The sequence below is a fragment of the Oryctolagus cuniculus genome, chromosome 1, assembly GCF_964237555.1.
Source record: "Oryctolagus cuniculus chromosome 1, mOryCun1.1, whole genome shotgun sequence".
NCBI lineage: Eukaryota > Metazoa > Chordata > Mammalia > Lagomorpha > Leporidae > Oryctolagus > Oryctolagus cuniculus.
In genome coordinates, this window is record NC_091432.1 from 204,706,196 (window position 1) to 204,778,284 (window position 72,089).

General features: G+C 39.1%; 2 protein-coding genes and 1 pseudogene across 2 annotated transcripts in view; 2 read left to right on the top strand and 1 right to left on the bottom strand.

Annotated features, from left to right (window-relative positions):
- Nucleotides 1-36,472: 36,472 nt before the first annotated feature.
- LOC100342760 (E3 ubiquitin-protein ligase RNF14 pseudogene) lies at nt 36,473-37,887 on the top strand (annotated as a pseudogene).
- Nucleotides 37,888-44,080: 6,193 nt separating this feature from the next.
- LOC100340199 (small ribosomal subunit protein uS2-like) lies at nt 44,081-45,123 on the bottom strand. Its single transcript, XM_002707914.5, has one exon. It carries the CDS (start codon nt 45,045-45,047, stop codon nt 44,160-44,162), a length of 888 nt encoding a protein of 295 aa, XP_002707960.3. The 5' UTR covers nt 45,048-45,123; the 3' UTR covers nt 44,081-44,159.
- Nucleotides 45,124-67,308: 22,185 nt separating this feature from the next.
- PLPPR1 (phospholipid phosphatase related 1) overlaps nt 67,309-72,089 on the top strand; it is a 347,574-nt gene continuing 342,793 nt past the window's right edge. The window contains exon 1 of the mRNA XM_070054945.1: nt 67,309-67,367. The gene's annotated coding sequence lies outside the window, so the exon portion shown is untranslated. The remainder of the gene's footprint in view (nt 67,368-72,089) is intronic.

Consider the following 72,089-nt stretch of genomic DNA (forward strand, 5'->3'; position numbering starts at 1 on the left):
CTGTCACCATGTTTCCCCTAACAAATATGAGTACACTGATGAACAGCAAGAGGAAGTGATTTTCAGCAAACAGCTGAGAGAGAACACGGGACATGAAGTTTAGCTTTTCATCTGAACCCAATATTTCATAGGTAAGGGGGCAAGATAAACGGAGAATGAGCGAGAAAAGCCAGGCTTGAGATATGATGGGGAAACTAAGGCAGGAGAAAGGGTCAGACAGAAGGGAATGGCCTGTAGTCCAGTGCTGTGAGAGGGAAAGCAGGCCGCAGGCAGGATCTTGGGGCACTGATGTCCTGTAGTGGTGGAGGGGAGGCAGCCTGCAGGGATTACAGAGGGGTCAGAAGGAAGTGTGGGATTTTGGTGATGAAAATACTGTTTCTTGGGAAGCAGGCAGGATTTCATTCTCTTCTGTCCCATCAGAATGTTCCCAAACACCTGAAGCACCCTGTGGGATTCCTGGTAGTATTATCTTATTATTATTTTTTTTACTATTTTCTTTTTCTACTGAATACCATTGGTTGAAACCTTTACTTAACACAGAATTATTCATAGGTGTTTAAATCCAGCAGAAAATTGATCCCTGTAAAAAATAAGTGAGAATAAGAGAGGGAGGAGATGTTCAGTTTGGCACACGTTCCCATGGACTTACCCTTAAGGGTAAAGCTAAAAACTTGCCATGGGAATCTAAATCCCATTAAACTGGGTGATACTAATGCCATCTAAGTGATCATTTTAAGTGTGTAACTGATCATATAGATAGGAATAAGTGTCAAATGGATTACATAAATAAGACCAAGTGTCTGCTAATAACAATAGATATAACTAAAAAGGAGAGAATGATCAAACATGGGAAGCAGGCCACACAGCAGACTCATCGAATGACAAATGCCCTACACAGCACTCTGGCCTCAGAATCAGCCCTTAAGGCATTCAGATCTGGCTAAAAAACCCATGAAAGCATTTTAGGCATGGAAAGCCAAGACACTGTGGCAAAAAAATGACCTACATGAAGGATCTCTGTGAGAGAAATCCCAGTGGAAAGAAGGGGCCATCAAAGAAGGAGGTACCTTTCTCTGAAGGAATAAGAGCACTTCCACTTTGATTATGGCCCTGTCTAAATACTGTCAGAGTCTGTGGACGCAAAAGTCTTCCAAAGCCTTGGCAGCTCATGACAAAGGCCTCAAATGGTAACTGATGTCATAAAAGTGTCAATTGTTAATAACAGAAGTCACTGTGCACTTGCTCCCCATGTAGGACCTCTGTCCTTAATGAATTGTACTATGAGAATTAACAGCAAAACATGTCTTCAAATAGTACTTTATAATTTGTGTTTCTGGGTGCAAACTGTTGAAATTTTTACTTAGTATACAGTTGGTCTTCTGTATAAAGATAATTAAAAATGAATCTTCAGAAATCTACCAACAATAGATACTGGAGAGGATGTGGGGAAAAAGGGACACTAACCCACTGTTGGTGGGAATGCAAACTGGTTAAGCCACCATGGAAGTCAGTCTGGAGATTCCTCAGAAACCTGAATATAACCCTACCATTCAACCCAGCCATCCCATTCCTTGGAATTTACCCAAAGGGAATTCAATTGGCAAACAAAAAAGCTGTCTGCACCTTAATGTTTATTGCAGCTCAATTCTCAATAGCTAAGACCTGGAACCAACCCAAATGCCCATCAACAGTAGACTGGATAAAGAAATTATGGGACATGTATTCTATAGAATACTATACAGCAGTCAAAAACAATGAAATCTGGTCATTTGCAACAAGATGGAGGAATCTGGAAAACATCATGCTGAGTGAATTAAGCCAGTCCCAAAGGGACAAATATCATATGTTCTCCCTGATCGGCGACAACTAACTGAGCACCAAGGGGGAAACTTGTTGAAGTGAAATTGACACTATGAGAAACAGTGACTTAATCAGCTCTTGTCCTGACTGTTGATGTACAATGTAATACTTTATCCATTTTAGTATTTTTTTTGTTCTAGTACTATTGGTTGAACTCTGTAAGTAACACACAATTATTCTTAGGTGTTTAAATTTTAACTGAAAAGTGATCCCTGTTAGGAATCTGAAAAGCATTATGCTGAGTGCAATAAGGTCCCCCAAAAGGACAAATACCACTTGTTCTCCCTGATTGGTGACAACTAACTGAGCACCAAAAAGGAAACCTCTTAAAGTGAAATAAACACTATGAATAATGGTGACTTGATCAGCCCTTGCCCTGACTGTTGATGAACAACTTAATACATTATCCCTCTTAGTATTTTTTTGTTTATTTGTTCTACTTAATACTTTTGGTTGAATACTGTAATCAATACACAGTTATTCTCAAGTGTTGAAACTTAACTGAAAAGTGATCACTGTTAAATATAAGAGTGGGAGTAAGAGAGGGAAGAGATGTGAAATTCAGGACATGCTCAAGCTGACTTACCTCAAACGGTAGAGTTATAAACATACCAGGGAATTCCAATTCAATCCCATCAAGGTGGCATGTACCAATGCCATCTCACTAGTCCCAGTGATCAATTTCTGTTCACAATTGAGCATAATGATAGGACTAAGAGCCAAAGGGAGCACATAAACAAGACTAGTGTCTGCAAATACTAACTGATAGAATAAAAAAGGGAGAGAACGATCCAACATGGGAAGTGAGATACACAGCAGACCCATAGAATGGCAGATGTCCTAAACAGCACTCTGGCCTCAGAATCAGCCCTTAAGGCATGTGGATCCGGCTGAAAAGCCCATGAGAGTATTACAGGCATGGAAAACCAAAACACTCTGGCAAAAAACAAACAAACAAACAAACAAACAAAATCCTACATGAAAGATCTCTGCGAGATCCCAGTGAAAAGAACAGGTCATCAAAGAAGGAGGTATCTTTCTCTGAAGGGAGGAGAGAACTTCCACTTTGACTATGACCTTGTCTAAATATGATCAGAGTTGGTGAACTCAAAAGGCTTCCATAGCTTTGACATCTCATGATAAGAGCCTAGGGTTATTACTGATGCCATAAACAAGAGTGTCAATTCTTTAAGTCAACAACAGGAGTCACTGTGCACTTACTCCTCATGTAGGATCTCTGTCCTTAATGTGCTGTACATTGTGATTTAATGCTATAACGAGTACTCAAACAGTATTTTTCACTTTGTGTTTCTATGGGGGTGCAAACTGTTGAAATCTTTACTTAATATATGCTAAACTGATCTTCTATATATAAAGAGAATTGAAAATGAATCTTGATGTGAATGGAAGGGGGGAGGGAGAGGGAAAGGGGAGGGTTGCAGGTGGGAGGGAAGTTATGGGGGGGGAAGCCATTGTAATCCATAAGCTGTACTTTGGAAATTTATATTCATTAAATAAAAGTTTAAAAAAATGAATCTTAATGAAGAATGGGGTGGGAGAGGGAGTAGGAGGTGGGAGGGAGTAGGGGTAGGAGGGCAGGTATGGGGGGAAGAACCACTATATTCCTAAAGCTGTATCTATACAATTTATATTTATTAAGTAAAAGCTTTCTGGAAAAAAAAAAAAAACAATGGGACAGGCTTCCTACTGAGATTGTGGACTACAATGCCTCCTCTAGAACTGTAGGGTTTCTGTAGAATAGAAGTGTAGACTCAGGTCTGAGGGCTAAAGCAGAGAGAGGCAATTTCAATAATTCTTGGTCATTTATTTTGGGAGAGTGGAATGAACTCTCAGGTCCACTATACAAATAATGTGCTTTTGCTATGGAGCTTAAGTTTGCTTTCCTCAAATTTCTGCACCTTTTTTGAGTGGCTGTTGAACCAGACTACCTGATGGTTACATGTCACAGGATTATTTTCTGCTGGGGCCCGGGTAGGGTGGGGTGGATTTTTTTCCTCAGGGAGAAAGGATGCTATTTCTGTAAATCTCAAACATTATGTACATGGGAGAATTCAGGAAAAAAGCTTTCAGTCTCTTGAGACAAACACAAATAGCTTCAGTTACTTCTATCTCTTATTTCAAGTCACCTCATAAAGTGCTGTAACAAATAAACTCCTAGAATAAATTGCTTAGTGCTATAAAGTTTATTTGTGTGCAAATAAGTGTGCATTTGATGCACTGATACTCTACATGTAGTTACATTATACTTCCTAGCAACATATTTGAAGGCTCAATATAGCTTTTATTTAATGGAAAATAAATACAAATAAGAATCCCATATATTGAAAGAAATAAGTAGTGGATATAAAAATTTCAGAATTTTCTAAAAGATTAAAATCTTGCCTTTAGGTAACAGAATGCCGACCTGCTATTCAATTGTTGTGGTGTTTTTCTCTCTAAATCAGATGGTATTTCCTCAAATTCAAGTTACAATGGCAGAATGCAAACTGCATGTTTTTCTTTTTTGTGTGTAATGGTAAACTTTACATTGTCAGGGTGCTGCCTCTGATGGCCTTCCTTGGGGAGATAATTCTCAGCCATTCCATGTCACCGGTGCACTCTTGGGTCACCCAGTTCCTTTTTCACTTCAATGCCTTTTCTGGATTCTACTTTCCAAATGAGCCTTATTTTCCCCCTTCATATTTTCTATATAATATTTCTTTTGAAAGTCCTTCAGCTGAGAGTTAGGTTTTCACAAATGTCTCCAAAGTGGGTGGAAGTGGGAATAAGTCTGGGAGAGCTTTATGGGCTTACGTGATCTAAACTGGTTGATAACACAGCCTCCAGGATGAGACACTCTCTTAGCCCTGCACATTTAGAATTGAGCCTCATTCTCCAGGAAATGTTCTTCTAATTCCAGACACTGTCTTATTTTTCTCTTCTCTACCTCTAGTCCCTAGCAGAATATCTGGCATAAGAAGGCATTCATTAAATATTTCTTGAATCAATAGTTGGCAGATAATCCGCTCGTCTCAAACAATTTCAAAGAAATACACAGATTCGGTTTAGTCTGGGTAACTGATTTTGTCAGTTTTGTTCACATTCCAAAACAAAGTATTTCATTATTTGGCCAGACAAAAATGAGAGTGGCACACGGACATTCAAAGCTAACATATAATGTGGATGTGTGGAAATGTAAGATCTGTCTCTATGTTGATAAGCTGGGTGGATCCAGCTGATGTCTAGAAAACAAGGGGCCAAAGGAGTCAATTTGTTCTGCCTGAGCTTACTAGGATCTTACGCTGACACAAGTTTGGGTATGTACAGTTGAGTTATAGCTAAGTAAAGCAGCTATAGGCAAGAAATAGGAAGAATCTCATGTTTTACAATCCTAAAGTCTTTCATAGTTTACAGATTCTCCATGTTAGAAGTCGTCTTTTGCTTTTTTAAGGTTTATTTATTTATTTGAAAGTTAGAGTTTCAGAGAAACAGGGAGAGACCAAGAGTGATCTTCCATCTGCTGGTTCACTCCCTAAGTGTCCACAATGGCCTGGGCCTGAGCCAGGCTGAAGCCAGGAGCCAGGAGCTTCGCCTGGTGTCTCCCACGTGGTTGGCAGGAGCCCAAGCACCTGGGCCATCTTCCACTGCTTTTCCCAGGCCATTAGCAAGGAGCTGGAAAGGAAGTGGAGCAGCTGGTACATAAAGCTGCATCCACATGGGATTCTAGCATCACAGGCAGAGGCTTTACCCACTATGCCAGAACACTGGCCCTGGAAGGTGTCTATTGGAAAGACAAATTATAATTACCCAAGTTTTAACAGATGTGAGTATATAGTCAGTATAGAATTGAGCCAGGCATAACTATCATGGACATGAGCATTAAATACCCCCCCATCAATTCCTATGTAAGTCCATAATGTAACATTCTTTAGGTCGTTCTCAAAATCATGAGATGGACAGCTGCAAGACTGACATTTAATGTTCCTTATTTCAAGAGAAAAATAGTAACCCAGAAACAGTCAAAATATAAAGCACTGACTGCCTGGATTATTAAATGAATACCCCAGTTACCCACCTTTGCCAGTGGGCATTCTACATAGCCTAACAAATGACTGGTAGCATTCCATGATACAAAGATACAAATGCCCAATATAAAATAAAATTTTCTCTGTAAGTTTTGGTTCCACAAATAGTTCAAATGCCTGTTTTGGTGCAGCCATTGAGCTTGACATGCCAGGATAGACTCTGTAATGCTACTTTTCCTAGAGCTGATATGGTTGTGCAGCTTCCTGAAGAGACAGGCCTGCTGCCTGGCCAGTGGGGCTCAGCAGCAGCTCTGAGATGGTTTGGAGTTTCTTGAAGCCTTTCATCGACTGTAACTAAAGTGAGGTTAATGGTGGAACTGAGGCAATATAGTCTACCGCATTGCATCAGGGCCCCTTGGGCTATTAGGAACCTTTGTGCCTTGACAAGTTTCAAATGATAATGAATGTGCCTATTGAACAGGGTGTCTGGTTTGTTCCTCACTTTATCCTCACATCTAACAAACTGCCTAGCTTATGGTCATTGCATCTGTTTGCAACAAGTATTTGTTGAATAAATGAATTCAGTCCTAAGCAAATTGGTGGTAAGGGATGTACATAAAAGAAAAAGAAAAAGAAATCATCCTCAGCCCAGACGTGTTTAAAGTTACCAAATTTCTTTCTTACTCTGGAGCATCTCACATCTTTAGTATGTATTGTGAGTCCTCAGGAGAAAGATATAGTAAAGAAGCTTCCTAAGCTTTTTTTTTTTCTTTTGGGGAATGTAAAACCCTTTGTTCTCAAAGTGCTGATTAGCATCTTTCTGTCTGCGGTACTGAGACTAATGCACTTAAAAATCAGTGTGACAATTTGCAAAAATTTAAAATGTGCTCAATTAAATTTTGTATGCTACCTTTAGCAATACACTGGGCCTCCATGATAATATAGTGCCTAAAATTCCCTAAATATGTGACCATGTATATAGCATTTATAATCTGTTCTGATAATGACTGGAGTAACAAATGATTCTGTCAATTTAAATCCTTATCCTTACTCTCTCAAACAGTTTCAAAAAACAATTTATGTGATGATAAAAACTATTTGTAAGTACAGATCTCTGGTGTGCACCATATCCAAAATACTAGGGTATTTGTTAAACGATTGCCGATATACTGTGATATTGTTTATATGAGTACTTCTTAGATTGTAGTCTGTGAGCTGTCTTGCCTTAGAACAATTTGGAATGGTTTTTAATGCAGAGTCCTAGGCCTCTTGTAGCCTGTCTTCTTAAATTCTGGACAACAATTGTACTTGACTTTCCTAATCCAGGGTTTTTCTCTTTTGCCAATTCATACCTTAGCAGCGCTTAGGGGTTTGGAACTAGATTACGTAGAAATTTTTATCCTTATGGTCACTGGCAGCACCTGCATGTGAGGAGGTAAGGAAGGTCTGATTCAGATTTTTCTCCGAGCATATTTTTACTAATTAAACCTAATGGCAAGATCGTCCTGAGTCAGCAACCTTTGTTCCTGTGGATTGAGTTGGAAGCTCCAAGAAATGGTAAGGAGGGGTGGGATGTCACTGAAGCAAGGGGAATGGGACACATTCCTTTTAGATGGGGCTTTCTTACATCTGATAAATGGGCAGAGTGTTTGGTAGGATGGAGAGGCTTAACTGGTGACATGGACTCCTGATTCAGGGTGTTTCAGTTCTACTTGTTAATAGAAACGGGACCTTCGGTAAGTTACGTAAGTTTTTTGAGCCAGTTTTTTCTTTTCTTTTTAAAATGGAAATAACAGTGTCATGGATGGGGTTATTTTTGAGGCTCCAATGAGATGGTTTCTGTAAAGCACATGGTCCAGTACCAGGAATTTATTAAGCATTTAATGTTAGCAATTATTGAGTGATTACCATAGTTCTTTTAACAATGCCCCCATTATAGTATGTGCTGTTTTGATTCAACCCAATGAATATTGGAGGTATTTTCATTGAAAACAAAACACAGCAGACTCTAAATTCTCTTACATGGGGTACAGTTTTGGACCTGAAGAAACTTGGGACTGAATGTGAGTTCTGACCTTACACTTAATTTGCAAGCTATATGAACTTGGGCAAGTTAATTAACCCAAGTTTCCTCATCTGTAAATAGGGATAGAGTACCTAAGGATCAATGATGGATATCAGTTCCTATCATTAATTTTGAGTTGCTCAAGCACTGAGCAACTCAATGTGCTTATGGGATTGATTTAAGTGTTCCTGCATCTTTCTAAATCTCATTTTATTGAGTTCATTGATAAAATTCACTAGCTTACCAACAGGAATGAGAGAAACCCTAGGCACAGAGCCAGCTACAGTTCCAGGATCCACCACCAGTCAGGATATGGGTGAGTGAGAAGAGCAGGCACCTAGGAGATATGGTCTGGGGATTCTAAATGCTAAACAAAGATGAGCTCAGGTAGCCAGAGAAGCTCTAAAACGTCAGGACCCAGGGGAGAGTAAAGAGAGAAAGAAATGCATTCAAGAGAAGGGTTGAAAAAGAATAGGTGAGGTAGACAGAGTGCGTCCCAGGGGCAATGCTGGAAATACTCTCCCAGGAGACTCTCCAGAATGGGCGGAGTGTTTCAGCAAACTTAGAGGCAGCCCTGGGCTAGTAAAGAAGCTGTTAAGACAACTATTGCAATTTGGACAATGCCTTGTGATATATAGATTGTAATTATTCTTCTTACATTTTGTAGTATATGTGATCTCATTGAGACCAGGTCCTGTGTTGAATGCACTTTTTAATCCTTGTATCTCTGAAAGTTAGAAAGCAAACACGTGATGTGATTTGGTTCCAAGAGATGAACTTTCATCAGTCTTGTGTACCATTACCTTTGATTTCTAGGTGAGTTTTCAAATACCTAGGGCTCTTAAAACCCAATTGTAGGTTTCACTGAAAAGATTTTTCATATATTGACCAGTAATATTCTGTAGAATAAGAACTCATTTTATGTTATGAATCTAGAATAGCTGCTGGATCAAATGTATTTCTTATTTAGTAGTAGAGTACATAGAGTCAGCTTTGCACATTCTTAAGCACTAGTCACGGATTCAACCAACCATAGGTCAAAAATGTTTGAAACAAATTGTGTCTGTACTAAACATGGACAGACTTTTTTCTTGTCTTTATTCCCTAAATAATATAGTAGAAAATCTATGTAATATTTATGTGCATTAGATGTTATAAGTAATGTAGAGATAATTTAAGGTATATTGGAGCATGTACATGGTTTAATGCAAATACTATACCATTTTATATAAGAGCCTTCAGCATTCTCAGATTTTGGTATCTTTGGGGTCCTGGAACCAATGTCCTATGGATACCGAGAGATGATATATTGTAAAGCAAGGGGAAATCTAGGGGGGTTTGAAAGCTTTAGTGTTTTCTGCACTTAATTTTTTTAGAAGATCTGTGAAAATAAAATATTTTTTCAGATAAATTCTTAAAATGTTAAAATTTATTTATTTTGGATATTAAAAAGACAGAGAGAGAGGGAGAAAGAGAGAGAGAGAGAGAAGCTCTTCCTTCTGCTGGTTCATTTCCAAATGCTGCAACAACTGGAGTTAGGCTAGGATGAAGCCAGGAGCCAAGAACTCAATCCAAGCTCCCTAGATAGGTATCAGGGACCTAAGTTTTTGAACTCTCACCTGTGGAAACAGAAGCAAAGCCATGACTCAAACCTTGGTACTCTCATGTGGAATGTTTGCATCCCAACTGACATCCTAACTGCTAGGCCAAATGCCACATCAGATAGATTGTTCACCATTCATTTGATATGAATTTGACAAAGTCAATGTTTAGTTCAAATAAGGAGGTGCAGTTTTGGATTACAGTGACCTTTTGTGAGGCTTTCTTGTAGGTTAAACTGTTGTGCCATTTAGATATATGTATTTGGGATATCATTAACAGAAAATGAGAAAATCTATGTTACCTCAAAGGAAAGGAAATTAGGATACATTTCTAAGATCTTATCATTGTCTCTCAATTTTCAAAGAAAGAAATCACAGAGTCATTTAGGAATATTTACATAAAATTTCAAAGAATAGTATTATATTACAATATCATTTTGAAATATCAACATACTTCAAAACCTACAATTTCCTTAATCAGTGAAGATTTCTTTTTCATTCTCTTATTGGAGAGGAAGAGCTGCTTGCAGAAGTTTAACTCTTGGTAAACTGGATGTCCGAACACAGAGTGTATGCTTGGGAGACTAAGCTGTCTACTTCTTCTGTTTTGTTTAGATTTATTTATTGGGAAATCAGAGTTAAAGAGAGATCTTCCATTTGCTTGTTCACTCCCCAGATAGCCCCAACAGCCAAGGCTGGGCTAGGCCAAAGCTAGGAGCCAGGAGCCTTATCTGGGTCTCCCACATGGATGGCAGGGGCCCAAACACTTGGGCCATCTTCTGTCATTTTTCCCAGGCCATTAGTAAGGAGCTGGATTGGAAGTGCAGCAGCCAGGACTCCAATTTTGCCAGTGTTGCAGGCAGTGGCTTTACCTGCTATGCCACAGCAGTAGACCTAGCTGTCTGCTTCTTGATACTGCTTGTTGAAGGTCAGGTGTGATGGGGCCTACAGATTGTAGCTGAAGACTGTGTATGTGGTTTTATGGGGTACCTTTAGAATGACAGAGTCTCATCTGATAGACGCCAGAGTAGGGTGAAGAGATTGGTTAAAGTCACAAGATTAAGTTCCCATGAAGTAAGGAGTCCCTGTTTTACTTGTCTTATATTTTTTCCAGTTCTTTATCTTAGAGTGACATCATCACTATTATTCTTCCATTCACCAAAAGCAAAGGATCTGCTTTAGAATCTTGACTTGTTGTGCAGTCTGTTTCATAGGCATTAATGCTGTCATTTGCTGAATTTTTACAGTCACTGTCCCTGTGCTATCTTGATTTTAGTTCTGCATTTCTTTTCTGTTGACTATGGTAATGGGTTTTAAAAATAATGACAATGCTCATGTATTGCATATCAACTCTGTTCCAAGCATGGTAGAACAAGAGTTTCACAGCAGTCTTGTTGTTATTGCTACTGAATTTTTGAGGCAAACCCTATACAAATTGGATTTGGAAAACAGAAAAAATTAAATGACTTGATAAAAAGAAGGCAAGTTGGGAAGGATTATCCCAAAGTTCTCTCCTTAAAAAGCACTGAGTATGGGTGCCTTTACAGTTGAGGTTTAGTCAACCCTTCATTATATGCTTTAAAATTGTGTATTTATTTATATTGAGAAGGAGAGAGAGAGAGAGAGAGAGAGATAGAGAGAGAGAACATGAATGAGCACACAGCTATCTGTTGCTTTACTCCTCAAATGCCTGCAGCAGGTTGGGCTGGGCCAGGCTGAAACTGGGAGCTGGGTACTCAATCCAGGTCTTCCATGTGGGCGGCAGGAACTCACTGCTGCTTCTCTGAGTCTGCATTGGCAGGAAGCCAGAGTCAGAGGCTGGAGTTGGGTATTAAATCAAGATACTCTGATATAGGACATGGACCTTCTAACTATTACACTAAATTTCCACTCTGAGCTAATCTTTTAAATGGGTAATTCTTATAATAGTTTAACTCAGTTCATGGAAAAATGGACATTCTCCAATCCATTTTAGATAACTCTGACACCAAAATCTGATGAAGCCAAAATAAGACAAGTGATTAGCAATCCCCCCCTTTTTTGAACAGCAGAATATTTAATAGATCAATTATTCTTTTTAAACATATTTCATTATATTATTTACTTGAGAAGAAGAGAAAGAGAGAGAGAGAGAACATGAGAGTTGAGAGTGAGCAATAGTGCTCCCATCTGCTGGTTCACTCCCCAAATGCCTGCAATAGCTGGGGATGAGCCAGGTCAAAACTCATTTAGATCTCAACTCAGGTCTCCATGTGGACACACCATGCACACACAATTCACTTCTTTGTTTGTTTTATACTTTTCTCCCTGGTACAAGTGTATTTAGGGATGTTCAGTGTTGGATCCATTGTTTTTAGTCTACCAAATGTTGAGAGGTGCACTTTCCCACCTTGTATTGGAGATCTGACCTACACTAGGAGCTTCCTCTCATTTGCTTTCCAGGTGTGCTATTTATCAATAACTCACCTCGTGTCAATGTTTAATCAGTTCTATTAATTGGGTCCATTTAGCACTATTTTCTCAGGAATCATTCTTGATTTCTTATGTGTAGGTCTTATTTACACATTTTGTTGATCATTTTATTGGAAATTTGGGGGAAGAACAGCTCTAACCACCAGCTCATCTGGAAATAACTTTACAGCACTAAATTAAACAATGTACCTGTAATTTTTACTGAAACTAACTATTAAATTATCTGTCGGAGGAGTCCCTCTTATGAGTTGAGAAAATAAGGGTATGTTTTTTAATGCTTTTTAAATATTTTTATTGAGAAAAAATGTTAATTTTATTTAGAATTTCCTTCCTAATAGAAATAAAGGGAAACGTACACTTGGCTTTATTTCCCCCTAACATACATTACGTTATGCTGTTATTGCTCATTTTTGTCTTACTACTATGTTCCCTGCAGAACAATTAACTGTCTCTGTACAATTATTCTTGCTCCTGTGTAAAGAATTAGCAATGGTTCCCATGCATTTCTGAAATTCTATTTCTTATCTTTTATACCACATTACTCTCTCATAACCAATTCTAGCTGCAAGTCTATTATGAATTATTTTATGGGCAATTTATTCTTTTCTTTCCAAAGTCTAAGTATGATTTTTTCTGTTACCGCTATGTGACAAGTGTTTCAATTTATAATTTTCCCAGGAATTCTTTTTATGTCCAAAGCATCTGATAAAATACACATGGGATCATAAGCTTCCATTTGCTCCAGTACATTTTCAATTATAGATAGTGTAGTGCTTAGACCTCCTGAGCTCCCAGAACATACATAATCTCCCCTAACTACTGCAAATCTCTAGTGGCTTCTCTCATCACTCAGACCTGGGGTTGCAGGTGAATCAGTGTGTGAGATAGTTCATGTGGGACTTTAAATTGTGTTTGTTTAGAATTACAGATTGATGCTGGCTATGACTGTCTTGAACACATGCAAAAAGAATAACGAAAGCTCCAGCAGCCTGGCTTATTTCCCCTTGCAACCCAACAAAGCAGTTGGAGAGGAAACTTCATGGTGCAGTGGCAGTATTACAAACTCAGAATGAACACATCTGGATGTGGATACAGCTTTACCACTTACTCCATGCCTGGCTTTGAACAAAGTCCTTAATATTTCTGACTCTCAGTAAAATGGGACTAGAAACTACCTTAGAGCCAGGACTATTTCAAGGATGGATAAAAATAATGAACCAGCTACCAAATAGGAGTTTATGAAATGGAGTGGGCTAACTCAGTACTCTGTTTGATGCTGGGTGGGGGTGTCCATACTCTGCCTCCCTCGACAACTTCTTGTTTCCATCATTCACTCTCATTCCCTCTGCAGGACTACCCTGCCTCATCTTTTTTATTTATCTATTTATTTATTTATTTTGACAGGCAGAGCGGACAGAGAGAGAGAGAGACAAAGGTCTTCCTTTTCTGTTGGTTCACCCCCAATGGCCATTGCAGCCAACATGCTGCGGCCGGTGCACTGTGCTGATCCGAAGCCAGGAACCAGGTGCTTCTCCTGGTCTCCCATGCGGGTGCAGGGCCCAAGCACTTGGGCCATCTTCCACTGCCTTCCCGGGCCACAGCAGAGAGCTGGGCTGGAAGAGGAGCAACCGGGACAGAATCCAGAACCCTAACCGGGACTAGAACCCGGTGTGCTGGCGCCACAGGCAGAGGATTAGCCTATTGAGCCACAGCACCGGCCCCCTGCCTCATCTTGAGGGCAGGTCGCTCCTGAAAGAGCAAACACATTAATGTGCCAAGGCCACGGTGCACCTCCCAGTAGGGCTCTGCTTGGGGCATAATTTTTGAGAAAAGTCATCTAGTAGGCAATTAAATATAGAAACAGGGATCTGAGCAAACTTAAAAAACAACTGTAGAACTAGAAATGTGCCAGGGGATTCCAATTCAATCCCATCAAGGTAGCACGTACCAATGCCATCTTACTTGTTAAAGTGATCAATTTAAGTTCACAATTGATCAAAAAGATAGGATTAAGTGTCAAAGGGATTACATAAATAAGACCAGTGTCTGCAGTTAATAATTGATAGAATTAAAAAGGAGAGAACAATCCAATATGGGGAGCAGGGTACACAGCAGACTCATAGAATGGCAAATGCCCTAAATAGCACTCTGGCCTCAGAATCAGCCCTTAAGGCATTTGGATCTGGCTAAAAAGCCCATGAGAGTTTCACAGGCATGGAAAGTCAAGATACTGTGGCAAAAAAAAAAAAAAAAAATTACCTAAATGAAAGATCTCTGTGAGTGAGATCCTAGAGGAAAGAGCAGGCCATCAAAGAAGGCAGTACCTTTCTCTGAAGGGAGGAGAGAACTTCCACTTTGACTATGGCATTGTCTAAACAAGATCAGAGTTGGTGAACTCAAGAGGCTTCCATAGCCTTGGCAGCTTATGACAAGAGCCTTGGGTGGTCACTGACGTCATAAATAAGAGTGTCAATTGTTAAATCAACAACGGGAGTCACTGTGCACCTGCTTCTCATATAGGACCTCTGTCCTTAATGTGTTGTACTATGTGAATTTACAGTAAAACTACTACCCAAACAATACTCTATACTTTGTGTGTCTTTGTGGGTGCAGTCTGTTGAAATCTTTATTTAGTATAGAGTTGATCTTCTGTATATAAAGATAATTGAAAATGAATCGTGATGAAGAATGGGATGGGAGAGGGAGTGGGAGATGGGATGGTTACAGATGTGAGGGAGGTTATGGGGGCGAAGCCACTATGATTCAAAGGTTGTACTTTGGAAATTTATATTTATTAAATAAAAGTTAAAAAACACTGTAAGAACTCAAAACAAACCAAAGAAATACACTCAAAGAGTAAGCCTATAAGATGCCTAGTATAGTGTTCTTTACAAAAAGCAAAATAAAACAGAAAACCCAAAAATTAAAAGTCATCCAAATACCCAGCCATAGAGAATTGGTTAAGTACATTGAAAAATGCACTTGACAGAATATTATACTATATTCATTGCTATCTTTATGGCTACTTTATGGGAATTCAGAAAATATCCAGGTTTTGGTGTTTAATTAAAAAAAAAATAGAAAAAAACAATTTGATCTCAGTTAATGTAAAGAAAAACTAGTTCAGGGGCCAGTTCCATGGCTCACTTGGTTAATCATCTGCCTGCTGTGCCGTCATCCCATATGGGTGCTGGTTCTAGTCCCGGTTGCTCCTCTTCCAGTCCAGCTCTCTGCTGTAGCCCTGGAGGGCAATGGAGGATGGCCCAAGTGCTTGGGCCCTGCACCCGCATGGGAAACCAGGAGAAGCACCTGGTTCCTGGGTTTGGATTGGCATAGCGCCAGCTGCGGTGACCATTTGGGGAGTGAACCAATGGAAGGAAGACCTTTCTCTCTGTCTCTCTGTCTCACTGTCTATAACTCTACCTGTCACATAAAAAAAATGAAAAACTAGTTCAGATGAAATAATGAAATATATCAATATGTTACAACAGTGATTAGTTTGGGAATTTGAGGTGATTTTGATTTTTTTAACTTTTATTTAATGAATATAAATTTCCAAAGTACAGCTTATGGATTACAATGGCTCCCCCCCATAACTTCCCTCCCACCTGCAACCCTCCCCTTTCCCACTCCCTCTTCCCTTCCATTCACATCAAGATTCATTTTCAATTCTCTTTATATACAGAAGATCAGTTTAGCATATATTAAGTAAAGATTTCAACAGTTTGCACCCACATAGAAACACAAAGTGAAAAATACTGTTTGAGTACTCGTTATAGCATTAAATCACAATGTACAGCACATTAAGGACAGAGATCCTACATGAGGAGTAAGTGCACAGTGACTCCTGTTGTTGACTTAACAAATTGACATTCTTGTTTATGACAAGAGATGATTTTGATTTTATAACTTTTTACAATTTTAGTCCAGTCATGGACAATTTTGTAGGCAAAAAAGATAGTTTTTGCCAGAAGGCCAACTGGTTGATAATGTGACGGTATCTTGAAAAATTTGCCATGGCCTAGGGTCAGCCCTTGATCTGTTACCTTCTGGTGTTATTAGAAGGTCCCTGGCTTAGCCTATAATCAGAGCTATGAAGATGGCTTAGGAGAAATCTGAAAAAATGACCCTGCTCCACTTCAGAAGTCACCACCCTGTTGATAGGAAAGCTTGTGTGCTTTGGCCTTGGCAGTACTGGACACAGCACTGCCAGCTTCTGGTTCTTTACTTTCCCTTCCTCCTCACATGTGGTTACTCAGTTGTCTGCCTTCCTAAGGGCAACCCATTCCCGCTGTATTTCCCAGAGTGCACTCCAGGTAGCTGTATCTCTCACAGGTGTTCCTCTGGTTCACTTCTGTTGTTGGCCAGCCATGGCCACTAGGTGTGAACTTCAATTCTAAGTTCCTGGAAAACCCTCCCATAGCCTCCTAATATATTGGCAGTGGCATGCATTTTTTTTGTCAAAATGGCAAAATAGTTTTGGAAAAGGCACAGAGGCTGTTTTGTTTTGTGAACACAGTTACAGATACATCTAGCTGTGTGTTTTTAAGTCACCACCCTGGGAGGCAATCCTATTGTCTTTGCCAAAAACATTTTGGGATTTGCTATTCCAGCTTGATCACCTGTTTTATTGTCTGGCTTTAGAATGATTTTGGGCTGTTTCAAAAATATGAGCAGAGGGGCCAGCGCTGTGTGCAGCAGGTTAGGGCCCTGGCCTGAAGCACTGGCATCCTATATGGATGCCGGTTCTAGTCCTGGCTGCTCCTTTTCCAATCTGGCTCTCTGCTGTGGCCTGGGAAAGCAGTGGAGGATGGTTCAAGTCCTTGGGCCCCTGCACCCACGTGGGAGAGCCAGAAGAAGCTCCTGGCTTCAAGTTGGTACAGCTCTGGCCGTTGCAACCAGTTGGGGAGTGAACCAGTGGATGGAAGACCTCTCTCTATGTCTTTACCTCTCTGTAACTCTGTCTTACAAATAAATAAAAGAAATCTTTAAAAAAATATATGAGCAGAGCCTCAGAGAGCACAAAACCATCCTGAAAAGTGTGCAACAGATTCATAGAGTGTGTCAGAGATTCGTATGCTGGGTTGTGGTGGTTTGCTTGAAACAGGCATCCTCTGGGAAGAACAAAACAATCAGAGTTGTACACATGACATAACCGCAGATTTATTGGAAAGTAAGTCACTGAATCCTGTGTTGACTTTTAGTACCTAGCAATTAAAACATTTTTATGACCTGCAAGAAGATCTTTATAACCTGCAACCCTATCATTTCAAGAAACCTAAAAGTAAGAAGACTAAGATTTGGTGGGACTTACCATATTCCAGATAAGATATAAGAAAACAGATACTTGTATTTATCAAAGGCATCATATTTCACTTAATTTTTGCCTCAACTCTCAGAAATCTTAAGATTCTCATTTTATAGAAGATGAGCTCCAGGTTCAGAGACATAGACAGCTTACTCAAACTTATTTTTAATATATGGTTTCATTAGAATTAGAATCTGATTTTCTAATGCCATGCTTGCTCTATAATAAAGCAAAATACCCGTAAGATTCATGCTTGCTTTAGGGAGAGGATTTTATATTTTCCATTTGGGGAGTCGGGGATATAGTGCATCACACAAAGGAAATTTTGTCAGAATGAAATTGGTCCCCTGATCCTCTGGGGAGTTGTAGGGCAGCAGCATCAGTGTTAATAAGGTTACCTTCTCGACAAGCTTTGAAAAGCAAGGAAAAACTCTTCCCAAGTGCCAATTGGAGAATCCAACAATGCACTCTTATGCTTATTGAGGGTTTTGTCTTCAGCAAGCCCTATTCTCAGAACTTACCATATGGTGGTGGTTAAGCAGAGACTTTCCACACCAGAAATATGCATATGAATTCCTCAAGGGATGAATTCGTAAATGTTTCTCTTGTGGGGCGGACTAAGAGATAGTTAATTACATTGTATATTGTACATAAATATGATTGTACTTCAAAATGTTAGTGAAAAATGGAACTTGGAAATTCATGCATAGTTTTTTCAAAATAAACATTTTCCATGAACATTTTGAAAATCCCTCGTATGCATGAATATCTAAATATTTGCACCAAAACAACTTATCTGTTGATTCTATTTTCCACAAGTTTTTAAAAATACCCCAAATATTTGTATATAATTCTGTACTTGGGCATGTGCATCTATTAAGACAGTGTTAAGGAATTACTGACAGCTTCTCCAGAAATATTTGACTATTCTTCTTAGAGAGTTAAGCTCTGAGAAGTGAATAAGAGATGTTGAAAAAAGAGAGCGAATTACACAGATTCAGCCCATTTGCAACAATAAACATAATGGATCTGGCAATATTATATGAAAATTACATGCAAATATGAATTATGAATTAGAAATTGATGATGAGTTAAGCAATTTTCTTTTTTATTTTATGGGTTATTTTCCTTTTATGAGCTAAGGGTATCATTTTTCCAGGGTGCTGTGGCTTACATCCATGCCTTTTTCAGGTTTGCCATAGACAGCATGGATACCTGCCTACATTTATATGTGGACCACATACCCAAGTGATGACTCCTTTCCAGGTAGTATTAACGGTTTCTCACTTCTCTGTCTGCATTTGACAGTGAAGAATCTCCTCTAATTTTAACAAATGAGTTTACTCTTACAGTTTCCTTGTGTTTTCTGGAGTGTGATTCTTCCACACAGCCAATGGCCGTTTCTTTTCTCTATGGACCTAATGTGCATTCTTTCCTTGGAAAATGTCTCATTGATCATCCTCAGGGTTGGGACTAAGCGGGGAGGCCAAATTAGACCCCAAGGATATGAAATTGGTATAGTCACACTGTGACTCCATTAAGTCACCCCTTTAGAGACTGGATGGAAGTAAATCTATTACTCTGCAGAAACCATTCTGGTGAGAAAAGAGTTACTATATACATTGTCAAGAAATGGGAGTGTGTTTTTAATAGTAATAAAGAACTATTTTATGTTCTTAATAATACCTAATGCATGTAACTGTGAAGACTAAATGAGATCATGTGCATGTATTTTGTAAAATCTATGTTACTATGAATATGCTGCCTTATAATCATTTTGCCAGTGAGAACATTTAGACTCAGGAATGTTAAACAATTTATTTGTGATTACAGAACCATTGAAGAGGCAGAGTCGGAAGTTTAATCTGGGTCTTCTGTCCCCAGATCCTCTACTCTTTCCCAAAGATGACTCTGGCTGTTTGCAAAAGGTTTTAAGGTAGATCTGCAGATTTTGTATGGATATTTTTGATAAGGTTATAAAATGATAATTAGTAGTTATAATACATATTGCCAAGGAGAGAGAAAAAGCTAGTTTAATATTCTGTGGGAATAGCCTCTGTTACTTAGAGGTCCCTGAGGGAACATCCACCAACAGGCTTTGAGAACAGGAAATGACTAGCCTAAGGCATCAAGAACACATGCAAAGGGCTTAACCTTATAGACTGTTTATTAAACACATACAGTTGGCTTTGTTGTGTAGGTGGTCTGTGAGTGTCTCCCATCCTCTGTTTGTATTTGTTGGACTCCTACTGTGTACCAGTTGGGAATGTATTTGCAAACAGGACAGGCATTTTTATTTCTGACCTTTCTTCCCTTTGTCCCAATCTAGCCCATTCTCCACAGAGCTAACTTTCCAAAATGCAGTTCTGACCACGTCCTACCAGTGTCACCAAGCTGTAGGTCTGATCCAGTATTCTCCTGTTTCGTTCTGCATTTATTCAGTCATAATACACAGAAGCTATACAGTAATCATATTGCCTGTTTGTTTGTTGGTGCAACTCCTAAACAGTACCTGGCACTTATATTTTTAAAAGTGTCTATCTTGGTCCATTTTATACTGCTATAACAGAATACTTGAGACTGGGTAGTTTATAAAGAACAGGAATTTACCGGCTCACAGTTCTGAAGCTAAGAAGTCTGTCAAAGTACCAGCAGGTGTGCTGATTCTGATTCCGATGTGGTACCTTGCATGCTGAGTCCTCCAGAGGGGATGGTGATCACATGGGGCAGACGGTAGAAGGCTCAAAAGATGACATTAACCCTACCCACGATATAATCACCTTTAAATGCCTGTTTAAGTCCTTTGCCCATTTCTTAACTGGGTTGTTTGTTTTGTTGTTGCTGAGTTTATTGAGCTCTTAATGTATTCTTTTTTTTTTTTTTTTTTTTTTTGACAGGCAGAGTGGACAGTGAGAGAGAGAGACAGAGAGAAAGGTCTTCCTTTTGCCGTTGGTTCACCCTCCAATGGCCGCCGCGGCCAGCGCGCTGCGGCCGGCGCACCGCGCTGATCCGATGGCAGGAGCCAGGAGCCAGGTGCTTTTCCTGGTCTCCCATGGGGCGCAGGGCCCAAGCACCTGGGCCATCCTCCACTGCACTCCCTGGCCACAGCAGAGGGCTGGCCTGGAAGAGGGGCAACCGGGACAGAATCCGGCGCCCCGACCGGGACTAGAACCCGGTGTGCCGGCGCCGCTAGGCGGAGGATTAGCCTAGTGAGCCGCGGCGCCGGCCAATGTATTCTTGTTATATATCATTTATCAATCACATAGTTTGCAAATAACTTCTTCCATTCTGTTGGTTGCTTCTTCACTTTGCTAAGTGTTTCTAAAAGGCTCTGCCTCTTAATACTGTTACAATGGGGATTGAATTTCTTCATGAGTTTTGGAGGGGACAAACATTGAAACTATAGTAGAGTCATTTAATACATGAATAAAGAAGCATTACTGCATAGTTTCTTAGGGATTTGTTTTGCATTCTCTGTATTCCCAGAGAATATCACAGTGCCTAGCTTACAGTGAGTATACAGAATAATTTTGAATTAGTGCATTAATTCATGAATGAAAGTTAAGCAAACTCTACATACACAGAAAGATGCACCTGGATAAATATACATTTTATTAGGACAATTCAGCCCAAACCACTCTCACTGGATTAATTGACGCTACTATTGACTGTCCACTGAGAAAACACTCCATGGAGTCCTCGGTTAGGGCTAAAGAAGCTCTAACCACCATGTGCTCTCATAAAGGAGTGTGGCTACCACAGAAATATACAAAAATGAATCTGCCTTTCCTCATTAACACACTTAAGTGCCTCCATTTTTTTTAAAAGATCCATTTATTGAAAAGCAGATTTACATAGAGAGGCAGAGGGGGATTGAGAAAGAGAGAGAAAGAGAGAGGTTTTCCATCCGCTGGTTCGCTCCTGAATTGGCCGCAGTGGCCAGAGCTGCGCCCATCTGAAGCCTGGAGCCGGAGCTTCTTCTGGGTCTCCCATGTGGATGCAGGGGCCCAAGGACCTGGACCATCTTTCATTGCTTTCCCAGGCCACAGCAGAGAGCTGGATCAGAAGTGGAGCCGCTTGGATTTGAACTGGGGCCCATATGGGATGCCAGCACTGCAGGTGGCAGGTTTATCTGCTATGCGATAATGCTGGCCCTAAGTGCCTCTATTTTTTGCCCACAGGACAAGATATAACCTGTTTGGCCAAGTTTACAATGCCGCACCCTGCCATCTCCTCCTAATGTGCCTTTCTGGATTCCACTGCTTCCTGATTTCAACCCTACCATACTTGGGGTCAGCCTCAGGGAGCCATCTGCGATTCTCCAGGGATGCATGCTCCACCAGGCCTCTGGCTTTCAGCTGACCTTCCCTCTTTGAAATACCTCTTCTATTTTCTGTTTAGAGAATTCTCTGTCTTCAAACTCATGTTTGAAATATCATTGCTGGGGCCAGCGCTGTGGCGTAGTTTGTAAAGCCACTGCCTGCAGTGCCAGCATCACATATTGGCGCCGGTTTGAGTCTCGGCTGCTCCACTTCTGATCCAGCTCTCTACTGTGGCCTGGGAAAACAGAAGAAGATGGCTCCAGTCCTTGAGCCCCTGCACCCACATAGGAAGACCTGGAAGAAGCACCTGGTTCCTGGCTTCAGATCAGCACAGCTCCAGCTATTGCAGGCAATTGGGGAATGAACCAGCAGATGGAAGACCTCTCTGCCTCTCCTTCTCTCTCTGTGTGACTCTGACCTTCAAATAAATAAGTAAATCTTTAAAAAATCATTGCTTCTGTGATACTGACCTGGCTTATTCCAAGAAGTCTGCTACCCCATTTCCCCTTGCCTCCATGGTTAATTTGTATAAATCTCTATAACAAAACTTCCCAACATAATAACAAATACTGACAATAATGCCTTGATGCCTGGATTGGGAACATCTTGATGTTAAGAAATATTCCCTATCCTTGAGATATTCAACCTTTATATACATGTGGATACACAATAAATGTTATGTGTTAATAAATTTACAAAACTTCTTTTTTTACATTTTTTTAATTTAGTAAATATAAATTTCCAAAGTACAGTTAATGGATTACAATGGCCCCCCCCATAATTTGCACCCCTCCCATCTCCCGCTCCCTCTCCCAAATTTCACACCATATCTTATCATTAATAGTAGCTCAATGGATAAGTCCCTTTCTTTTTCTTTTCACAGCTCAGATTTTGAGCACATCGGATTCTATAAGCAGTTTATATATAGTTAATGAATTATTGTTACAATATAAACTAAAATTTGCCTGAGTCACATGCCCTAGACTTTTGCTATTTTACAGTATGCAGAATTTATGGTATCTGGTACATAAGCTGTCAAATTACATAACTAGTATAGTTAACAAAAATATAAAAGTGTAGTATAGTTCCTAGAGTATACATTCCCCAAATGTAGAGAATTCCTTTTAGGTCCATTTGGTCTATAGTGTCAATTAAATCTGCTGTTTCCTTGTTGATTTTCTGTCTGATTGACCTGTCTATTGCTTAAAGTGGAGTATTGAAATCCCCCAATACTATTGTACTGGAGTCTAAGTCTCCCTTTGAATCCGTTAACATTTCTTTTAAACAGCCAGGTGCCCTCTAATTAGGTATGTATACATTTATTGTATTCATATCTCCCTGTTGAATTGATCCCTTAATCATAACATAGTGCCATTCTTTGTCTCTTTTGACATTTGTGTTAAAGTCTATTTTGTCTGATATGAGGATGGTGACATCAGCTCTTTTTTGATTTCTATAAGCATGGAATAGCTTTTTTCATACTTTCACTTTCAGTCTTCATGTATCTTTGTTGGTGAGATGTATTTCTTGTAGGCAGCAAACAGATGGGCCTTGTTTTTTAATGCATTCAGCCAGGCTGTACCTTTGAACTGGAGAGTTGAAACCATTTAGACTCAAGGTGACTATTGATAAGTAAAGAGTTAGACCTACCACTATTCTATAAATATTACTATTTTTTACGTTGGATTTCCTTTGTACTTTTACTGGGAGATTTTCTGCCTTCACCTTCTTTCATATTGGTGATCATGTTTCCATATTTCTGTGTGTAGCACATCCTTAAGCATCTTTTATAAGTCTAGATGAGTGGTGACAAATTCTTTCAATTTCTATTTGTTATAGAAAGACTTTATTTCACTTTCATTCATATGAGAGCTTTTCAGAGTACAGTATTTTGGGTTGACAGTTTTTTCTGTTAAGACTTGGACTATATTTTGCCATTCTCTCCTAGCCTATGGGGTTTCTGATAAGTCAGCTGTGAGTCTAATTGGAGATCCTCTGAAAGTAATCTGGCATTTCTCTCATGGATATTTTAGAATCTTTTCTTTATGTTTTACTGTGGAGAGTTTGACTACAATGTGTCATGGTAAAGATCTTTTCTGGTCATGTCTACTATGAGTTCTATATGCTTCCTCTGATTGGACATTCCTTTCTTTCTCCAAATTAGGGATGTTTTCTGTTATTATTTCACTAAAAAGTCCTTCTAATCCATTCTCTCTTTCCATGCTTTCAGGAACTCCTAAGACCTGTATGTTGGGTCATTTGATAGTATCCCATAAATCTGCAACAGTGTTTTTTTTATTTTTCTAATTTCTTCTTTTTATTATTTTTGGTATGACTGTAAAATTTCTAGAGATTGTTCTTCTAACTTGGATATTCTTTCTTTTGCCTCACCAAGTCTGTTGTTAAGGCTATCCACTGCATTTTAATTTGATCTATTGCATGCTTTATTTCCAATATTTCATTTTGATTTCTCTTTAAAATCTCAATATCATGGGAAATTTTTCATTCATGTCATGTGTGGATTTCTTTAATTTGTGGATTTGCCTCTGATTACTTCTAAGTAATCCTGTGATAAATTTTTTGAATTCCATTTCCAATATTTGTTCAATCTCTTCATCTCCACATTCTAGCATTGAAGTGCTATTGTGTTCCTTTGGGGGCCTTATGTTGTCATTCTTGTTTCTTGAATTGCTTCATTTATTTTTAGGCATTTGTGGAGTTACTTGTTGATTTTTTTTAACCCTGTGATGGCTTTTTTCTTTGGATTTATTTTCTGTGGCTTAGTGGAGTATCTGCTCTCTGTGAATACCCAGAGGTGTGTGCTAGGTACAGGGAGCTCTGTTCAGTGCTCCAGGGTGAAGGGAGTGTCCAAGGTGATATCCAAGTTGGGTGTGGTAAATCTCCTCTTTTTTTTTTTTTTTTAATCAGAGGGGAGATTTGATTAGCTCTGTTGGCATAGACTCACGCTTACCTCCTCTTTTCCAAGGAGACAAATGCCTGGGCGCTAGCCCCAGTGGGTATAGTGTTCATCTGTGCTGCCACAAGAACCACACAGAGGAACTATGCAGTCCTTGGTGTAAGCATGGATCCCACAGAAACGACCCTCATCAGGGAATCAGGGAGCCCGAGTGTGTGGAGCCATCCATAGGAACTGCCCAAAGACCTCGCCACACCCTGTGCCCTCCCACACAGCCATAGTGTTTTCATAGTCCTAGTACATAAGGCTCCTACAGTTATGAGCACACAGACCCCTGTTAATGCTCCCAACCAGACTCAGGTGCTCTTCTCTTGGCTCGTTGCTGGGTGCTTGGCTACTAGTTGGCACAGCTGTTACGTGTGTCCAAAATGGCACCTGCCCTCTCTCAGCTAGTTATAGGACTCTAGTGTGGGGTGGTAAGAAAGAAGCAAACTCCCCTTTTTCCCTCTAGATTGACAGGTACACTGTTACCCACAGGGCTTCAAACTGGACTCATGCCAGGCTCGTCCCATAGCTTTACTGCCGCTATAGTCTGGTCTCATCTCACTCTCCAAAGCTGGTGCTGAGGCGCTCAGCTGCTGGGGTGCTGAGTTATGAGTGTCCATACCCTCCACATAGATCCACAGTGTCCCTCTAATTAGCCTGGAGTTTCCTCTGCAGTTTTCTCCCTAACTCTTCCCTGAGATTACACTTTCTCCACTTTTTCTCAACTATCTTTCCCATGACTAGAGCAGTAAGCACCCTCCCTATTCTGGCACCTTGGAATCCTTGAGATTTTATCTTTTCTCATAATGCTCATGTTAATACTGATATTTCCATTATCTACATGCTTCTTTCCTTGATCAGATCCTACCCTGATGATGACTAATGATACCACAGGGACAGGAAATGGTGACATTGGGCTGCTTATGCAGATGTTCTGGGAGAAAATGAAAATATTTAATATTTGTACTAAATATTAAAAGTATTTTGATAAATTGAACAAAAAAGAAAAAGCTTAGATACATTTTAGCTATGAAATTCTCACTAAAGGAGGTAAAACCTTGAACTAGAGCACAGATATAATTGAATGCTTAAAACTGAGCACAAGCATAATTAGTGGTAGATATACTTTCCAATTAAAATATAAATGATTTAGTATGAAATGAGAGAAATAGCCTATGTTGTGAATTTAAAAGTGCATTTGATAACAGGGACTGAACTCATAAAAGTATATTTCAAATAAAGCATAACTGTTTTACACAGGGTTTAAAAAGCTAGTTACTCAGCATTTTGATAGTGCTTGATATTCATACTATGTCAAATTAATCAAGAGATATATCACATTCTTTTATGGGCTACATTAAATTAATTTTAAACTTAAATATGGCTTAGTAGCAAAATATTATAGCGATTGTAGTTATGAGAAGGACTTAGAATCTGAAAAACAATATATTTACTGGACAGGTACCTAAATTAATGTGGGGTTTGTGAGTCATCTGACCCTTGAGCATATGTAGAGATGCTTGTGGGACTGGATAAAGATTTGATAAACTAACAAATAAAATATATTATAAATTTTTCATGTTTGTATTTTTATTTCATTGTATCTAAAATGATATTCCTTAAAAATAATCTCAAACCTAATGGAGAGTTGCTCTTTTTTTCACTTATAAATGTTTAAATAAATAACAGATGAATTTCATATATTGACAATGAGCATAGAAATCTGTCTGGACCATTCTTTCTTTTTAAGAAGATTACTTAAGTAATTTTTGTTTATTTTCATTTGTTTAGTTGTCATTTTAAAAGGAGATAGAGAGAGAGCACAAGAGAGAGCGAGTAAGCAGGGAGAGATCTACCAGCTTGATCACTCATCGAATGCTTGCAATTGCCAGGACTGGGCCAGGCTGAAGCCAGGAACCAGGAATTCAATCCAGGTTTTCCATGTGTGGCAGGGACCAGTTATATGGGTCATGATGTGCTATCTCCAAAGGTGCACATTAGCAGAAACTACACTGGAAGTTGAGCCAGGACTCAAATCCAGACACTCTCATAAGGGATGTGGGAATCCCAAGTGGCGTCTCGACTGCTGTGCCAAACACCCATCCATGGGCCATGCTTATTTTAGAAATTTGACACACACATGATTCTGTCTACCTAGAAAGTGAAAACAGTTTGACAAAGAGGGTAGTAGCTTGTGAACAAAATATATTTACTCACAAGTGGGATAGAATTCCCTGTGCAGGAGACTACACTTAGCTTTCTAAATAGTACTAATAGTTTCTCATACCAGCAGCCTGCACTCTAATTTTACAATTTGGGAAAAGTAATCACTTGTGTGCCATAAACATGTATAAGACTTAAAATTTAACAAATTTGACTCATATTTGAACAATTGCTTTATATCTCACAATCTAGTACAAAATTAATTTTCTATAAGAATTTCTCTGTATTATATCATGGCTAAAGACATTCAAGTGTCATATGGCAAATTGATATGATTTCTTATAACAAATTTGCAGCATAGAGCTGGGAAAACTCTCAGTCTTGTATGTGACTTGATACTTCATCTCCTGAAGTCAGAAGTACAATCTGTGATTCTTAGATCTGAAACTGCCTCTTGCAGAAATATGCTGCTTAACCCGATGTGTTGTGGTCATCAGCACGTCAGATCAATGCTAATAACAACTGTCCTTCCATCTATGTAGCTTTTATTTGCCTATGTAGCTTTTATTTGCCTACTCTTTTAGTCCTCACACTAATCCTCTGAGGTAGACAATATTATAATCCTTTCCTTCTCTATTGTAAAAATGAGTAAACTGAGTCACAGAGAAATAAATATCCCCGGTCGTATCCACCAAGAGCCCTGACCAGGGTTCTGAACTGAGGCAGTCTGGCATCTGAGTCTGGGGATTCAGCCTGCATGCAGAGGCCTGTGTGCGCAGGACCGACTTAGCAGCAGTTATTGGAATTGCAGAGGCATCTGTGCTGTTTTTCGGCTCTCGTTAGTTCTGATGCATGTTTTTGAGTCAGATAAACTGGAGTTTGAATTCTAGCTCTCACATTTACTCACTGTGAAATCGGGCAAATTATTGACTGCTTCTGAGCCTCTATTCCTTTCATCAGTAAATTGGAGGAGATTTTCCACTTAGAGTTGTGTGTAAATTGGGTGAACTTTCATATGGGAAGCACTGGTACAAAGTAGATGCTTTAAAATGAGAAGATATTGCCAGAATTATTTTGTAGAGTTTACAAAATCTTTTTATGCTCGAATAACTCTTTGAAAATCATTTTTGGAGGATGTAGGGGTAGCCATTTTATTGATAGCTTTTTCTTCTTGGCCTACTTGGAATTGTGCCTTCTCATTAATTCAAGAAGAAATATATAGATGGTTTATGTTTTATTATGACTTCCAATAAGCACCTTGATGTGATTTCAGGAAAACTCTTAAAACAGCAATATATTGCTTAACGTGACACACTGTGTAATAGCGGAAATGGCTCTAAGAGCACTGGCTGATCTAAGGAGATCATATATTAGCATATGCTGCATTTCTAGCCCATTTATCGTTTTTCTGCATTTCAACAAGAGACACTCAGTACTTTGAGGATGACTGGAATATCATAAAGACTCCAAGTTTAGGGGTGAAGGGAGGGAATAGAGCAGGAGCCTGGGCTTAGAGAGTCAAGCGAGGAGGGAGACTTTGAGAGCAGGCCAGTGGGCTTCATGCTTAGAAGGCATGGTCTCTGCTGAGTGAGCACTTGCCATGGCCCGAATCATGAAAGTGCAGAGCAGATCATCCACCACAGTATAAGTGATAGGCTCCTGCTGACGTGTTGTGTTGGTTTCTTGTTATGCCAGTGAGGGCTTCCTGCAGACATAGCCACTGACCCTCCAACAGAAGTAATTCTGCCCATGCCTTGATAGTTCCCTTAGTCCATCTTAAGTAACTTTGGGTTGATGATCCTCCACTTCAGCAGCACAAGACATTCATGACCCCCCGAATATAAGAGTGAGATCCGAGAGTCACCACTGGGATTGTCATTCAATGAGAGACCCCTCAACATCTGGACTGAAGCAGCTGCATAGCGACAGCTTGGTGTCCACTCTGCAAGAAAATAGCCAAATATATTGCCAGTTTTTGACTATGCAAATTATAACCATCATGCCCTGTGAAGAGCAGATATGATGTACTTTATAAGAATAATGCATGCCCTGTTTTTCACAGTAAAGTTGGTCACCTTATTAGTTTGTGAGTCAATATCAGGAAAGCTGTTGAATAACAGTATATTTAATAAGAGACAGCAGATTCTTAATCTGGAGGAAAAGCAAAGGCAATAGAAAGGTAATTTTTTAAAATTTTTCATTGCAAAAATCATTTTGAGAGAAGTCCTGCTTACAAGAACATTATCTTACCTACTTTAGGAGATCATATTAAAAAGTGCTGGACTTGGCTGTATGGATATTTTAACTGCAAAGTTCTTTTTATATATTAGTCTTCTTGTAAATCTTTTCTTTTTAAAGGCAGAATTAAGTTTTGAAGAGTAGGGGAACTGAGCAACAAAGGAGCTAATTGACCTTGAAAGCAAAACTATTTACCTTGGATTACTTTTGATACCCAAAAGGTGACATTTACTATCATTTGATAAATGCATATATGAAGAAGATGTAGGTTGTTCTGGAATGAATGTTTACAAAATTCTCTGGGAATGTTGCTGAATCTGTATTTGTTCAAGAAGTAAATATACTCTTCCTAAGAAATTTAAGGAGTTTGGATTGAGAACAATAGCTTTAATTTTATAACACTATTAGAAACTCACTTTTTAAAATTTTTTTTAGATTTTATTTATGTATTTGAGAGGTAGAGTTACAGACAGTGAGAGGAGAGACAGAGAGAACCATCTGTTGGTTCACTCTCCAAATGGCTGCAATGGCCTGAGCTGTGCTGATCCGAAGCCAGGAGCCAGGAGCTTCCTCCGGGTCTCCCGTGTAGGTGTGGTGGCCCGAGGATTTGGGCCATCTTCTACTGCTTTCCCAGTCCACAGCAGAGAGCTGGACTGGAAGAGGAGCAGTGGGGACTAGAACCAGCGCCCATATCCATATAGGATGCAGGCGCTGCAGGTGGAGGATTAACCTACTGCGCCACAGCGCCAGCCCTACACTCATTTTTTAGGAGACTTAAGTTAGCATCTGGAGGCCTCTTCTGCCCAAGTCAAAGCTATCATGGTAAATAATTTTTACCTAAGGCTTACCAGCAGTGGAAAGTGCTTCAGTCCCTTATGTCTTACAATACTTTATCATCACCTTCCTTGGCATAGACGAGGAAGATTTAGGAACTTTATCTAGTTTTCTAATGCTGTGTAATTAGCCGTGTCTTGGCTCCAAAAGGCAAGGAAAACTGGATCCACTTATAAACCTTTATGTGTTCCTTGTCACCAGAGGCTGATAAATGAAGTCAGAGGACTCTCATCAAGACAAACATCTTTGGTTTGGGAATGAATATTGCATCAGCACACTTACTCTTTCAATGTTTACCCTGGTGTTTGTCACAGGATGTGAGTAATTATGGTGATGTGGGTGGAGGTGAATGGCAATGTTAAAACTAGATTAAAAAGGTTTCAGTGGATAATGTGGATCTTGTGACGCACATCAGTAAGAAATACACTTAGTAAAAAACATATCCAAATGTCTCACATAGACTTATGAAGTAGACAGAAGAAGTATTATTATTGCTGTTTATGTGTGAGGAAACTCTGAGGAAGGTTAAGTGACTTGCCTGACGTCATACACTCAATTATTCATATTTCTCCTATTTAAGACACTACAACATTAGAATCTATTTGAGAATTATTCAGGAGTGATAGAAGGTTGGGGTATTACTTTTCTACAACTCAATTCATTGCATGCTTCCAAGGGAGGCAAAATTAGAGAAATACATTAAGCTTTGGAACAATGAGACTATCCAGTGCTCTTTTGAATTATGACCATAAATACAAGGGGATCTCATGCTCAAGGCTAAAGATCAAGGTCATAATCTAGTACAGCAGGGCTTCTGGTGAATGGGCTGGGTAGGAGACAGCAGTTGGTGCTTCTAAATCTCAAGACAAACACCAGGAACAGAGCTACTTGAGTGAGCTGGGGGTCCAAGAGAAATGGGACACACTTACCTTACAGTCTCTGTTGAGAGAAGAATTGACACAGCAAGATTAGAGATAGAATTGAACAAAGGAATTTCTTGGATTTCAGGCCTGTTTTCATATTCCTCACCTTGCTAGGCTGCTAAAATACCACATTTGTAAACTACAGTAGCACTTGCCATTATAGTGACTCCCCTTGATTTCAGGAGAGCTGTGAGAACTGGGTCCACACATTTCAGGCTTTCTACTGCCTGTTTTTGTAAATGTAGTCTTATTGGAACAGCTACATTCCCATTTGTTGATATAGTGCCTCTGGGTGTCTTTGTATCTGAAAGATGAAACAGGATAACTACAGCAGAAACTGTATGACCCACAGAACAAAAAATTATATACTTATTTTCTGGCCCATTACAAAAAAAAAGTTTACCAAATTTTGTGCCAGACATAAAATGTTTACAGAAGCATACTTGTTGCTGTGGATTCGTTCTGAGAGGAAGAACACGGTGGGGGAAAGAGGCGCAGAGTCACCACACAGACTGTGGGAGTCGGGTGAAAGCAGGCCAGAGGCGAGCAACCCGCAGACTCGTTTATTTCAGTTGATACAGCAGCTTAAATAGCCAAGGCAGCCAATCCGGTCAAGGGGCCGTTATGCCCTAACCAATCACAGCCTGTTGCCAGGCAGGCTCTGTTGCCAGGTGGTTTCCCAGGGGGGTTTCTCAGGGTTTCCGAAGCCACTCCTGAGTAACTGACGCTGGCTTGCCAGTGGCCATCTTGGCATGACCTTCTCATTCCACCACATTTCCACATTTAATCTTTATGCCAAGTATGTTGAGTGGCTGTCTAGTCTCTGGTCAACAAGACAGTGGTGGACTCCATTAGCAATGTCTCTTATAGGCACAAGCTAGGATTGGTGATGCCTGTGCCAAGTATTTGCTACTCTACTGTAGGCTTTCACTTTACCACACTCATGGTAGCACACCTAGAAACTCAGAGATGACTTAGGACTATCCTTAATACAGGTGGAACAGGTGACTTCTAATGTGACGCAAATGCAACAGCTTGCTAAATAATTAATATAATCAGTAAAAACAATGGCTCAACTTCATACACTTTCCTATATGCTTTACAAATGCGACCCTATTTGTACATATCTGAAAGATAGATATTTCTATTTTGTGGCTAAGAAAATTAAAACAAAAGGAAATTGAGGGCCGGCGCCGTGGCTCACTAGGTTAATCCTCTGCCTCGCGGCGCCGGCACACCGGGTTCTAGTCCCGGTCGGGGCGCCGGATTCTGTCCTGGTTGCCCCTCTTCCAGGCCAGCTCTCTGCTGTGGCCCGGGAATGCAGTAGAGGATGGCCCAAGTGCTTGGGCCCTGCACCCCATGGGAGATCAGGAGAAGCACCTGGCTCCTGCCTTCGGATCAGCGCAGTTCGCCGGCCGCAGTGCGCTGGCTGCGGCGGCCATTGGAGGGTGAACCAATGGCAAAGGAAGACCTTTCTCTCTCTCTCTCTCTCTCTCTCTCTCTCTCTCTCTCACTGTCCACTCTGCCTGTAAAAAAAAAAATGGAAATTGAGCTACTTTAAATCCTAAATATGTTTCCAAAGACAATAATTTCATGTATTTCTTGGGTTGAATTAAATTGGAAAGAAATCATAATGCCATAATCGCCTTTCCTTCTGCATAAAATTCAACAAGTAGAAATTAAAGCCGTACTTCTAAGGGTAATGTTCCCTGGAGACTTAAACTATTGGGCACTCATACTTTAATATGTTATATATCAAAATGACAATTTTACCTTTTACAAAACATGAAAATTTCAATATTGTATAAATGCAACAGGAAGTTGTTTACTGGCTGTATTTTTTTTTGTTCGTTTGTGTTAGGAAAGAAAATTAGAGAAGCAGCTGTGAAACATGAGTTGTTCATGGGGAATTGATATTTAGCGACCTTACATTTGCAAGAGAGAATATGGAAACCACAGTTAGGGCCCAATTGTTGGATAGGGGATAAATTGTATCTTGCTAGAGTTTTAGTCTAAGTTGCTTTGATTGGTCTCTGGAGGTAATTTTTGTGAAGGGATATTTATTAAAAGAAGATAGATGATTTTTTTCCTGTGGAATTTTAGGGAAGAAATAATTGTTCATCTTTAACAGGATCTGCGTCTAACTGGAAATTCTCTCTCCATATCCCACCCTGGCCCCTGCCACCCTCCTTCTGTTTCTCTGCATTCATGGTAGAAAAAAAAAATGCCTCAGTCAGGGGCAGCACTATCTTGCATACTTTCTCACAGTCCTGGTACGGGGAATTAGATGCCAGAAGTCAAGACCGTAATTCTCAAACAGGATTAAAGATGAGAAGGACTAACAGCTTACCTAGAGCACAATTTAAAGCCTAACTAGTTCTATATCCCCCTGAAGTGGAGACAATTTCCACAAAACCTGGAGAAGTAATAAAATTACAAACTACCCTCAAACTCATGTTTTGAAAGAGGGTCCAGTTTTTTGGGGTTGGTAAAGGGATGAAGATGAGTATAGCAAGAGTAGGCTTTGCACAGTGTGCCATATCAAGTACTGCTGGCCCCTTCCTGATAAGGAGGTAGAAATTTCATGCATCACCCATCCCTGGAGATACTTAGCATATAGCTTCTTAAGGTTGATTGTGCCAGATCAAAACTGCTTCAGGAATCAAGAATTCCAATTATTTTCTCTCTGCTTCACCTAATTCTGATATTGAAGGACAGTAATCATAGTCATATTACTAGCAGCCAATAAGTGAGATCTCCCAGGAAGGAGAACAGCAAAGGAAGACAGAGGTGGCAGTGTGGGGGTGGGGTGGAGACAGGAGAGAGAGAGAGAGAGAGAGAGAGAGAGAGAGAGAGAGAGAGAAGAAACACACCAGTGACTTTTTTGTCTCCTCTACTTCTTTCAGTCTTTTGCACAGCCTTCCCCTGGCATCTACTAATTCACCCAGTGATCAGCTTCAAGATCATAATTTATTTTCCTTTTCATCTCCTTCTACATTCAAACTTTGGGGTGAAATGTTGAAATCTGACAAGGATAAATACAAACAATATAGAGATCTTTAAGGTCTCAGGGAAGATAAATCATAAGTGAACACAGAATTTGTTTCAAATCGGCTTGTTAATGGCAAGATACTGGTTCACAGATGCATACACACACACACACACACACACACACCCCAACACAAATAGATTACAGCTGTCATAATATGCTAAAATATCAAACTCTGTATAGGAAAAGGCAGCTGCTTTAGCTTTAGTGATGATGTGTTTGGAAGGACCAAAATGTCTTATTGTTGGGGACCACTTCTATAAAGCCCAAGAAGACTGTTCCAAGTCCCCTGCAGACATTATTGAGTTCTCAGTAAACGTCCTTAGAATCAGTACTTGTTTGATCTTCATGTGAGATTACTTTATATTCAGGAAATATTTTAAAAATAAATATTTTACTTGAAAAAAGAATGTATTGATTCCTATGTAATAAATACTCATTAATCAGGGATATTTTAGTAAATACAATAATTAAGAAGGCCTAGGAAAGCATTTGATGAGCACATGGCTGGTGAATCCTAATAATTTATTATAGAATAAGGAATCATTAATTAAGAACCAAGAAAAAAGATTACTTAATTAGTGACTAATATTGAGTAATTTGCTTATAATTTCTGAGGCTCAAGCTAAGATTTGTATCTTCAGATTCACAAATCAATGTTGATAAACATTTCACATGCTAGAAAGACAAATTACCAATAAATATATTAAAGATTTTTCCCCTCAGGTTATCAAGGCATAAGACAGTTAGATTTAAAGCATACAAACAAATATGAGGCTGGATTTGCTTTTTAAAATAATAAAGTTTGTCTAATGTATTGCTGCAAAAGGCTCAGTGGAATATGCACTGTCAAACACGAGTAAAATTTATGTGTAAAGATACTTAGATATTAAATATATAATAACTTTAATTTCTAAGAATTTATCCTAAAGATATAGAAATATATGCAAATATCAAGAAGGCTTATTAAAGCATTATAACAGTGAGGAATTGAAGACACTATATTTTAACAATGAATAAATTATTATACATATGATGTTGATACTTTACCTTCATAAAAAGTCATATTCTTAAAAGAATTCAAAGATGTAAGGAAATGATTATTGAAAACAAGTCGGAAAACAACACTCATGCACATACACACTATACATTTTTTCACTTAATTATATATACATTTATTACAAATAAATAAAGTCCTGGCTGGAAATGTGATATTGATAGAAGTTAATTCTAGGTGGTAAACTTATGGATGATATCATTTTCTCTTATATACGGTATTCAACATTCTGTTTTTTTGTTTCTTATATTCCAATAACAAATATAAAGAGTAGAGAACATAGAATTTCCATTTTGTGTCTTACAGCTTTCACATAAGAAGTACAGTGAAGGAAATTAGCAGGATGGTGATTTGTAGGAGGCAATGTAGACGATCAGAAAGCTAACACTAAAGAGGTAATTTTTTTTTAAATCCAAATTATATTATTTATTAAAAGGTGCTTTGCAGATCTGATAAACATTTTTTTGCTCACTTAAGGCATTTTTTAAAGTTTTGTTTAAGGTATACAAATTCCATGTATTTCATAAATGCAGATTTAAGAACATAATGCTACTTCCCACCCTCCCCTCCTTTTCCCCATGCTCCCACCCTTCTTCACCCTCTCTCTCCTACTCCCACTCTTAATTTTTACAAAGATCTATTTTCAATTTACTTTATACTCATAAGATGAACACTATACTAAGCAAAGAGTTCAACAAATAGTATGAAGAAAAAAGAAACATAGTTCCTCAACAGAAGAGACAAGGGCTGTAAACAATCATCAAATCTCAAATTGTCCATTTCACTCCAATACATTACATTTTAGGTACTGTATTAGTTATGCTAGATCAGGGAAAACAGAGAGAGGTAACTTTTAAGCTAAGATTTACAGGATGGGAAGCCAAGAATATATACTGTTGTTGTTTTGTGGTAGCCATTTACCATAACGCTTGAATTGACATCAGTGCAAGAAGAGGAGAAATAGATATGGTATGATACTTGATAGGAGGTGACAAAATCGCTGTTACTTGTAGATATATCTATATATGCGTAGATATATGAAGAAATGATCTAATTATTGAGTTAATTACTATAATTCAGCAAAAAAAAATTTTGAAAACCAGTGACTTTCCTACATACCAGTAGTAACTAGAAGATGAATGGGGAAAAAACTTCCCCTTATCTATTGTAACAAAAATTAGATAATATTTAGTAAGAAAGTTTGCAGGAGATGTTTACATAAAGAAAACTTCAAACCTTTTCTTCCTTGTACAAAGTAATATTTGAATTAGTGAGGAAAATACCAGTTTCAAGGTTGGAAAACAAAGCGTCTTTAAATGTATCAGTTCTTCCCTAATTTATGGATTTATAGCAGGTCAAATACCATTGTTTATAACTTAAAAAATATTTTAAAATCTAAATTAAAAATATGTTGAATTTGTTAAAAATCTATGCTGTGATCATTATTATTAAAGTATATTATCTAATTGCACAGATTAAAATAGGGTGGGGTTTGTATAAGAAATGTTTAACCCCGGTAGAGCCCTCCTGCCGCCGGAGAGATATCCACAGTTCTCAGCTGAAGGCTCTGAGGACAGATGAGGTGAAAATTAAATGTCAGAATATTGAGAGGCTCAGGAGGATGAACTGTTGGCCCTGGAGAGCATTTATGACAGAAGATGAATTGATAAAAGCCAAGTCTGTCCAAAGCAGAGAAACCAGGATTATTTGGATTTGCCACAAAATTTCAAGATATTTGTGAGCAGCACTTCAGTGAGTGTCTCCAGAATGGTGGCTCTCAATCCACCGTTGACTTTCTGCCTCACTTGTGCTGAACTTCGAGCTGCCACCAGATTATCCATCCTCCTCCCCACCTTCATTTACACTTAGTGGCAAGTGGCTGCCACCAGCTCAGCCGTCTGCTCTGTGCAGGCACGCAGACAACCTGTGGAAGGAACACCTAGGCAGGTGGTCCTGTTTGCCCGGATGAAGTTTCTTAAGGAAGAGACCCTCACATACCAGAATACTGTCTCTCCTTTTGAACTCAAGATGGGATCTCAGAAAAAAAGCGCTCAGGCTTCTTCCAACAAAGAGCTGGAGTTTGGAGGAGCTGCTGGATCCGACGTAGACCAAGAGGAAGTCGTAGATGAGGGAGCTGTACAAGATGTGGAATCATTGTCAAGTCTGATCCAGGAAACCTTGGACTTTGATCAAGCTCAGTAGATAAAATGCTTTAACAGTAAATTGTTCCTTTGCAATATCTGTTTTTGTGAGAAGCTGGGTGGTGAATGCATGTACTTCTTGGAGTGCAGGCATGTGTACTACAAAGCTTGCCTGAAGGCCTACTTTGAAATCCAGATCAAAGATGGCCAAGTTCAGTGCCTCAACTGTCCAGAACCAAAGTGCCCTTCAGTGGCTACTCCTGGTCAGGTCAAGGAGCTGGTAGAAGCAGAATCATTTGCTTGCTTCAACTGCCTTGTCATGCAGTCCACCTTGGACCTGATGGCAGGCGTGGTGTACTGCCCCTGCCCATGCTGCCAGCTGCTAGCTGCCTGTGATGCAGGAGCTGGGCTGCACCATGGGCATCTGCTCCGGGTGCAATTTTGCCTTCTGTATCTTGTGCAAATTGACCTACCACGGGGTCTCTGCTCCATGTAAGGTGACTACAGAGAAACTGATAGACTTATGGAATGAGTCCCTGCAAGCAGATGAGACCAATAAAAGATTTTTGGAACAGAGATATGATACGAGGGTTATTCAGAGGTCACTGGAAGAGATGGAGAGTAAGGAGTGGCTGGAAAAGAACTCAGAGAGCTGCCCCTGTTGTGGGGCCCCATACAGAAATTCGACGGCAGTAACAGATGATGTGTACTGGCTGTATGCAGTATTTCTGTGGGATTTGCATGGGTTTTCTCTCTGGAGCAAACCCTTAGCAACACTTCCCTGATCCTGATTCCCTGTGTTTCAATCAATTGTTCCATACCATGGATGTAAATGGAGATATTTGGGAAGATGAGATTGAAGACTAGTTAACTCTGCTCAAGCTGTGGAGGTGGAATGATTTGCCCTGCCCTTTCAAAACAGAGTAATCTTGCAGGATGCTTCGGCTGCCATTCATTCACTTTTCCCGTGTAGAAGATAAGGAAGAGTAAGATTTATATTTTCATTTGGGACTACTGACTAAAGCATGTTCAAACATTTTTCAGCATAATGTAAATATATACAATTCTAAGCCAAAGCTTTAGAAAATGGAAACTAAATGAAGAATATTAAATAGTCAATGTACCCAAAGCTCTAAATAGTTTAAAATTGAACATGTACTTTCTTCTCCAAGCCTGAGGTGAGAAGGATCAGTAGTTAAACTTACAGGCCCCTTGTGTCTGAGAAGCACCCCCATTTCTTCTGGAGCCCCCCAGTCCCTCCTCTTACAGCTGGGCTGGGCAGAAGCCACATTAAAATTGTGCCTGGAGCCTGTCCATTTAGTCCATATTTTCCCCTTCCCCAGCCTCAGCCTCTGCTAAGTGAGTTCTCTTTGGAGGGAGTCCTTTACTCAATGACTGATTGGATGGCCCGGTGCCATTTTGACTTTCTGCTTTTGAGAACAGAAGTTTATAATAATTTAGGAAAATATTTTTAATACCATAAGCACTGTAGGTCACTTGATATTTATTATTAGTGGTCTGTCTGTCTGTTTGTCTATCTATCTATCTTCTACTAGTTTGGATCCAAGTTGAGAATTTAAAGAGGCAAGCTCAGGAAAACTTGAGCCCTCTTCCATTTCCTGGGCAGTAGAGCCTGGATTCAAAACTTATCCTTGCTACCCTTCTGCTCCACGTTTTCTCCCCATATTTTAGGACAATTTTAATACTGACTCCAAAATCACATGTTTTAATTTCCTCTGCAGAGATGGGAGAAGCCCTAAAATACTCCCAAGCAGAACAAGCTGGATGTCTTTAAATTATCTGTTTTGTGAACATGTCCACAGCACTTTAGTTCAGTCTTAAGGTCCTGAGTTCTTCAAGTTCTTCTCTGGTGAGCTATGGGCAGTAGTCTCCCTGCCCTGTTTTATAGCAGCAGTGTGATGGCTGATAATTTTTGCTTGATATCTAGATTCCATTTCTGAGTTTTGCTGGCTTTTTGGATAACTCTCTTTCCTTATATTTTGTGGAATGGCTTGATAGCAAAATCACATTTTTCTAGAAAGAACAGAATTCAGCTAGAGCTTGTGAGCATGTTCTTTTTAACTACCTTGTCACTGAAAACCAAAGAATAACTTTTAACTGTTTTAGATGTGTGTGTATGTCCAAAAAGTCAGCAAGTACTGTGTTTCTGGACTGTCAATGAGGATGCTTAATCTTAAAAATAAAAATAATTTAGGGACTGGCGCTGTGGCATAGTGGGTAAAGCCCCCACATGCAGTGCCGACACCCCATATGTGTGCCAGTTCGAGTCCTGGCTATTCCACTTCTGATCCAGCTCTCTGCTGTGGCCTAGGAAATCAGTAGAAGATGATACAAGTCCTTGGGCCCCTGTACCTGCATGGGAGACCTGGAAGAAGCTCCTGGCTTCTGCCTTTAGATTAATGCAGCTAGTTGTGGCCATCTGGGGAGTGAATCAGAGGGTGGAAGATCTCTCTCTCTATCTCTGTGCCTCTGCCTCTGTAACTTTGCCTTTCAAACAAATAAATAAAATCTAAAAAAATAAGAATTAAAGATCAAAAGAAAAGCAAAGCTTAGCTCATTAAAAGAATGGTTGTCCTGAGATTTTATTACATATAAAAATTACATCATAAATATTAAAGATGATGAAGAGCAAATAGTTCAAGAAAGGATATTTAAAACTATTTGATTTTAGCTTTATACTATGTAGATTATTTAAGTATTTAAAAATAAATTGTATTGATAAATATTGAGCAGATATTAGGAGAGGAAACTACATAGTAAGCCCCAAAAGAGTAGAAAATTTTAACTGTGTAAGAGTTATGAGCCTAAAATAAACAAAACAAAATCAAAAGATCTTTGACAAATTGGGGAAAGATTTTTAGGAAACAATACAAATATATTTTTGAGATACTCATCTGTGAAGCCCAACAAAAAGAGTGAGATAATTACAAACAAAAGAGCAAATGAGCAGAGAATATTAACAGATATTTGAACATATATTCAATGCCCAGAAAAAAACTTATTAATAATTCAGGAATATATATTAAAATAATAGCATATCGTTTCCACCTATCAATTGATTAATAAACACCTTAAAATATTTAAATTTAGTGGTAGAGCTAGCTTTAAAATATTCTGACATCCTGATTCAGAAATGAAAATTAATATGACCTGATGGTGAGTTAGCTTGGTCATGGGAATAAAGATTTTTTAAAAATTCATCTTTCAGTTAATAATTATACTTTTCATAGATGATAATTACAGTCTTATGGATAACTGGAAAATTTTGTAAAATGTAAGACAATAGAGGATTGATTAAAACCATATTTGTATGGTTATTTTTTTCCACATAAATTAGATGAGTTTTTGAAGAGTAGTAATTACATGGATAATGTTCATAAAATTTTAACTAGAGAGAACCAAATCATTGCAGAAAACTGAATAGACAAGGTGACCCATAATTATATAAGAAATATATATTACATGATTCTAAAATATATTTTATGTAGTTATATGTGTGATATATGCATAAAAATTTAAAGATATTGAATAAAACAACAAATTATTTTTGGTCAATACAATTATGAATATTTTTCATTTTATAGTCTTCTGTAATTTCAAGTTATTTTAGGGTTACTATTTATTCATTAACATCAGTTAGAGTACTATGTATTCATTAACAACATTAAAAATAAGAATGGATAACAAAGATTCTGCAAAATAATTTTATTTGAGTTGCGAATGAATATTTCATATGTACATTATGCAGTATAAGAGAAAACTTCAGGATTAAAAGTTTGTACTACACATTTATAAGCATTAATGCTGGAAAAAACTGAGTTAAGACATACAAAATCTTTTTCTAACTAAAGATAACTGATTTACATTTTTGACAGCACAAGATTGCACTCCATTTTTAATAGCATATTATGAATGAGTTCACATCTAAAAGAATAATTCACTAACTATTAATTTCTCAATTGCCTTACAAGAAATCAATTAAGAGTGCCTTCAATGTTGGTACTGTTGGTTCAGCAGTAGCCTTTGCAGGAATACCCTCCCTCTTTTCTGTGTATGCAAACTATTAAAATCTTGCACCTAGGACAGAGCTATTTTCTTCTGAAAGACATACAGTTCTATCTTCCCCTACAATTGGCTGTTCTGCTGCTTTAACCATGAACTATATTCTCAGGATTGTCTTTTCTCATTGTTATACGTGCATGTTTCCAATTCTCCTATAGGAAAAAACCAAACAAATCCCCTAACATACCATGTTGCCTCCCATGAAATTCCTTTAATACAATTGAAAATAAAAATCTGAAATTGATTTATTATGCTTCTAGCTCCATGTTTATTATATTATTATTATTATTTTAACTCAATGTGTTGCTCTGAGTATTCTACAAATTGCTTGACTACTCAAAAAATGACTGAAGTTACCTGAAACTGAGAAATGTGTCAATAGATGATGGCTGTTAAATTAGTAAGCTGTAAGAGGACACATTTATCTGTCTGAAAAATTCTTTTAAAGTTTAACCTAGCTTCATCCTTCATAGGCTACTCTGTTCACCTTGCAACATTTGTCTTGAAATAGAAAATAAGTATTATAGATTTCCTTTTTATTTTTTGAAAGATGTATTTAATTATATGAAAGTCAAAGTTACAGAGGGAGCAAGAGATACAGAGAGAGAGAGAGGTCTTCCATCCACTGGTTTACCCCCCAAGTGGCTACACAGCAAGGCAGGGTTGAGCCAGACCAAAGCCAGGAGTTTCTTCCTGGTCTCCCACCTGGGTGACAGGGGCTCAAACACTTGGGGCATCCTCAACTGTTTTTCCCAGGCCATTAGCAGAGAGCTGGATCAGAAGTGAAGCAGCCAGGATTTGGACTGGCACCTGTATGGGATAATGGCTTCACTGGTGGCAGCTTTATCGGCTAGGCCAAAATGCTGGCCTCTGGATTTCATTTTTGTAAAAAAATTATTTATTTATTTGATGGAGATGAGCAGGAAGGGAAAGGCTGAGAGAAAGAGTCCAGTCACTCTTTTTTTTTTTTTTTTTTTTTTTTTTTTTTTGACAGGTAGATTTATAGACAGTGAGAGAGAGAGAGGGAGACAGAGAGAAAGGTCTTCTTTCCGTTGGTTCATCCCCCAAATGGCTGCCAAGGCCCGCACTGCACCGATCCGAAGCCAGGAACCAGGTGCTTCTTCCTGGTCTCCCATGTGGGTGCAGGGGCCCAAGCACTTGGGCCATCCTCCACTGCTTTCCCAGGCCACAGCAGAGAGCTGAACTGGAAGAGCAGCCGGGACTAGCACCAGCACCCATATTGGATGCCAGTACCGCAGGCGGAGGATTAACCAAGTGAGCCACACGCCTACCCCATCCATTCACTCTTAAATTTATGGTTCACTTATAAAGGTCTCCAATGGTTAGCGGGAGACTGAAGCTGGGAGCCAGGAATTCATGCAGGTCTCCCACACGGGTGGCAGGATCTCATTAACTTGAGCCATCCCCACTGCCACCCAGTGTCTGCATTAGCAGGAAGCTGGAGTCAGGAGCTGGAGCTGGAAATTTTACCCCAGTATTTTGACGTGCGACACAAGCATCTTAACTGCTAGGCTAAACGCCCACCCTGGATATTTTCTATGTCAATTCTAGAATGAATGATTGATTAGAGATTAACTGGGGTATGTCCTTCAAATTTAATCTTGGCAAAGAGACATTCTCAGTTTCCATTCTGAGTTTTTAAAAAATATAACATAAAGGGGGCTTAAGATTTTACAAACATCTTTTATATTTGGATCAATTTATTCTTTTAATAAGCAAGTGATGGACATGTCATTACCATTATTTCCATTTCATGGAAGAAAGAGAATTTCAAAGCTAAGTGCTTTGGTCAAGGTCACAAAGTAGGAGGGAGTGGGGGAAGCTTTCAGATCTAGGTCTTGTGACTCTTCCCACAGTCCAACATTGTGTACAGATTAGATACCAAATATCCAAATGGAGTTGCAGAAGGTCCAGTGTGGATAATTTATTGCTTTTTTTTTTTGTAGGAATTAATATGTCTTATACAACCAGAAATCTTGACTATACCAAATCCCTGGATACCAAATCACAAATCGGTAATTGTTAAGAAAGTCAAGCTTAATGCACACCAAGTACCTACATCGATACCAGTTGGTATTTTTTGTGCTTCTTTTAGATAACCATGTCATCTCTTTGAATTTGGAAAGACTGAATAAAAGTTTTTAGAAATCTAACCTGTTACCTTTTTATATTTTCTTTTTAAAAATTTTTTATTAAGCATTTATTTATTTGAAAGAGAGAGAGTACTGCCATCCATTAGTTCACTCCCCAAATGCCAGCAATGGCTGGAGCTGGCTGGGGCTGGAGCTGGAGCTGGGAGCCAATAACTCAGTGAGGTCTCCCACATGGATGGCAGGAATCCAATAACTTGAGTCATCACTGGTGCCTCCCAAGGTCTGCATCAACAGAAAGCTGGAATCAGGAGCTGAGACTGGGAGTGAAATCCAGACACTGTAACATGAGAAATGGGTATCCTAACAGGTATCTTAACTGCTAGACCAAATGCCCACCCCCTCAAAAGAATATTTTAAAAAAAAAAAATGGAAGCAAAGGAATGACCCAGTCCCTGGGTAACTGCAGGATTCGATTCTTCTGAGCTGTTTCTGGTAGTGGATTCTGAGCTTTAAAATCATGGTGCCCAAATAAATTCTCCAAAGAGATATGTAATTGTATAAAATAACTTTCAAGAAAATACAAAAAAAAAAAAAACAAAAACAAGATTAATGAGGAATTTAATAAAAGAATATGAGAAATTTCTCCTAAGGCAACCAGAGCTGGACTGAACCTGGAGTCAGACTTCATCTTTTAAAACAGAGCCAAGTTAGGAAGTTAGTAAGGAACTTTGCACTTTCTCCGTCTATTGCTTGAACCAGAAAACCATCAAGTGTGCCAGTGAATCAGAAAGCTTACCAGTTGTCCCTGATTATCAGTGCTTCTCCATGAAATGCTGAAACACTACCCCATTTTTGTATATTCATTTTTTTTTCTGTAGAAACTGATGTTTATTTTCCGTCAACCTCATTTCCATGTTTGTGTGAGAGCCCCTGACAAGCAGCCTAAGACCACTCAGTGGTTGTTCCCACCCACTCGGTGGCCTGAGCAGTGGGCGCTGCAGACCAGTCTTCAGTGGCAGGCTGAGCACTCCAGTCCTCAGTGGGGAACTGCTGAATAGGCACAGAGGGCACCTGCACGCCTTCGGACCAGTCAGCAACCTCAGGCTGAGTAGCAGTGAACTCGGGCGCTGGGGCCGTCCATTCACCCTGAAACTCCTCCTTGGTCACAGCTTTTTCAGCGGCGGCCTGCTCTTCTTTTTCAATCTCTTCAGGATCTCTGTAGAAGTAGAGATCAGGCATGACCTCCCAGGGGTGTTCACGGGAGATGGTACCACGCATGCGCAGAACCTCCCGAGCCAGCATCCACCACATCAGACCCACTGAATGGGCTCCCTTGTTGTTGCACGGGATGGCAATGTCCACGTAGCACAGAGGTGAGTCTGTGTTGCACAGAGCAATGGTAGGCAGGTTCACATAAGATGCCTCCATGAGAGGCTGGTGGTCAGCCTGAGGATCAGTAACCACCAGAAGCCGTGGTTCCCGGAAGGCTGCCTGGATCTGGTTAGTGAAGGTTCCAGGTGTGAATCGGCCAGCAATGGGAGTAGCTCCAGTGGCAGCAGCAAACTTCAGCACAGCTCTCTGGCCAGTGTTCCTGGAGGATATCACACTGACATCAGCAGGGTTTTCAATGGCCACAATAGCACGAGCCGCCAACAGCAGCTTCTCCCAGGTCCTCTTCAGATTGATGATGTAGATGCCATCACTCTTCCTTTTGTAGATGTACTGTTCCATCTGGAAGTCAAGGTTGGTGCCACCTAGGTGGGTTCCTGCTGCAAGGAACTTGAGGACGTCCTCCTCCTTCATTTGCAGGACATCAAGGGCTCCGGACATTGTGACAGCTTCCCCTTAAGTTACGCCGGGAATCAAAAACAACGCCGTATGGACCCCTCGCCGGGTAGCGCGGAAAAAAAAGCGTATATTCATTTTAAAGAGAAAGTTTTTTTTAAAAAAAGATTTGGTTTATTATTTATTTGAAAAACAGAGTTAGAGAGAGAGAGACAGAGAGAGAGAGAGAGAGAGAGATTGATCTTCTCTGTGCTTGTTCTCCCCAAGCGGTCGCAACATCCTGAGCTGGGCTGATCCGAAGCCAGGAGCTTCTTCTTGGTCTCCCATATAGTACAGGGATCTAAGAACTTGGGCTGCTTTCCTCTGCTGCTTTCCCAGGTGCTTTAGCAGAGAGCTGAATTGGAATTGAAACAGCCAGGACTCAAACTTGTGCCCATGCAGGTGCTACAGACAGTGGCTTAACCCAATGGGCCATAACAATGACCTCTGTATATTTATTTTTTAAAAAAAAGCAATTAAAATAATGAATGAAAAAAGTAAGAACTGCCATTGTAGTAAACAAAAGGGATTTTGAAAGAGCCTTTTCTGTTAAGAAACCGAGTTCCTTTCTGGAGAATTGAAGGGAGAATCTACTTTCTTGGCATTATCCAAATTCAAGAGGCTGCTTAGACTTTCTTGTCTTGTGGTTCCTTCTTATCTTCAAAGCCAGCAGTGGCCAATCAAATCTTTCTCAGATGACATCGTGCTGGTCTCTGCTTCCATAGTCACCTCCCTTTCACTGGTTCTGACTCTTCTGCTTCCTTCCTCTGTTGGAAACATCCTTATAGTCAGAGTCTCTAGGAGTTGGGATTTGGGCATCCTTGGGGAGGCATTGTTCTACCTACCACACAAGGAGCAGGAACTGCAGCAGAAGTCATCCAATCTCTGCTCATCCTCACTTCTCACCCCTATGCAGGGGCAGGTGCCTATTACCTGGCTGCATGTCTAAACCTAGCATGATGGCCAATACCTACTCAACAGTCTGAGGTTGTAATGAAAAACAGATTCAAGAGGCCGGCGCCGTGGCTCAATAAGCTAATCCTCCACCTTGCGGCGCCGGCACACCGGGTTCTAGTCCCGGTCGGGGCGCCGGATTCTGTCCCGGTTGCCCCTCTTCCAGGCCAGCTCTCTGCTATGGCCAGGGAGTGCAGTGGAGGATGGCCCAGGTGCTTGGGCCCAGCACCCCATGGGAGACCAGGAAAAGCACCTGGCTCCTGGCTCCTGCCATCGGATCAGCGCGGTGCGCCAGCTGCAGTGGCGGCCATTGGAGGGTGAACCAACGGCAAAAGGAAGACCTTTCTCTCTGTCTCTCTCTCTCACTGTCCACTCTGCCTGTCAAAAGTAAAAAAAAAAAAAAAAAAAAAAAAAAAAAAAAAAACAGATTCAAGGCAAATAATTCTAGGCAAATAAAAAATTCTAATGAAAAACAGGGTTTTTGCAAATACAAATTTACTGGAACACACAGTCCTGTCCATTTGTTTACAAATTATCCATGTCTACCTTCCTGTTCCAACAACAGAGTTGAGTAGTTGCAACAGTAGTTGCCACAGGGACTGTGTAGCCCTCAGGTCTAAAATATTTATCATCTGGCCTTTTACAGAAAACAAGTGTGTTTAGCTCTGCTGTAGAGTATTGCCCTCTTTCTAATTTATCCTTACTCCTAGTTTGTAACCTTTCACAGTGTCTACTGACAGCCAAGTATACGGTCCTGAACCATTTCCCCTTGTGTGTGCTCTGAACATCACTTTTCATACTGCCATCATTGGTAGCCTTCCATAAGGTATGATCATTTTATCAACTTGCACTTAGTCTTACACTTACAGAACCAGTAACTATGTTGAAGAGAAAAGTAGTATGAAATGCTAGGTTAGCTTCATTCTAAAATCTTGTTCAAGTAGCTCTGATCTAGTAGCTCTCCAATGCATCTGAACACATAGCTTTTGCATTTTTCTCTAGCTTTTGTAGCTGTATTCAGTATGAGGACTGATCCAAGCAATCTGGTCCACCAGTATCAGAAGAGTATTTTTAGTTCTGCTATTACATTTTTGTTGCCTTCAAGTCTGTGTTATAATTATCCACATTCCTTTCTATCTTGTTCTGTCATCTTTTGTGTTTAGCTTATTATTTCATTACAGATTTTGTTCTCAGGCACTATGCTTTTTTTACTTTCTAATGATGTAAGTAGGTTTTATGAAATATACTTCTGCATCCTACAGATAATTTTCTCAGATGAACTTATCCCTGACTCTTCTGAGTAACATTTCTATCCCCTTGTTCTGCACTGATTTATGGGAGCCCTCATTTATGCAGTTTCGTTTCCATTCTCTTTATCTATCTATTAACTCAGAAAAATCAATCCAGACTTGGTAATAAATTGGTTGCAGTTAGTTCCACTTCTCAGATAAACAACAAAAATATTTATCATATTTGTCAACTAGAGGGCAAATAGATGCACAATTTCCATTGTCAGTCCACTTTTCTAACAATTTATTTCATCTTCTATGTATCTTTGCTCCTTTCATAGGAATTTTCCCCACTGTTCATTGTTTCTGATTCTTAACAGAAAAAGCTCCTTAAAAATTACTTTTGTTTATTGCAATGACAGTTCTTAAATCTGTCATTCATTATATATATATATTTTTTTTTTTTCTTTTTAAAAAAATGAATAGGACACTACTACATTCCGAAGTCTGAAATGAGGTTGACAAGTCAGGTGAAAGGAGCCAAGTGGGTTGGAAGAAGGAGAAACCTGGAGTTAGAGAATTAGGCTGGGAGCAACAATTTTCACTTCCCTTATAGCTGAATAATGTAGACTAACAAGTATTGGTTTTCTAAATTCTAAGGATTAAGATCAGGAACAATTACTCAACTATGCATAATCCTTCTTGCTTTATTTTTTTAAAAAAATAAGCAAGTCTACAATAACTCAGGTACTTATTTATCTAACCCTAGTTATTTCCATCTTGCTGTTTGTCTGAAGAGATTGTGACCCACCACATTCACAAACGGATACTGCTTCTTATGAAAGCAGAAGGCTACCTGCATGACTGAAAGCTAAATAAATGCCTTTATCTAAAAATTCAGAAAATGGCACTAGTAGTGGGATTTTACCTTGGCAAAAACAAGACAATAGCAGAAAGGGCAAGAGGAAGAAACATGAAGCTTACCCCATAAGAGTCCTTCAGTTTAAAAAAATAGAGTATTCAAATAGAGATGCATGCTCTCTAGCTTTTAACAAAGACGTCAATAGTAGATTGTATGCTCCAAAGTAAGTGGCTGTACAGAACTAGTTAACCAGCTCACACATGTTCAGGCTATAAGAGTTTAAGTTTGTTGGAGACTGGACAATATTTTGTGAGAATTTCTTTGTGTGGAACTCTGCTTCCTAACAAACCCAGAAAGGGACAGATTCTTTGCTGAAATTGGTGGACAGTGTGTACTGATACCTGACCCACACCAGAGAATAACAGCGTGTAGTGGGAAGAGAGACTCTGAAGCTATTTGTGAAAGCAGAGTACAGGCTGAATACAGAAAACCACGCATTTTCTCCAATAGTGGGCTGAAGGTTTGGAGACCCTGAAGAACAAGCATGGAATCTGTGTCCATCCTAAAAGCGTTGGCCTGGGATTGCTTACAAAGGAGTTCTTCCCAAAAGGGTGTCTTCCAGAGTATAAGAGGGATTCAACAAGTAGAAACTAAGTGGGTACCACCATTGGGTGCAGAAACCAAGGAGATGTTGATGGTGGCCCGCTGAAGGAGCACTTGCCAGGTCAGGGGAACTGTGCTATTGAGGATCCTGAAGGAAGTCTCCAACGGATCTAAGAAGCACCACAATGGGCTGGCGCCGCAGCTCAATAGGCTAATCCTCTGCCTGTGGCACCGGTACCCTGGGTTCTAGTCCTGGTCGGGGTGTAGGATTCTGTCCTGGTTGCCCCTCTTCCAGGCCAGCTCTCTGCTGTGGCTCGGGAGTGCAGTGGAGGATGGCCCAAGTGCTTGGGCTCTGCATCTGCATTGGAGACCAGGAGAAGCACCTGGCTCCTGGCTTCAGATCAGCACAGTGCGCCGGCCAGCACGCGGCCACGGCGGCCATTGGGGGGTGAACCAACGGAAAAAGGAAGACCTTTCTCTCTCTCTCTCTCTCTCTCACTGTCCACTCTGTCAAAAAATTCTAAAAAATAAAAAAACCTTAAAAAATAAAAAGCACCACAAGAACTAGGATGAAGTGTAATTGACCACCAAGAGCAGAGACGATCTGTGTCATCAGTCAGGTGAGAGCTTTCTTCCTTACCTAACCTTCATGACCTCTCCCTGTTCTGAACCTCGAGGTCATAAAAGGGAGTAGTGGCTGCCCCCTCAGCTGATCAGAGAGCCCCCAGAAGGACTCACAGACAGCACTCTGGAGTTCTTACTGTGAAATCTTCAGGCTAGACACTATGGCTACTGAGCTGAGGGAGGAGAGAGGGAGAGAGAGTTGGGGGACAAGAGGTGGAACTGGGGCTGCAATTATGTATCTGAAAGTCACAGGATGCAGAGGAATGCGTGGGACTGTGCGAGATTTCCCAGGAAATGCCCAGCCTGCCCCCTAAAAGAAGAATAGGGAGAAAGAATTTGTGGGAAGCATCACTAATTAAATGAAGAAAAGTAGAGGATGAATTTTTTTTTAATTCTAAGAACAGCTTCGCATAAACTCTTCCTTTTGGTTAAATGCCCTCATTTATAAGGCCTCTGCTGGACACCGAGGTTTCTGTCTGTGATCACGTAAGAGGTCATGAGTAAAAGGCCATTCAGTAATTACATCCACAAGTTTGATGTTACCAGTCTGTAGAAGAAATGAATGTGGCCATTTAGCCATAAATGTAAAGGAGAACAGGACTACTATGGAATGCACTTTGGGTTATTTATTCACCTTTTGTGTCACACTCTCATTTGCTCTTATACAGGACTAGTAATTCTGCCAGGAGTATCTCTTAATATGTGAGTAAATTTAATATCTGCAGTAGCAATGACTGCGATTTACTGATCTACACTTTTCCAAGCCCTGTCTAGGCCTCTTTTGTACAATACTGCTAATCTCCCTTGGAACAAAGGAAAGAACATGTACTGACCAAGGACACAAATTAGGTCATGCCAGAGAATTCTTATTTCCCATGCATAGCATCAGTGAGTGGTCTGTTCCAGCCTATTAATTATTTAAATAGTTATTATCTATGTTTGTCCTTGCTTGAAATGAAAACTGCTGACTTCAGCTTATCTGCATCGCATCTTGTAGCATTACAGAGAGTGCCTACAAAACCTTTTCTAGCAGAGACGAAGGAAGAGGATGACTGTTACTGTGAGCTGGGAACCAGGTCAGTCATTTTAACACAATTATGCCATCTAATTATGACCACAAAGCTGTCTCTTACCTTCACTTTGTAAACAAAAAGACCAAGGTCACTAAGTTAATGAGTGACAGGGCTCTGGCTATAATTCTAGGGTCTCATTCCAGAACCTAGATTGTAAAATATAGGTGATATATTCAATGCATGATACCATTTAGAAAGTGTTTTATAAATCATATCTTACTTTATTTCTCCTTATGAAAGCAGGTGAGATTTGAATGTTAAAAGGCTGATTTAGGTCCTGGCACTGTGGCATAACTGGTAAAGTCGCCACCTGCAGCGCCAGCATCCCATGTGGGTGCCAGTCCGAAGCCCTGCTGCTCCACTTATGATCTAGCTCTCTGCTGTGGCCTGGGAGAACAGTGGCAGATGGCCGAAGTCCTTGGGCCCCTGTACCGACACAGGAGACCCAGAAGAAGCTCCTGGCTCCTTGCTTTGGAACGGCCCAGCTTTGGCCTTTGTGGCCATTTGGGGAGAGAACCAGCAGATGGAAGACCTTTCTGTCTGTAACTCTGACTCTCAACTAAATAATAAAATCTTTAAAAAAAGGTGCTGATTTTAGAGCATTTGTAGAGCTGAACAAAAGAGCTATTTTAAGTAATCCAGTGAGCCAATGGACTTTATACCAAAGAAAAGTGAAGTATAATCTGGAATTTCATTATTTTCAATAATAATTGCCTTGTTTTGCTAGGTTGAAAAAATACTCCCTTGTAATTAATTTGCTTCTTCATCCTTGAAACTTGTGAATATTTACTTATTATGGGGAAAAAAAAGAAAACAAAATCATTACCCTAGGTGGCCAAGATATGATTAAGTTAAAGATCTCCAGAGGCAGAGATTATCCTGGGTTTGTTAGGTAGCCCTAAATATAATAACACTGCATTCTTACAGAGGAGAGGCAAAGAAGGTGTGAGACAGGCTGCAGAGGGGAGGACACACAGATGTACCCAAAACTAATTCCAGAATGAAACAAAAGAGATAATGGAGAAGATCAATCAATAAAAGAAGACAAAAGAGCATTTTGTATAGCTGAACAAAAACAAATTTTTAAATAGAAAGATATCTTTAAGAAAAAAGTAGGATAAATAAAAGAACATCACCAAGTAGGACAAAGATAATTTAAAGAAAGTCTTAAAATTTCCAGAGAGTGAAATATATTTCCTACAAAGGTATATATACACATACACATACATGCACACAAAGACATATACAACACACAGACACACACAGACACACACAATTTATATCAAACTTTTCTAGATTTAAGAAGACAATGAATAAATGTCTAAAAAATTCTTAGAGGAAAATGATTTTGGACCAAGAATTTCACATTAGTGAAATTTGCATGTAAGCAGAAGAGTTAAACTCTTTACACACACATTTAAAATACAAAAACGCACAGAACCTCCTTACAACCATTATGGAAGACAGTATGGAGATTCTTCAGAAATCTGAAAATTGATCTATCATATGACCCAGTCCTTCCACTCCTGGATATTTACCCAAAGAAAATGAAATCATCATATGAAACACTTATCTGAACCCCCATGTTTATGGCAGCTCAACTCAAATAGCTAACATATGGAATCAACCCAAACATCCATCAACTGATAACTGGATAAAGAAATTGTGATCTATATGCATGATGCAATTCTACTCAGCCATAAAAAAGAATGAAATTCTGTCTTTTGCAATAAAATGTATGCAACTGAAGACCATTATGCTTAGGTAAATCAGACAATCTCCAAAAGACAAAATATCATATGTTTTCTCTGATTTGTAGTAACTAATATATAGAATACAAGATAGAGTAATGTATATGAGGGAAGTCAACATTTTGAGATTTGATCATTGTTTATAGCTCTTGTCTATACTCCTGAGGAAGAGTAGTTTTTTCTACTTACTGCTTGTTTAATTCTTTATTTAGTGGTGGATTAAGCTTGTAATTATAAAGTAAATTAATCTGGAAAACATCATGCTGAGTGAATTAAGGCAGTCCCAAAGGGACAAATATCATATGTTCTCCCTGATCGGTGACAACTAACCACCACAAAAAAGGAAACCTGTTGAAGTGAAAGGGACACTGTGAGAAACAGTGACTTGATCAGCTCTTGTCCTGACTGTTGATGTAAAATTTAATACTTTATCCCTTTTAGTATTTTTTTGTTCTAGTTAATACTATTGGTTGAACTCTGTAATTAACACACAATTATTCTTAGGTGTTTAAATTTAACTGAAAAGTGATCCCTGTTAAATATAAGAGTGGGAATAAGAGAGGGAGGAGATGTATGGTGGAATTATAAATGTGCCAGGGGATTCTAATACAATCCCATCAAGGTGGCATGTACCAATGCCATCTCACTAGTCCAAGTGATCAATTTCAGTTTACAATTGATCATACTGATAGGTCTAAGAGTCAAAGGGATCACACAAACAAGACTAGTGTATGCTAATATTAACTGATAGAATCAAAAAGGGAGAGAATGGTCCAACATGGGAAGCGGGATACACAGCAGACTCATAGAATGGCAGATGTCCTAAATAGCACTCTGGCCTCAGAGTCAGTCCTTAAGGCATTCAGATCTGGCTGAAGAGCCCGTGACCCATGAGAGTATTTCGGGCATGGAAAGCCAAGACACTCTGGCAAAAAAAAAAAAAAAAAACAAACAAACAAACAAACAAACAAACAAAAAAAACTAAATGACCTAAATGAAAGATCTCTGCGAGTGAGATCCCAGTGGAAAGAATGGGCCATCAAAGAAGGAGGTACCTTTCTCTGAAGGGAGGAGAGAACTTCCACTTTGACTATGACCTTGTCAGAATAAGATCGAAGTCAGCGAACTCAAAAGGCTTCCATGGCCTTGGCAACTCATGACTAGAGCCTTGGCAACTCATACTGACGCCATAAACAAGAGTGTCAAATTATTAAGTCAACAACAGGAGTCACTGTGCACTTACTCCTCATGTGGGATCTCTGTCCTTAATGTGTTGTCCAGTGTGAAGTAATGCTATAACTAGTACTCAAACAGTATTTTATACTTTATGTTCTGTGTGGGTGCAAACTGATGAAATCTTTACTTAATATATACTAAATCGATCTTCTGTATATAAAGAGAATTGAAAATGAATCATGATGTGAATGGAATGGGAGAGGGAGTGGGAAAGGGGAGGGTTGCGGGTGGGAGGGAAGTTATGGCGGGGGAGGGGAAGCCATTGTAATCCATAAGCTGTACTTTGGAAATTTATATTTACTAAATAAAAGTCTGAAAAAAAAAGAAAAGAAAAAGACTAACCCATTAAAAAAAAGAAATTGAAGAAATCAAATGACAAAAAAAAGTATGCCATTTTAAAATTTTTTTTAAAAATGAAGAAAGGATGTGTAGGACAGGAAGTATCATAATGCTTTTAAAACTGTGTGTGTGTATGTATATATATATATGTGTGTGTGTATATATATAATATATACACACATATATATGTATATGTGTGTGTGTGTGTGTGTAATATAGGGGTTGGCACTGTGGTACAGTGGGTTAAAGCCCTGGCCTGAAGTGCCAGCATCCCATATGGGCACCAGTTCTAGTCCCAGCTGCTCCTCTTCAGACCTAGCTCTCTGCTATGGGCTGGGAAAGCAGTAGAAGGTGGCCAAAGTCCTTGGATCCCTGCACCCACTTGGGAGACCTGGAAGAAGCTCCTGGCTTTGGATTGGCACAGCTCCGGCCGTTGGGGCCAATTAGGGAGTGAACCAGTGGATGTAAGACTTCTCTCTTGGCCTCTCCTCTCTCTGTGTAACTCTTTCAAATAAATAAATAAATATTTTTTTAAAAAACTGTATATATGAAATATATGAAATCTGTTCCTTTTTTATAAATAATTTTTTAAAATAATAAATCATGATATCAGTAAAACAAAACAAGTCAAAAAGGACACATGGGAATAGAAATAGTGGTATATAATAAAATAAGATAAAATTATATTATTATGACTATGTAATTGCTGATGAACAGTGAAAAAAAAGCTTCATATGAAACTAACCAATTAAATGGCAGTATATTGAGACAAACAAGTAAAAATATGATGATGTGATTATTTTATTCAAGGAGAGGTTTTTGTACTAAATAACGCTACATGCTGACATTAAAAAGTTGAAACCTATCAAACTTGAAAGATAGTCATCAAAGTACATATGAATAACAAATCACTAGGGGGAAGAAAATTAAACAAAAAGTGCTAGTCGTTAATTTTTATAAGAAAATCAAGGGGAAAACCTTCATCAAACACAGATAGGAAACCAAATACTAAAATAAGTTTCAATGTATCAATCAGAATACATGTCAATGGATCCATATTGAAATTCAGAAATCCATATTGAAATTCAGAAAGGCATACTGAGGCAAAAACAGTCCAATTACAGACTGTTTAGAAAATATTATCAAAAAGCAGAAAAATTATTCAATACATAATTTCTTGATATCTAAACTTTTTTCGATCAGCAAGAAATGAAAAGTCATTGAGGCTTGTATAATCTAGATACAAAACCAGATCAAAAATATGAGAGAATTGTGTACAAATTTTATTATGAAATGATGTGAAAGCTCTCCTAATATATGAACAGATAGATATAATAATGTTTAAGAAAATATAAATTCTTACTGAGGGTTTAGTCATAGAAATGAAATAATTGTCAAGTATTAAGTAATTTCTATTAATGCAATCACTCCATTAACAAATTTTAAAAGGAGAAGACATGGCATCCCAAAAGATTCCAAAAAAAAGTGTATAACTAAATGCCCACTCTTTATAAAATTTGTAGTAAACTAGATGGAAGAAAACTTCTTAAGAGGGTCTCTATAGGGGCCCAGTGCTGTGGCGCAGCGGGTTAAAGCCCTGGCCTGAAGTGCTGGCATCCCATATGGGCACCCGTTCTAGTCCCAGCTGCTCCTCTTTCTATCCAGCTCTCTGCTATACCTGGGAAAGCAGTAGAGGATGGCCCAAGTCCTTGGGCCCTTGCACCCTCGTGGGAGACCCAGAAGAAGCTCCGTTGCAGCCATTTGGGGAGTGAACCATCAGATGGAAGACCTCTCTCTCTCTCTACCTCTCTCTGTAACTGTCTTTCAACTAAATAAAATAAACCTTTTTTTTAAAAAAAGAAGGTCTCTATAAGAAAATAACACAATGCAAAAATCACATTGTACCATAGAGTTTGGAAGCATTGACAATGAAATCTTTCAAATATATAGAAGTAAACCCAATGAGGAATATATTAAACTGATATTTATTTGAAGAAACTGCAAGTCTTTCCTGAAAGTCAAAAAAGGAAGACCTGAATAAATAGAAAGTTACCCTTTTACTGAGTGGAGAGAGTGAATAATTTAAGAATGACAGTTAACTGACTTTAATGGAATAGTGCAATACATACAGGATTTTAAGATGAAAATTTGTGATGATGATTCTAAAACTAATGCATCTTTAATTTTGTCATGAAAGAAAATGCAGAAGGATAATGAAAAAATTTTAATATAGAAGGAAAAAATTAGATTTGATTGCATAAAGTTTTAAATACTTGATCATAAAGTATTATAAAAATTGAAAGCAAGTGGAAGTTTGGCATACTTTAAGATGCTAATACAAATATTAAGTAACTGATACAAATAGACTGAAAAAGACAACGACATAAATAATAAAAGGAGTAGAGGCCATAAATAGCAATTAATAGAAAAAGAAAAATCATCAATAACAGGAAAAGATGCTTGTGGTTCTCAGGGAAATGAGCAGATTGTGAGGGTACTGTGAATCAAGGCATTTACATGCAAGTTTTTCCCAGGAATGTAAGCTGGTGACGTGTTTTAGGGAGAAATTTGTAACCATCAAAGCCTCAATTGCCCATACTCTTATATATAGCAATATTTACTCATGTGCAGAGAGAGGCATGCACAAAGGTATTTGTTACAACATTGTAAAAATATGAAAAAAAATTGAAGGCAATCTAAATGTTCATCAATACAGCAGTGGGTAAATAAAAGATGGTACATTCATAATACAGTATTTTGTATAGGAATTAAAAATGAAGCCGATCCGTGTGAATGACACAGGGAAATAAGACATACTGAGTGAACTTAAGGTCCGTTTAATACCATTTATTAAAAATAGACATGTTTTATGTTTATATATATAAATATACAGAAAATGGTATATAAGGATGTAAAATAATCTTTTAACAGTTGTCACCTTTGGAGAATGGGATTTAATGGGAGAGGGGAGGGAAAGGAAGTGGGGACCATTTACTTTTCATGCAAACATATCTGTATATCCTAAATTCTTCATATTAAATGTTATTTTATAATAAAAACTAATAGTCATATATAGAATCTATTAAACACACACACACATTTCCTAAAGCTTTTTCATTCTGGATAGACACTTTTCAAAAGGTGCTAATCCTCCTCTGAGTTCAACTAGAAAATCTGGATAAAATATGTTACCAAATCTATTGAAGAATATCAGAGTGTCAACGTGTTGTTGAGAATTTACTGGGCTATGGTCCAGGAAAGAATGGATGTAAGAATGAGCTTTTCATCTTGAAGAATTTGCAGAGGGTAGTGCTGAGAAATCACAGACCCGAATGGTGTCATGGACATCTCATGAGACTAAGGAACGTGGACTTGGATTCCAGAGATCACCAAAAGGGGCTCTGGTCAAATTGACTTTGCTGAGACCCTGCAGGTCTGCAGTGCTGAACTAGAGGGAACCAGGGGTAAGCAGCAGCCTTCCCCAGGTCCTGCAGTAGCATTTTGTCATCCCATTTTTGCATTTCTATGAGCTGTATTGTATATCCACCCCCCAAACTCATTATTTTTTTAACTTTTATTTAATGAATATAAATTTCCAAAGTACAGCTTATGGATTATAATGGCTCCCCCACCCCCGTAATATCCCTCCCACCTGCAACCCTCCCCTTTCCCACTCCCTCTCCCCTTCCATTCACATCATGATTCATTTTCAATTCTCTTTATATACAGAAGATCAGTTTAGCATACATTAAGTAAAGATTTCAACAGTTTGCTCCCACACAGAAACATAAAGTTAAAAATACTGTTTGAGTACTAGTTATAGCATTGAATCTCAATGTACAGCACACTAAGGACAAAGATCCTACGTGAGCAGTAAGTGCACAGTGACTCCTGTTGTTGACTTAACAAATTGACACTCTTGTTTATGGCATCAGTAATCACCCTAGGCTCTTGTCATGAGCTGCCAAGGCTATGGAAGCCCCCTGAGTTCACTGACTCTGATCATATTTAGACAAGGCCATGGTCAAAGTGGAAGTTCTCTCCTCCCTTCAGAGAAAGGTACCCCTTCTTTGATGACCCGTTCTTTCTTTCCACTGGGATCTCACTCGCGGAGATCTTTCATTTAGGTTTTTTGTTTTTCCCCCAGAGTGTCTTGGCTTTCCATGCCCGAAATACTCTCATGGGCTTTTCAGCCAGATCTGCATGCCTTAAGGGCTGATTCTGAGGCCAGAGTGCTGTTTAGGACATCTGCCATTTTATGGGTCTGCTGTGTATCTTGCTTCCCATGTTGGATCGTTCTCTCCCTTTTTTATTCTATCAGCTAGTATTTGCAGACACTAGTCTTGTTTATGTGATCCCTTTGGTTCTTAGTCCTATCATTATGCTCAATTGTGAACAGAAATTGATCACACGGACTAGTGAGATGGCATTGGTACATGCCACCTTGATGGGATTGAATTGGAATCCCCTGGTATGTTTCTAACTCTACCGTTTGAGGCAAGTCAGCTTGAGCATGTCCCGAATTGCACATCTATTCCCTCTCTTATTTCCACTCTTATATTTAACAGCGATCACTTTTCAGTTAGGTTTCAGCACTTAAGAAGAATTGTGTATTGATTACAGTATTCAACCAAAAGTATTAAGTAGAACAAACAAACAAAATACTAAGAGGGATAACATATCAAGTTGCTCATCAACAGTCAGGGTGAGGTCTAATCAAGTCACCGTTTCTCCTTGTCGCTCCCCCTCTTCGTGGAGGAACGACACAGGACCCTGCGCTGTTCTTTTGTCTGCTCGGCCCTCCCCGGGTTTGCTGCTGGTTCTTCCCGGGTTGGCTACTGTCCCTTCCACCTCCGTGGAAGGGCGGTTCCCCCTGGCCACTTTCCCCACTTCCGCAGGGGAGCGGCATACCGCCGGCCGGCTCTCTTGGGGGCTGCACAGGTGTTCCCCTTAGATGTTCCCCTTAGATGTTCCTGGTGCATGCTGTCTCTCTCCTCCTTTATAGTCCTCCTCTGCCAATCCCAACTCGGCTGCCCACACGCTGCTCTCCTCCAATCAGGAGCAAGTCCTACAGTTTATTGGCTGAACTGGAGGCAGCTGTGTAGAAGATGTTTTCTTCTCTCCCAGCGCCATATTGTGGGAGAGCAGATGCATAGAATAAGTCTTAATTCCAGTAACTTAGTCTAGTCCGAGTTGCTCCCAGTTGCTCCCCACACTCCTAGTGTTCATTTCACTTTAACAGGTTTCCTTTTTGAGCTCAGTTAGTTGTCACCTATCAGGGAGAACAAGTGGTATTTGTCCCTTTGGGACTGGCTTATTTCACTCAGCATAATGTTTTCCAAATTCCTAACAGGGATCACTTTTCAGTTAAAATTTAAACACCTAAGAATAATTGTGTGTTAATTACAGAGTTCAACCAATGGTACTAGAACAAAAAAAAAATACTAAAATGGATAAAGTATTACATTGTACATCAACTGTCAGGACAAGAGCTGATCAAGTCACTCTTTCTCATAGTGTGTCCATTTCACTTCAACAAGTTTCCCCTTTGGTGCTCAGTTAGTTGTCACTGATCAGGGAGAACATATGATATTTGTCCCTTTGGGACTGGCTTAATTCATTCAACATGATGTTTTCCAAATTCCTCCATCTTGTTGCAAATGACCGGGTTTCATTGTTTTTGACTGCTGTCTAGTATTCTATAGAGTACATGTCCCATAATTTCTTTATCCAGTCTACTGTTGATGGGCATTTGAGTTGATTCCAGGTCTTAGCTATTGTGAATTGAGCTGCAATAAACATTAATGTGCAGACAAACTCATTATTAAAAACATCAAATTCATATTCAAAAGTCCCTAACCTGGGTGCAAATTGTTGAAATCTTTACTTAATATACACTGAATTGATCTTCTGTATATAAAGATAATTGAAAATTAATCTTGATGTGAATGGAAGGGGAGAGGGAGTGGGAGAGGGGAGTGTTGTGGGTGGGAGGGAAGTTATGGGGGGGGGGTGAAGCTATTGTAGTCCATAAGCTGTATTTAGGAAATTTATGTTCATTAAATAAAATTTAAAAAGTCCCTAGCCTCCCAGTACCTCACAATGTGATAGTATTTGGTGAAAAAGTATTTTTTAATTTTTAATTGAAATATTTTAATACACATGTAAACATTGTATGTATTTATGGAGTCCCAGTGGTATTTTGACATATCTCTACAATACACAATGCCTGATGAAGGCAATGTATTTATCCCCTTAAAAAATAAACATTTTTTATGGCGAAAACATCTAAAATCCTGTCTTCTAATTTTATTTTTAAAGAAAAGTTTATGGTACATGAACATTATCTATAGTCTTCCTACTGTGTGATAAACCCCAGGACTTCTTGCTTCTATGTAGCTATAGAGTTTGAAAATGGTAATTGAGTTAAAATGTCATGGCTGGTGTCCTTATACCTGCGAAACAGTGGTGTTTCTACTTTTTGCTTGTTGAACACTATATTTTGTTGAGCATTAAGCTTGTAAAGAAAGAAGAGGGAGGGAGGATGGAAGGGAGGGAAGAATGTGTCACTATGTTCTTAGAATTGTATCTATGAAATACATGATATTTGTTCTCTTTATATTAATAACAAAAAAATCCTAAAGAAGAGAATAGAATTCAAAGGAATAAGCATCTGAAAACCCTTGGGCATGATAGCTATCTACAAATCAAAGAGAGGGGCCTTAGAAGAAATCCACTCTATCAGCACCTTGCCCTTAGATTTCTAGCCTTCAAAATTATTAGAAAACAAATTTCTCTTGTTTAAGCTACCTGGTCTGTTATATTCTGTTACAGCAGCCCCGGCACACTAATACACTCATTCAGCTGGATTGAACTGAATGCTAGATTGCTAGTGCCTCCTGGGACCAGGCAGAGGCTAACTCATCTCTGGAGATTTAGCCTCAAATCATTTCTACACACAGTTTACAAATGCAGTGCTTGGCACACAATAAAAAGTAATCAGGCACTGAGGAGATAAGACAACACAGATGAAAACCAGTCAAAATAATAAGCAATAAAAACAGAAAGGACCTCCTAGGTATTGCAGTATTGACTCTTCCATTTAAAAATAACAATGTCCAACATATTCAAAGGGAGAAAAGATAAGACTAAAGATTTCAGTAGAGAATTGAAAAAAAATTAAAAATCAGTGGAAATCTAAAAATTAAAAAATGCCAAAATTAATTAAATGGATGGGGTTAGCGGCACATGGAAATAATCAAGGAGTCATTGCGTTGAAAGATAGATTAGAGGAAAATACCAGCATAAAGCCCAAGGAGGAAAAAGGACAGAAAATACAGAATAAATAAAAGAGACTTGCGGGATATCATTAGGCAATCTAATATATGGTGATTTAACTAAAAGCTAGAAACAGAATGGCCCAGAATCAATATTTCGAGAGGTGATAGCTAAAACTATTCAAAACCAATCAAAGACATCACATTATACTTTCTAGAAGCCCCATGAACTCCAGATAAGATAAACTGAAGGCAACACTTAGATTCTTAATACAATTCTTAAAAGCAGTCTGAAAAAAAAAGATTACTTTTAAAGAAGTAACAAGACTGACAGGTGATTTCTCAATAGAAACAAGCGCCCAAAAGGAGTATCTTCAAAGCCCTGGAAGAAAACAACTGCCAACACTAAAGTTATTCACCCAGTGAAAATATCCTTCAAGGAAAAAACTGAAATAAAGATATCTTCAGATGAACAAAACTGATGATAGGTCATCACTCAATGGAATTCAAAAGTATGTTTACAGACAGAAGGAAGATGAACCCAGATGAAAGTTTGCAGTTGCAGGGAGGAATTAAAGGCACTGGAAATGTGATACCTTTCTATTATATAGGGAAATGGAAATAAGTGTAATGATGTTTTAGGGTTTAAACCACACATAAAATATATAAGAATAGAAAAGTAGAAAATTCTGCTATTTGTGACAACAGGGATGACCTGAGAGAACCTATTAAGTCAGAGAAATAAGCCAGACACAGAAAAACAATTACTGCATGATTTCACTCATCTAAGGAATCTAACAATGTTGATCTCATGAAAGTAGAGCATTCAGAATGGTAGTTACCAGGGTAGCAGTGAAGCAGCAGCCTGAGGAGATGTTGGTCAACTGTTACATAATTTGAGTTAGATAGAAGGAATAAGTACAAGAGGTGTATTGTACAATGTGGTGGCTATAGTTAACATCTTGAAAAATGCTAAGGCAGTAGATTTTAAGTGTTTTCACTACAAAGTGACAACTATGTGGTGTGTCAATTGGCTTGACTATTCTGCAAGGTGTATTTCAGAACTCCGTGTTGTATTTAGTAAGTATACAGATGACTTTGACTTATAACCATTCAACTTACAATTTTTAACTTTAATCTCTTCTGATGCTGGGCAGTGGCACTGAGCCCTGTTCCCAGGCAACCCTGCAATCATGAGGGTAAACAACCAAGACTCCACAGTATAAAACTGAAATATCAGTGCAGTGAACATACTAGAAACATTCAACTTACCAAAACTGACACAATAAGAAGCAGATAGGAATCATCCCCTTCTTGCTTTCTCTAGGGGTGTTAGATATGAGTTACTTAAAATTGTTCCATTTGTTTATACTCAGAGCAGCTTCAAGGAGGGTGAACTAACTGGTTAGTTAACTAACAGTTAGTTGTCTGAAGACAACTGTACTGTGAAAAGAGGAAGGTCTTCTCTATTATGTTTCTTTTCAGAGGACATTAGGAAATTTTCCTGTCACGCTGTCTGACTTGCGCAAATAGTAGGCGTCAAGTCTATCCTGCCCCTCATTGCTTACATGCTGATTTTAGATTTGGTTCAGGTGGAATTACACCAGCCCCAGATGAAACAAGAGAGAGAACACTCCTTTCATACATACTCGAGAGTGTGTCCTATTCTTCCTGCTTTCCACAGATTTAAACTAAGGTGGAAGGATGAGTTTATAAACATTATCACAGATTGCAGTCATCTTTTATCACTGAATAAATTCTGACTCCCTGTCCTAACATTTATAAAATCTTTTTGCCTACACTTTTTCATGCTTTGTAAGACTATTTCTTACTAAAATAATTGCAACTGAATATTGTTTGATGACAAAGAGAGAAACTGGCAGAAAGTGACCATAGAATATATAAAAGATACATTGAGATAACTCTACTGATGAATAGCATGAGTTATTCTTCCCACAGTAAGTATGAACTACCACATTTGCCCCTTTATTTTAGTGCTCATTTAATGGTCATAGTAGTAGAAATAATATTAATAAAGTTACAATATTATATCAACCAAAGTTATGTATCTCTGAGAAGTTGGTAAGCTTCCTCTCTTTTCCGTTGTGTGATTTTCCAAGTTTTCATTTTTTGCTCAGGCAATCATATAGCATGGAGAATAGTTTGGAACTCAATTCCAGAAATTTTATTAATCCTTGTGGTTAATATGCACTTTCCTGTATCCCTTATGATGTTGGTGCTATTTTTCTGTTTGTATTTTATTTATTTTAAAGCATTCACAATTCCTGTCCCATGTTAGAAGGTGCTTAAACATGTTGGAATGTATCATGTATAAATTCATAACAATGTAATAAAATTGTGGCATTATGGGAAGGCTTTGCAGTAAAATTTAAATAATTCCCTTTATCCAGATATGCTATTATATTTTATTGACAAAATTCAATTTGTTAGTTTGTAGGTTTATATCTATTTCCAAAAAGAAGCTCTCTATGTAAATGTTGAATTGCAACTTACAGTCCCTTGCATACAAAGCATAAATTTCAATATTTATCAAAATGTAGGCATAAAAATATGTTGTTTCTCTTTACATAATAACCTTGTCTTCAAAGCTACAATCCCTACAATTTGTAGTAAATCATCTAAGTCCTCAAAAGGAGGTGGTAAGAAATGAGCCCTTTATCAAGGGCTTTTAGGCTAGTTATTGTCTGTTGTCTGTTGGGCTAGTTAGTTGTCTACTGTTATCTATTGGACCAGTTAGTTCATCTTGATGAATACACATCTCTAGCAGACCATAAGGACTTGTCTATCATTTTAATTTATACTTTCAGGCATTTACAGGTGTTGCTCATATTATGATAGCTCATCTATATCCCAGTCATTCAAGTAGACAAGCCCCAGACTAGCAGGGAGGCTGAGTAAATGAGCATAGAAATGGACAGGTAGACAGGTTGACAAATTCAGATCTGCCACCATGTTGCCTCCATTTATTCAACTGGAGCTCTGTTTGCAGAGTAGACCCCTGATATATATCAGGTTCCTTTGGAAAATGTCATTTATCCTTTGTTTCTGTGTTCTGACAAATATCCTGCTTATGCTGTGGTGAAGCAAAATATGCCAACTACAATAAAAATGGTGATAGCCTCATTTTTCTGCCATATTTCCCACTATGGAAAGGACTTCATTATTGACAAAGAGCTCAACTACTAAGAGTCTTTCCTGCTGCTACAGATGTCATGACCCTCTACCACTACCTCAATGGTGAATTATAATGCGGGAAGTCAAGGGAGGTGGCACTGCTGGGGATGAGTCCTCTCAAGCTAATCCCATCATCATTTTCTCATTAGCCATTGTCCATGGAACCCCCCATGTCCAGTGATGTTTGTGAGGACCCAACCTTCCAAGTCTAAGGTGTTATGAAACAAGTATTAAAGAGAAAGCCTACGTCTGCATGGTGCTTAACTTCTTTAATAATGATGATAATGGAGTGTATGATTTTCCAGATATGATGCTATGTGTCAAGCATATCATTGAACTTTCTAAACTCTCTTACAAAAAACAGCATTATTTTCATCATGATTTTACTGATGAGGAAACCAAACTAAGTGATTTTCCATTATAAACATTTTCATGTTTTCTAGCACAATACCCTTTCCATTCATCTCCAGTGCCCCCTATTGAATTGCTGCCTATGTTTCTGGCTAAATAACATCACCCTTGAAAGCTAGTCTGGTGTTTGCGAGTGTGTGTGATGTGCTTCCATGTTCTTTGAGCTACATAAGAAAGCCTTAATCCTCTCATCCATGAGACTGTCCCTGCTTCACAAAAAAGTGTGCTCTGTTATATGACTGCTTCTAGTTTTCCAGTGACTGTGGCATAATCCAGTCATCTACAGGCCATGGGATGTATCCTTGTGTGGTCAATGACCTCTAAGAAAACCGGAAATGTCACAGAAAAACTCTATGTCAAAAAGATGTACATTGTCTGGCCATGGATCGACCATGCCCACAGATATATTTTCTTGCTCAACACAGGATTTTTTTTTGTTTGCCTTTCTAAAGGATTTTATTCAACTTAAAAAAAATCAAGACATCATGTGAAACCTAGTTTGATGCTCCTTTTTAAAACCCAAGAATTATTAACACATCCCTCCCTTCCTGCGTGACAGCTGTCATCATCTTCCTTTTGAATGGCATAAACTCTGGTCTATCTTAGACCCTTCCACACCTAAGCCTGTATCTGCCACCTAAGCCAGCATTGCTCAATGACTCTCATTACCCACATGGCAGGATTTTTAAGTTTGCAGATTGCTGCTTTACTTGTATCATGACTATAGTATCTGAGGCACTGCTAGGAAGTTTTCTATTGAAAGTCAATTAACCAAGACAGTCCTTTTTGGTTCACAGTGAGTGATGAACCCTGTGTGACTTTTCCTTTTTGCTGCAAACTTCTATCCCCCACAACTGGAAAAACCCCATGCTACTAAGTAGTCAAGAGAAGGTGCAGCTAACCATTCCCTGCATCTCCTTTACCCCCAGGGTTCCTAAAGGTGCAGATGGCAAAGCTTTGTGGTACTATGTTGATCTCTAAGGATACCCAAGAAATGTGATTCCTTCTCTAGAAACTTGAGAGCCTATTTTTCATTGAAATGGAAACTTGAATCCTGTATGTATTTTTTCCATCCAGCTGCAAATCACTGGTGAATGTCAATTTTTCCCCAAGCTAAGGAGAATGATGTAAAGTGAAAGTGTTAGGATCTGTTGATTTCTCTGGCAGAATTTTAGGGTTGTGCTTAGCGATAGTTCTCGTGTATTTTCTTTTTTTTTTTTTTTTAAATTTTTTTTTTTTTTTTGACAGGCAGAGTGGACAGTGAGAGAGAGAGACAGAGAGAAAGGTCTTCCTTTTGCCGTTGGTTCACCCTCCAATGGCCGCCGCGGCCGGCGCGCTGCGGCCGGCGCACTGCGCTGATCCGATGGCAGGAGCCAGGAGCCAGGTGCTTTTCCTGGTCTCCCATGGGGTGCAGGGCCCAAGCACCTGGGCCATCCTCCACTGCACTCCCTGGCCACAGCAGAGGGCTGGCCTGGAAGAGGGGCAACCGGGACAGAATCCGGCGCCCCGACCGGGACTAGAACCCGGTGTGCCGGCGCCGCAAGGTGGAGGATTAGCCTAGTGAGCCGCGGCGCCGGCCATCTCGTGTATTTTCATACAGCCCATATTTATTGAGCACCTTCTATGTGTAAAGCACTATGCTGTGAAGAGTAGCTGCTGATCACAATGCACATGTACAGAGCACTTTGAGATAAATGGTCTTATTTAATCAGTGTGTTAATCCCATGAGGTGGGTCTTTGGTTTGCCTATTTTTATAGATGATAAAACTGAGGATGAGAAGGATCTTACCCAAATCCAGTATGGAGCACAACCAAGATTTGAGGTTAAGTTTTGGGGCTCTATTTCCATGCAGTAGCTAGAGGTTCTCATGTTGTCTAAGGCCATACCAGTTTAGAGGAATTGGCCTCATGGACAGAAGAAATGACTCTATGGCTTCTCTATGTTGGTTATGGTGTAGCCAATGAGGGCACAAGTATTGATGAAAATATCCTCCCATCTACCACAGAGAAACAAATTGTACTCAAATTCTGGATTCAGGCAAGATAAAACCATTGATCTGGAAGAGGGATCCTCCACATTGCAATTGCCATTGATTCCATCATTATTAGCACAGATGCTAATTTCTGTGACAAAACCAATACAAGGAGCCAACACTACAGGTGTCACTGAAGTCCCAGTGCTCTCAATATTGCTGAAGCCCATTACCACAGTCATGTAGTGGCACAGTAGCCACTAGGCGTCACTGGCAGAGCCATGTCATTGGCACACTGGAGTGCCAAAGCAGGGCTGTCTTCCCTAGTGCTGAGTACACTCATGATATGCTGCTCTGTGGGAGGTGGGCACAGAGATAATTTAGTTCAGCAGAAGTGATGGGATGCTCTAGAGAAAAGAGTCTTTTTCTATTAAACCAAGTAACAAATGGAAGGAGACTGTGTTAAAAGTCTTCCTACTGCCCTATATCCAGGCCAGAATGACCCATGATCACTGAGTCAGGAATTCCATGGGTGAGCAGAAGACAACAGGAACAATTTTCCTGAAGTGAGACATACTATAAGAATTAGACATTTACCATCACATTGACGCCTTAAGTCAACTAGCGGGACACATCTATCCATATGCCATTAATTTATTCATTCAGCAAACATAAACTAAGAATATATTATATACTACAAAAAAGATTTAATTTCTATTTTCAATTTATTCACAGGCTATAGAGGGAATCACATGCTGTCTTAGTTTTTGCTGTATATAATGAAACTACTTGATACTAGGTAGGTATGAAGAACAGAAATTTGTTTTCTCTTCTGGTAAGTTCAAGATCAAGGTGCTTGCATCTGATAAAGGTCTTCTTGCTGTATTGTCTTCACATGGTGAAAGAGTAGAAGAGAATGAACCCACTCTCTCAAGCTCTTTTTAAGAGCTCTTTTCCAATATATAAGTGCTCACTTCTCATAACTTAATTACTCCTTACAGATTCTACCCCTTAATTCTATCACATTGACAATTAAGTTTCAACATGAATTTCGGGAGGGACAAAAATGTTGAAACTGTAGCACATTATATAAAATGTATAATTCCACATGTACAAATATCTAATTACCATATGGTGTGAGATTCACAGAGGAAGGTACTTGACTTCCTCTCCCCCACCTTGGGGTATTAAGAGAAGGCTTTCTGGATGAGGTGATGTGGGACCTGACATGTGAAAGACAAATAAGACAGACTATGTGTGAAAATTCAGAACAGCGTGTAAGATGTACTGCTGGGAGAAAATTGGGTATATTTGGAGTGGCTGGGAGGTGACAAGGTTTGGGTGATTTGTGAATGGTGAGGTTTGGGCTTCATAGATCATCTTGGCCAAGAATATGAAGGGGCTTGAGATCAAACTAAGAAAAACCACTGAAGGATTAATCCAGTGAGGCATGTAGTCAGATTGCATTTTAGGTCACTTCTGGATGCAGAATGAAAGATAGAAGGAGTGAGGAGGATGAACAAGGAATAGCTCCTCTTTCTCTGGGAAGTTGATGCTCATGATCTGAACACCTTTGGAAGCCACGGGGAAGGAAGGACTACCCAGCAAGCCAGTCACATCAGCCTGACAATCAGAGTGTGACAGCTGTTCCAGGCACTCTCTCTGACAATCCCTGTGGTGAAGGAGACTCTGGGGTGGGAGGCAGCTTCAGTCTGCATTAGTGCCCAGGGGACAGCCTCCCCACCATACAAAGCTGTGACTGGCACAGGTACCATCAGGCTTGGGAGGAATAAGGAGTTCCAGCACTACTGTCATCTTCAGGGGCCTGGGGAAACTGACAGTAAAGAGAACTCAGCCCAGCCTTAGCTGGATTTTCACAGCAGTCGTGGTTATAGAGTAACACTGGGCCCGAGGCCAAATGAGTTGGCAGGGTCTGCTTGGCCTCTGCCTTGCCCCCCTCAGCTCCATCTGTCTGGTGGTGGGTGTCAGCCTTGAAGAGTGCCAGCCTTCAAATCTGGTAATTCAGAGAAGAAGAAGAGGATACAATAAGATGTATGCTCATGGGTGAAACTCTGCCTAAATTGTTCAGGGCTAGAAAACCGTCACAGTGTGGCCATAGGGAGCCTTTAAACACTGTTCCCATTCTTTGCATGCTTTTCTTTTTGTTTGCTATTATCATTAAAGAGATGCCAAAATTAATGGATCCATAAAGACATTTCCAATGGGTTCAGGGAAAGAAAATCTAATTCAAAATGTCCTAAGCAAAAAATGAATGAACTGGTCAGATAACTGAAACATCTGTGTACTTTAACGCATAGTAGGACCAAGGATTCAAAAATCAAAATAAGGCTTCTTTCCTGGAATTCCCAGGCTTAGAGTATTTTTATTGGTTAACATTCTAGTAAAAAAGAGACATTGATTTTTTTTTCCACGGAAGCAAAAGTTCTGGATTTTAATCTGATTTTTCCCTTTTGGATCATTTTCCATCTCTGAGATACCACGGGGCAACAGGAACTGATGAAGGAGATTGGAATTCTGTGCTCAGGGTCGGAGGTGGGGAGGGTTGCTACATCCCTATGCAAAGCACTTGGATCCATAGTTGGAGAAGGGTGGTTTCTTGGAGGAAAATATGGATATAATTTTGGTAAAAAGGGGATTATTGCAAGCCCAAACAGGTACTAAACCTCTTTGAATCTGGCTTACTGAGCTATACGGACGAATAGTGACTGATAATGAAGATTATCCGTTGATGGTAATGTTGTTATTTTGTGAAGAGATCTGTATTGCTTCGTGTACAGTTTCCTGGTAGTTTTACTAGTCAGGAAAGTGGTTTAGGCACTTTGCTAAATTGATCTATCTACTAGTTACAAGGGCTGTGGGATTACTTAGTAACTAGGAGACATACTCTTTAAGAGTTTCAGTCAAATGTCTGATTTATAATCTATACATATCAAAATTAGATAGTTAAAATACCACTTTCATATTAATGTATTGTTTTATTCCAGCAACAATGAAAAATTGTTTTTGGCTAAATCATCATAGCTTTTCCTTTATATCTTCCATGCCATTGTATTTTTAGCAAACATATCAGTAAATCTGAAATAATATAAATATGCAAAATCAGAATACTAGATATGATTTCTCAGAATACTATCTGGAATTCCTGATCTCAAGTTCTCTGATTCAATTGGAACCAAATACACAAAATGTTTTTGTTTTAAAAAGAACAATGATAATAATGATGACCATAGTTTGATCCTAATAGAAAAGTTTGTAAAAAAGTATCAGAATCCATCAGTAGATTATTACATTAACCTAAGAACAGAAAACCAAGCTCTTACCTTGATATTGACCTTGAGAATAGGAAGAAGGAAATCATAAATTTTTAAAAAATATTTTTATTCATTTATATGAGGCAGAGGTGTAGGCAGAGAAAGGGAGAGACAGACAGAAAGGTCTTCCATCAGCTGGTTCACTCCCCCAGATGGCTGCAATAGCCAGAGCAAGGCCTATCTGAAGCCAGAAGCCAAGAGTTTCTTCCATAGGTGCAGGGTCCCAAGCACTTGTGCCATCTTCCACTGCTTTCCCAGGCCATAACCAGAGAGCTGTATCAGAAGAGGAGCAGCCAGGACATGAACCAGTGACTTTATGGGATGCTGGCACCATAGACGGAGGCTCAGCCTACTATGCCACAGTGCCAGCCCCAAAATTATAAAATATTTTGAAAAAAGGAATTTGCTTCACAAAACATGGTAGCTAGTTATAATAAGAGGTCACAGGTAACTTCAGGTTTTCAAGATGACTTTTGGGTAGGAAACATGATGAATGATGATTCGGATGATTTTTTCTATTTATTGAATATAAGTTACTAGACAGACATTTTTGTGTTATTTAGTTCTCATGATTTGCTAACATAAATTGATCTCCATATTTTGCATAAGAGGAAACTGAGGCCTGTGAGTATGCAGTTAAAAACATCTGGCTGAGTCAGGATTCATCTCAAGGTTGACCGGATAACCTCTTTTTACTAGATTATGGATATCGATAATAGAAATGTTTGAGACAGGGAGCCTGCTGAGTGGTAGAAATTGGGGGAATGAATTTAAAATTCAACATCTTAACCATTTTTCAGTATAATTATCATCCATTTTCAAAACTATTTTTATCTTCCCAAACTGAAACTATATCCATAAATACTATCTCCATATTCCGGCTTGCCCACAGCCCCTGCCTTTCTACTTTCTGCCTCTATGAATTTGACTACTATAGGTATCTCATAAAAGTGGAATCATACTGCATTTGGACTTTTGCGATTAGCTTTTTTTTTGTTTAGACTTTAAGGTTCCTCCACGTTATAGCATGTGTCAGAATTCCTTTCCTTTTGAGGGCTGGATAATATTCCACTGTGTAACATACATTTTAATAATTGGGGACACTTGGATTATTTCTACCTTGAAGTTTTGTAAATAATGCCACTCTGAATATAGGTTTACAAGTGTCTGTCTAATTCCTTGCATTCAATTTTGAGAGTACATACCCAGAAATGAAATTTCTGGATCACAAGATAATTCTATGTTTTAATTTTTAAAGAATCCTCATGGTGACAGCACCATTTTACATTGCCACCTGTAGTGCACAAAAGTCCCGGTTTCTACATAGCTTCATTAATGGGTATGAAGAGGTACCTCATTTTGTGATTTTGATTTGCATTCCCTTAACTAGTGATATGGAATATATTTTCATGGATTTATTGGCCACTTGTAAATCTTGTATGTCTTTGTTTCTTTGCCCCTTTGTTCATCTGCTTTAGTAGTAGGCATTCTTTATATCCTCAGGATCCTAACACCTTTTCAGTTATATAATCTATATAATTTGCAAATATTTTCTTCCATTTTTATCCTTCGATGCACAAAAATTTTTAGTTTTTATCTAGTTCATTAGATTTACTTTTTGGGGGGCATCAGTTACTTATGCTTTGGTGTTATATTAAAATTGTCATTCTGTTTTCTTCTAAGAATTTTATAGTTTTTGCGCTTATGTTTAGGCTTTTGTTCCACCTTAAGTCGATTTGTGTATATAATCTAAGGTAAAAGTCCAACTTCATTACTTTGCACATGAGGAAGCACATCTCCCAGCATCATTTGTTGAAAAGACTATCTTTTACGCATTGCATGTTTTGGCACACTTGACAAAAATCATTTTGTCCATATGTGAGAGTCTATTTCTGGGAGCTCTATTCTATTTCAGTGGTCTATATGTCTATCTTTATGCCAGTACCGCATTGCTTTGATTAGCTTTGTAGTAAGTTTTGAAATCAGGGACTGTGAGACCTCCAATTTTGTTCTTGTTTTTCAAAATTGTTTTGGTTACTTGGGGTCTTGTTGTCATTCCATATGAAGTTTAGGATGGATTTTTCTATTTCTGCAAAAGCCTTGTTAGGATGTAGACAGGGATTGCATTGAGTCTGCAGACCACTTTGGAGGAGTGCCGTTTTTAGAATTTCTTAAGTTGGCTGAATGCA

What these genes read in the sequence shown, in the direction of transcription:
- LOC100340199 (XM_002707914.5), bottom strand. Translation starts at nt 45,047, where the DNA reads ATGTCCGGAGCCCTTGATGTCCTGCAAATGAAGGAGGAGGACGTCCTC.